The sequence below is a fragment of the Coregonus lavaretus genome (genome assembly GCF_964263955.1).
Source record: "Coregonus lavaretus genome assembly, chromosome: 4".
In the NCBI taxonomy this organism is placed as follows: Eukaryota; Metazoa; Chordata; class Actinopteri; order Salmoniformes; family Salmonidae; genus Coregonus; species Coregonus lavaretus.
Genome location: NC_139991.1, coordinates 7,802,510 through 7,853,639, shown reverse-complemented (window position 1 = coordinate 7,853,639; position 51,130 = coordinate 7,802,510). Strand labels below are relative to the sequence as shown.

Genomic DNA, 51,130 nt, shown 5'->3' with positions numbered 1-51,130 from the left:
AAAAGTTGGGAGCGTTTGTGCCACCTGTGGTCTGGTCCTGGATCAGCTGGAGATTTCTTTCCAAAAGTCGGGAGTGTTCAGTTTGACATTGTCAATCTGGTCCTAGGTCAGTGTTTTGAGGTTTAGTGATTGGCAGTAGGCCTTGAGATGGGCGGGTTTACGGAGTTCTTAGGAGGGGGCGGGGAATTGCGGAGCTTCAGGCGTCTCTAAACTGAACTGACTCAGAAAACAAGACCTGCAACAAATAGATTTGGAACAATTCCGTGGAGTATGCCACTTAAACTTTTGGCCATTATTGAACAACTAATACGCGGTTATTGTTTGTAAAGGGCAGCTGGTAAGTGACAAGTTTCTCTTCTTGCATTTTTTGTTACAGTAGTCATGAATGCGTCATAGCGTGGGAACTTTAGGTCACTGACAGGCCAGTGGCCGCTTTAAACACATATGCAGATGAATTGTTTACTTGTTTAAAATAATCATAGAGAAAACTAAATTCAAAAATCGTGATATTTCATGTTTGCCAAATAGGAAGTTAAACCACCTGTTGTACCCTAAACTAAAGCATCGGTATAAACTTTTGAAAATTTTGCTAATCTTGCCCTGTTTTGCACCTATTCACTTTTTCCAATTAAATTATCAGTGCAAAACAATTTTTTACACAATACTTCTATTAAGTCAATAGATATTAAAGAGGAATATGTTTGTATACAATTTATACATTGTATAAATTACTTACAGTATGTATTTAGAATTGTTGTATACTAAATGAATCCATTCAGCATTGAACAAATATTTTGAGTCATACATGTTACACATTCTTTAACATCATATAACACATTCTGTAATATGAATGAATGAATGAATGAATGTATTCAGTATGCAAAAATTATTAAAGTCATGCATGGCTATCTTTACCCAAGAGCATGTCAAGAGCATGTCTTGGAGTAAAATGTACACTTATTTTTCAACTTTTCTCCTAGTTTTCCATTACTTGCTGTTATCTACTTGGTATGAATGCATGGGTTATACAGTGCATTCGGAAAGTATTCAGACCCCTTGACTTTTTCCACATTTGTTACATTACAGCCTTATTCTAAAATTTATAAAATTGCCCCCCCCACAGTTTTTTTATAAATTTTGCAAATGTATAAAAAATAATATATATATAACATTTACATACAGTGGGGAAAAAGTATTTAGTCAGCCACCAATTGTGCAAGTTCTCCCAATTAAATGTGGTCCTCTGTAGCTCAGCTGGTAGAGCACGGCGCTTGTAACGCCAAGGTAGTGGGTTCGATCCCCGGAACCACCCAAACACAAAAAAAAATGTATGCACGCATGACTGTAAGTTGCTTTGGATAAAAGCGTCTGCTAAATGGCATATTATTATTATTAAAAAGATGAGAGAGGCCTGTAATTTTCATCATAGGTACACGTCAACTATGACAGACAAATTGAGATAAGAATATCCAGAAAATCACATTGTAGGATTTTTTATGAATTTATTTGCAAATTATGGTGGAAAATAAGTATTTGGTCACCTACAAACAAGCATGATTTCTGGCTCTCACAGACCTGTAACTTCTTCTTTAAGAGGCTCCTCTGTCCTCCACTCGTTACCTGTATTAATGGAACCTGTTTGAACTTGTAATCAGTATAAAAGACACCTGTCCACAACCTCAAACAGTCACACTCCAAACTCCACTATGGCCAAGACCAAAGAGCTGTCAAAGGACACCAGAAACAAAATTGTAGACCTGCACCAGGCTGGGAAGACTGAATCTGCAATAGGTAAGCAGCTTGGTTTGAAGAAATCAACTGTGGGAGCAATTATTAGGAAATGGAAGACATACAAGACCACTGATAATCTCCCTCGATCTGGGGCTCCACGCAAGATCTCACCCCGTGGGGTCAAAATGATCACAAGAACTCAAACTCAACTCGTCGTGTTTGGAGGACAAAGAATGCTGAGTTGCATCCAAAGAACACCATACCTACTGTGAAGCATGGGGGTGGAAACATCATGCTTTGGGGCTGTTTTTCTGCAAAGGGACCAGGACGACTGATCCGTGTAAAGGATAGAATGAATGGGGCCATGTATCGTGAGATTTTGAGTGAAAACCTCCTTCCATCAGCAAGGGCATTTTTTAAAAAATTTTTATTTTTTTATTTCACCTTTATTTAACCAGGTAAACCAGTTGAGAACAAGTTCTCATTTACAACTGCGACCTGGCCAAGATAAAGCAAAGCAGTGCGATAAAAACAACAACACAGAGTTACATATGGGGTAAAACAAAACAAAGTCAAAAATACAACAGAAATAAATATATATACAGTGTGTGCAAATGTAGCAAGTTATGGAGGTAAGGCAATAAATAGGCTATAGTGCAAAATAATTACAATTAGTATTAACACTGGAATGATAGATGTGCAAGAGATGATGTGCAAATAGAGATACTGGGGTACAAATGAGCAAAATAAATATTGTACATATTAATAAATATTGTACACATGTACATATTACCTCAACTACCTCAACTAGCCGGTGCCCCCGCACATTGACTCTGCAACGGTACCCCCCTATATATATAGCCTCCCTACTGTCACTTTATTTTACTTCTGCTCTTTTTTTTCTCAACACTTTTTTTTTTTTTTTTGGGTTGTTTTATTTTTACTTTTTTTGTTTAAAATAAATGCACTGTTGGTTAAGGGCTGTAAGTAAGCATTTCACTGTAATGTCTGCACCTGTTGTATTCGCCGCATGTGACCAATAAAATTTGATTTGATTTGATTTGAAATAACAATATAGGGATGAGGTAGTTGGGCGGGCTAATTTCAGATGGGCTGTGTACAGGTGCAGTGATCGGTAAGGTGCTCTGACAACTGATGCTTAAAGTTAGTGAGGGAGATAAGTGTCTCCAGCTTCAGAGATTTTTGCAATTTGTTCCAGTCATTGGCAGCAGAGAACTGGAAGGAATGGCGGCCAAAGGAGGTGTTGGCTTTGGGGATGACCAGTGAGATATACCTGCTGGAGCGCAGACTACGGGTGGGTGTTGCTATGGTGACCAATGAGCTAAGATAAGGCGGGGATTTGCCTAGCAGTGATTTATAGATGGCCTGGAGCAACACAGACTTGAAGATGAAACGTGGCTGGGTCTTTCAGCATGACAATGATCCCAAACACACCGCCCGGGAGCAACGAAGGAGTGGCTTCGTAAGAAGCATTTCAAGGTCCTGGAGTGGCCTAGCCAGTCTCCAGATCTCAACCCCATAGAAAATCTTTGGAGGGAGTTGAAAGTCTGTGTTGCCCAGCGACAGCCCCAAAACATCACTGCTCTAGAGGAGATCTGCATGGAGGAATGGGCCAAAATACCAGCAACAGCGTGTGAAAACCTTGTGAAGACTTACAGAAAACGTTTGACCTGTGTCATTGCCAACAAAGGGTATATAACAAAGTATTGAGAAACTTTTGTTATTGACCAAATACTTATTTTCCACCATAATTTGCAAATAAATTCATTAAAAATCCTACAATGTGATTTTCTGGAAAAAAATTCTCATTTTGTCTGTCACGTGTACCTATGATGAAAATTGTCACGGTTCAGACAGACGACCAGAGGACCACAATTGCGTCACACCAGAAAGTTTATTAAAACTTAAGGGAAAAGGGAAGTAGGGAGTGAATGAAGGCTCCAGGGGTAACAGGGATCCCGTCCAATGTGCTGGGTCTGTGCCCCCCCCAGTGGCAGCGATGCGTCCTATGAAGCCGGTGGTGGGTGGTCCAGAAGTCCTGGGGGGGGGAGACACAGACACAACAGGGCGGAATGAAACAAGGCAGCAGTACAGTTCAAGGGAAATCCAAAATACGTAGTAGCAAGGCAGAAGGCTGGTCAGAGTTACCGGGATTGAAGAGTAGTCAGGAGTCGTTATGGCAGAAGCAGGTCTGGATCTCCTGGGGCAGAAGAGTATCCAAAAATCAGGCAGGTCCGGGGTCACAAAACCAGGGTGAGCCAGAAGCGCGAGCAAACAGGTTCCGGGTGTGAGCTTTGCAGACGATCTGACACCGGAGAGCTGAAAGACAGGGCCTTAAATACTGGGAGAGGTAGTGGGTAATGCAGCGCAGCTGGCAGAGTAATTAGAGCAGAGCAGAGCAGGGACAGGTGGAGCTAGTTAGGCTGAGTAGAGAGAGTGGTGAGCAGAGTGGAAGAAAATTAAGGTGGTAACCCGGTGGAGTGAGAGGCTCATGACAGAACCCCCCCCCCAAGGGACGGCCCCAGAAGTCCCAAGAGCAACACCACGCCGGGCGGGAGGAGGGGAGCCGGAGGAGGGCTAGAACTCCTCCGAACGGTCCGAGTGAACGTCCTCATCCTCGGAGGAAGCCGGAGGGCCGTGGTCGGGAGATGGGACAGGTCCCGAGACAGGATCAGGCACAGGACAGGAAGCCGAGCGGGCAGGACGGTTAGGGACCCCTCTGGGGCGGCCCCTACGGATTGCAGGTTGATCAGGATGCCGTTGGTGGAAAGCGGTGATGAGAGTCCTATCCACAATCCGACTAGCTGGCACCCAGGTCCTTTCCTCAGGTCCATAGCCCTCCCAGTCAATGAGGTACTGGAGACCCCTACCCCTCCGTCTGGACCGAAGCAGGCGGCGGACGGTGTAAACCAGACCACCATCGACGAGCCGTGGAGGAGGAGGACAAGGCGCAGCAGGGACCAGCGGACTCTCATGGATGGGCTTAATCTTAGACACATGGAAAGTGGGGTGCACCCTCAGGGAATTAGGCAGTTGGAGCCGGACAGCAGTTGGGCTAATCACTCTTATGATAGGGAATGGGCCAATGAACCGAGGTGCCAGCTTCTGCGACTCCACCCTGAGTGGCAGGTTCTTCGATGACAACCACACCCTTTGACCAACATGGTAGGTGGGAGCAGGAATTCTCCGACGGTTGGCCCCGGTAGTGTAGCTGGCAACGGATCTGAGGAGTGTGGCTCGGGCTTGTGACCAGGTGCGGCGACATCGACGGGCAAAAGCAAGTGCAGATGGGCAAGTAACCTCCTCTTCCTGGCTGGCAAATAGAGGAGGCTGGTATCCATAAACACATTGGAAAGGGGACATACCGATGGCAGAGCAGGTCAGAGAATTGTGTGCGTACTCCACCCATGTCAATTGCTGCGACCAGGAGTGGGGGTTGCGTGAAGTCATGCATCGCAGTGCCTTCTCGAGCTCCTGATTAGCCCGCTCTGACTGCCCATTGGATTGGGGATGGAATCCGGAAGTCAGACTGACTGTGGCTCCCAGCAGGTGACAGAACTCCTTCCAAAAAGCGGAGGAGAATTGTGGACCACGGTCAGAAACTACATCCTTTGGCAGTCCGTGGATCCGGAAGACGTGTTCCAGGACCACCTGGGCGGTCTCCTTGGCGGTTGGGAGCTTGGGGAGGGGAATGAAGTGTGCCATCTTGCTGAAACGGTCAACTATGGTGAGAATGACGGTCATGCCACTTGAAGGGGGCAGCCCCGTGACAAAGTCAAGGGCGATGTGAGACCAGGGACGTCTGGGCACAGGCAGGGGCTGCAGCAATCCGGCTGGGGGCTGGCAGGACGACTTGTGTTGGTTGCAGATGGGGCAGGCTTGGACGAATTCCCGTACATCCTTTCTCAGAGAGGGCCACCAGAACCTCTGGGCGAGCAGGTTGTAAGTGCGGGTGGAGCCAGGGTGACAAGCTAGGCGGGAGTCATGTCCCCACTGAACGACCTGGGACCTCAGGTCTTCGGGGACAAAAAGGCGGTCAGCTGGGCAAGTGCTGGGACCTGGCTGGTTACGGAGAGCCTCCAGCACCTGTTCCTCAACAGCCCAGGTCAGAGCTGCAACGATGCAGGGACTTGGCAGAATCGACACAGGGTCCTTGGAGGGGGTGTCATCCTTCTGGAATTGACGGGAGAGGGCGTCTGGCTTGGTGTTGCGTGATCCAGGCCGGTATGACAGAGTGAAATTAAACCTGGTGAAGAACAGGGCCCAGCGGGACTGCCTGGAGTTCAACCGTTTGGCCGTGCGGATGTACTCCAAGTTCTTATGATCGGTCCAAACGAGAAATGGAATGGTGGACCCCTCCAGCCAGTGACGCCACTCCTCCAAGGCAAGCTTAACAGCCAGCAGCTCACGGTTCCCTATGTCGTAATTGCACTCAGAGGGGGACAACCGACGTGAGAAAAAGGCACAGGGATGGAGCTTCCTATCCTCCGCAGCCCACTGAGAAATCACAGCACCAACTCCCACATCCGAGGCGTCCACCTCCACAATGAATTGCCGGTCCACATCAGGCATCTGGAGGATGGGAGCGGAGGTGAACCTCACCTTGAGGGTACTGAAGGCTTTGTCGGCTGCTGGGGTCCAGGTGAAGGGTTGCTTGGTGCTGGTTAGAGCAGTGAGAGGGGCAGCAACGGTACTGTAGTTCCGGATAAACTTTCTATAGAAGTTAGCAAACCCCAGAAACTGTTGCAGCTTCTTTCTGTTCTCCGGAACTGGCCATGAAGTGACTGCTGATACTTTGGCAGGATCCATTTGGATACTTCCCTCTGCCACTATGTACCCCAGGAAGGCCACTGTCTTAACGTGAAACTCACATTTCTCTGCCTTGGCGTAGAGGGAATTCTCCAGAAGACGATGAAGGACTTGCTGGACATGGCGGGTGTGTTCAGACAGGTTTCTGGAGTAGATTAAGATGTCATCCAGGTAAACGAAGACAAACTTGTTTAACATGTCCCGCAGTACATCATTCACTAGAGCCTGGAACACAGCAGGAGCATTGGTGAGGCCAAAAGGCATAACCAGATACTCGTAGTGGCCTGTTGGTGTATTGAATGCGGTTTTCCATTCATCTCCCTCCCGGATCCGCACTAGGTGGTAAGCGTTTCTGAGATCCAACTTGGTAAAAACAGTGGCTCCCTGGAGCAACTCAAAAGCAGAGGTGAGCAGAGGCAGAGGGTAACGGTTTTTCACTGTGATGTCGTTGAGTCCCCTGTAGTCGATGCAGGGGCGAAGAGATCCGTCCTTCTTCCCCACAAAGAAGAAGCCAGCACCAGCAGGAGATGAAGATGAACGGATTAATCCTGCGGACAGAGAGCCATTGATGTAGTCCTCCATGGACTTTCTTTCAGGAGCAGACAACGAATAAAGACGACCCTTTGGAGGGGCTGTTCCAGGGAGGAGGTCGATGGCACAGTCGTACGGTCGGTGAGGGGGCAGAGATGTGGCTCTTGCTTTGTTAAACACCTCTCTGAGACCATGGTAGCATTCTGGGACATTGGAGAGGTCAGGAGCGGAGTTAGTAGGTACTGGCCGAGGGGGTAGTGCGGCAGCAAGCAGGCAGGTTCGGTGGCAGTCCTCTCCCCACTCCCTGATCACCCCGGTCACCCAGTCGAGCTGAGGGTTGTGCCGGCGGAGCCATGGGTAACCCAGGATGAGGGGTTGGCCTGGAGAGGGGAGCAGGTGAAACTGGATAGTTTCTTGATGGTTTCCGGACAGACCCATCGAGACCGGGGCCGTGACATGAGTGACCGATCCGAGTAAGTGTCCGTCCAGTGCCCGGGCAGGAATAGGAGGTGTCAAACGGAGGTTCTCCAGTCCCAGTTGGCGTGCCAGCTTGATGTCCATTATGTTGGCTTCGGCGCCAGAATCCACCAGAGCAGCCAGGGTGTGAGTTGAGTCAGAGAGGCGGAGGTGAACTTGCAGCAGGGGTTTGCGGTCGGAGGACTGGATGGTCATTGAACTCAACCGGACTCCCCCTATGCCCGGTGAGCTTCGGCCCTTTAAAGGGCAGGTTACCACACGATGTCCATCACCTCCACAATAGAGGCAGAGGTTTGAGGTGAAGCGGCGCTGGCGCTCTGCAGGAGTGAGAGAGGCTCGCCCAATCTCCATAGGCTCAGACTGATCAAGCTGACCTGGGTGAGTGGCAGTAGATGACAGGAGCCCAGTCGGATCTCTCCGAATGCCGGTAGTAGGTGGACCTTGGCGCCCCCTCTCACGACGACGGGTCTGTATCCTTCTGTCGATCCTGACAGTCAGTGCGATGGCTTCATCAAGAGTGGAAGGCAGTTCATGGGAGACCAACTCGTCCTTGATATAGTCAGCCAAACTATGGAAGAACGCGTCCACCAACGATGGTGTGTTCCAAGAACTTCGTCTAGCCAGGGTTCGGAAGTCGATGGAATGGTCTGCGACTGTACGTCTGCCTTGTCGAATACTGAACAGTTCACGACACGCCTCTGCGGTTGGTGAATCCAGGTCAAACACCTTCAGCATCTCCTCAGCAAACAGGTCGAAGGTTGCACATGCGGGGGTTTGACGTTCGAACTCTGCTGTTCCCCAGAGTCGAGCTCGGCCCGTCAGGTGAGTGATGGCATACCCAACTTTAGCCCCCTCCGTGGCGAAGGTCCTTGGCTGCAAGGAGAACTGAAGTCGGCAGCTAGTCAGGAATGGCCGGACCTGGGTTGAATCGCCGTTGAACCGCTCGGGGTTTCCAATCTTGGGTTCCGGAGCAGCGGCTGCAATGACCGGGGCAGGTAACTCGGGGGCAGGGCTGGTGGGCAGACTGGCTGGGGTAAGGTTGGTGAGGAGTTGAATGATCATGGCGAGTTGTTGTTGCTGCTGCTGGAACTGCTGCTCATGCTCATCGGTTTCCATGTCGGGGAAAGTGTGCGCTGAGTCCATAATGGTCAGATCGTACTGTCACGGTTCAGACAGACGACCAGAGGACCACAATTGCGTCACACCAGAAAGTTTATTAAAACTTAAGGGAAAAGGGAAGTAGGGAGTGAATGAAGGCTCCAGGGGTAACAGGGATCCCGTCCAATGTGCTGGGTCTGTGCCCCCCCCAGTGGCAGCGATGCGTCCTATGAAGCCGGTGGTGGGTGGTCCAGAAGTCCTGGGGGGGGGAGACACAGACACAACAGGGCGGAATGAAACAAGGCAGCAGTACAGTTCAAGGGAAATCCAAAATACGTAGTAGCAAGGCAGAAGGCTGGTCAGAGTTACCGGGATTGAAGAGTAGTCAGGAGTCGTTATGGCAGAAGCAGGTCTGGATCTCCTGGGGCAGAAGAGTATCCAAAAATCAGGCAGGTCCGGGGTCACAAAACCAGGGTGAGCCAGAAGCGCGAGCAAACAGGTTCCGGGTGTGAGCTTTGCAGACGATCTGACACCGGAGAGCTGAAAGACAGGGCCTTAAATACTGGGAGAGGTAGTGGGTAATGCAGCGCAGCTGGCAGAGTAATTAGAGCAGAGCAGAGCAGGGACAGGTGGAGCTAGTTAGGCTGAGTAGAGAGAGTGGTGAGCAGAGTGGAAGAAAATTAAGGTGGTAACCCGGTGGAGTGAGAGGCTCATGACAGAAAATTACAGGCCTCTCTCATCTTTTCAAGTGGGAGAACTTGCACAATTGGTGGCTGACTAAATACTTTTTTTCCCCCACTGTAAGTATTCAGACCCTTTACTCAGTACTTTGTTGAAGCAGCTTTGGTAGAAATTACAGCCTCGAGTCTTCTTGGGTATGACGCTACAAGCTTGGCACACCTGTATTTGGGGAGTTTCTTCCATTCTTCTCTGCAGATCCTCTCAAGCTCTGTCAAGTTGGATGGGGAGCATCGCTGCACAGCTATTTTCAGGTCTCTCCAGAGATGTTTAATCGTGGTCAAGTCCGGGCTCTGGCTGGGCCACTCATGGACATTCAGAGACTTGTCCCGAAGCCACTCCTGCGTTGTCTTGGCTGTGTGCTTAGGGTCGTTGTCCTGTTGGAAGGTGAACCTTCACCCCAGTCTGAGGTCCTGAGCGCTCCAAAGCAGGTTTTCATCAAGGATCTCTCTGTACTTTGCTCCGTTCATCTTTCCCTCTATCCTGACTAGTCTCCCAATCCCTGCCGCTATAGAAACATCTCCACAGCATGATGCTGCCACCACCATGCTTCACCGTAGGGGTGGTGCCATGTTTCCTCCAGATGTGACACTTGGCATTCAGGCCAAAGAGTTCAATCTTGGTTTCATCAGACCAGAGAATCTTGTATCTCATGATCTGAGAGTCTTTAGGTGCCTTTTGGCAAACTCCAAGCGGACTGTCATGTGCCTTTTACTGAGTGGCTTCCGTCTGGCCACTCTACCATAAAGGCCTGATTGGTGGAGTGCTGCAGAGATGGTTGTCCTTCTGGAAGATTCTCCCATCTCCACAGAGGAACTCTGGAGCCATGTCAGAGTGACCATCGGATTCTTGGTCACCTCCCTGAGCAAGGCTCTTCTCCCCTGATTGCTCAGTTTGGCCGGGCGGCCAGCTCTAGGAAGAGTCTTGGTGGTTCCAAACTTCTTCCATTTAAGAATCATGGAGGCCACTGTGTTCTTGGGGAATTGTGTGTAGATTGATGAGAAAAATGTTTTATTTAATCAATTTTAGAACAAGGCTGTAATGTAACAAAATGTGGAACATTTCAAGGGGTTCGAATACTTTCCGAATGCACTGTACATGTCATAACATGCTATAAGTAACTGATATTCTTCCATAAATAACTGGGGTACTGTACATGCACAATATACAAATCTGTTTTAGGGATTTTGAATTATGAATTGCATAATATTTCTAAGGCTTAATAGCTCACCCTGGAATATGAATAAACTCAGTACAGTAATAATATCAAACCTGCCATGAATGTAACTCTTTTGTATTCCGTTTTTAATCTGGAATCAAGGCAGTGTCCTAATAACAACACACCACCATGATGTAGAGAACCAGTCACTGCACATGTAGATTATTCTCCTTTTTTATGTTCTCAATCTTTCCCTGGAAAGATCAAAGGCAGGGCCTTGACATCCTAACCCCCTCTCAGCACTGACCTTTGGTCTGAGGTGCATGGGGACCGTGGCGAGGGTAGTGCTCTAGTTATGGAGCGCAGGGGAGGAGGGGGGAGGAGGGGGGAGAAGTTGGCTCAGCAAGTGTTTCCTCCCTTGCAGAGAGTAACACAATGAGAGGAAAGGGCTGCACTCACACCTCACAGCATTTGTGTTGTTGGATACATGTGATACTTGGAGTGAAAGAGGCTATTGTGTCGTCTTCTGCTTTTTTCTGTCCTCCACAGTGCCGTTCCTTTTGGATAAGGGGCTTTAACTTGGCCTCATTGTTTTCCCTTCCCTTCAATGGCTGTAAAGTATGAGGTTCTGTCCTCTGAGTATTAATAGAATCAGGAAGAGCCTGCTGCATCACTCCTATTCTCCCTGTCACACCTGATATTAACATGCTGGTTCAATTCTGTAGAACCGTAAGCAACACTCGTTTTCAGTTTGAAAGAGTGATTTATTGAGATTTCCTCAAAGGTCTTGCTGGCCTGTCTGTGCATTATCTGCTGTTACCTTTGTTTCAAGTCCTTATCATAGCTCTTCCATCCCTATCACGATTTGTCCTGCTATTGTAACAGCAGGCCATTCATGACATTCATCTATGTATTTGTTTGTTTGGGGGTGAAATAGGACATTATCAGCTGAGCCTACAGGACTCTGATAAGAGCCAATTGTCTATAGAAACACATGGTGCCCACTGATGTCTGTGATGCTGTGCGTCTCTGCTGGCCTTCCTGTGAGCTGATACAAACCTGTTTCTCAGGGTCAAATGGCCCTATGCTCTGGCCTCAGCTTCAGACGACACACCACTTGTAATCTGGCAGATCATTCACATGTATTATATTTCTTTACTCAGAAGACACTCAGATACTTGAGTCAAATAACTTGATCTCTACTTTATCTGCGTATTATAATGTGAATACACAATAGTGTCAAGGTGGTCTAAATATTCAGTCGCTTGTGTATATTAGTGGCAGGTATAGTAGCAAACAGTTGAACCTATCAACACAGGTTCCTGTCATCAGTGGTGTGGTGTCTCTCTTCATGCTGTGGCTTTAAGTGGGGTTGATGATAATGGCCATGCTGAAGGTGTATTACCTCTTACCCCAAGCTGCTCTTCCCATGGTATACTGTTACACCAACCAGGGCCCTCTACAGGGACTGCAAATCACAGTATATTTTACAAAGACTGGCAGAGGTTGGTTCAAAAGATTCACAGATAGACAGACAGACACGCACACATGCACACACACACACACACGCACGCACGCACACACACATTCACTAACAAAGACATTCAAGAAGGTTACTGTATAGGCTACGGCTATTCATAGTCATGGGATTTCAAGGTGTTGTGTGACATATCGTTGGAGTCTGTCACTATGCTGTCATACCACTCTTTTATTGTTAGCCCATTAGACCTGCTTACACCTTTATGTGCAATAAATATTCATTTACACCATGTATATAATTATTCACTTATACCTGTTAGTAACAGCCTATTACAGCGCATTAAGGTACCAATTAGTAACCTGCTTGTTATGGTTTCATATACAGTACTTGGTCATGTTTGCCCTTCAAAAGAGTGTAGGAAATGTTGACTCACTGTTTTGCAAGTTCAGTGTTTTGATAAAGACTGGCCTCTCATGTTTTTTTAGGGCAGTGCAGTGTCTCACTCCTTCATTTGGCAGGATAAGGGAAAGGGATAACTTGTCAGTTGCACAACCGCACCTCTGAATCAGAGAGGTGCAGGGGGCTGCCTTAATCGACATCATCGGCGCCCGGGAAGCAGTTGTTGTTGGGGGTTAACTGCCTTGCTCAAGGGCAGAACGGCAGATTTTGCCACCTTGCCGGCTCGATCAAACCATAAACCTTTCGGTTACTGGCCCAACGCTCTTAACTGCTAGGCTAACTGTGGTGGAGCTGAACAGTTAGGGGGCTCTCTGTGGAACCACTCTCTAGACACAGAGACCATTAAGTACAGAAAAAATGAAAATTAGACCAGATGACATAATCAAATGTTGTGAGGCTTTAAACTCTGATTAGCAGGCCATGGAGCGGTGAAATGTTTGCTGACATTATTACATTTGATGGCATCTCATTTCTGACTAAACCAGATTATGTCCTTTTTTGCAGAGGTGGGCCTGATCCAGGGAGAGGGATTTATTATCTTGCTGCATTCCTGATGGAGTCGTACAGAGTCAGCCAGCCCGCCCGCTCTTCCAGGCCTCACAATGGAGGTGGCTCCTATGGCCTCAGCATTAGGGTCCAGGGGATTGACGGACACCCGTACGTGGTGCTGAATAACCAGGACCGTGGGTCCCACTCCTCCTATAAAGATCCTAATAGTAACGGCTACAATGACACACAGGGCTCCTTCATTGACAGCTATCATGAGTATGACTTCAAAGGAAGCAGGGAGGCTGTCTCTGACAGCCCCTTTGTTGAGTACAGGTCCCAGAAACAGATGCAGTTTGGGGGCTCTCACAATGGAGTCACAGAGCAGGGGAAGAAGCCAGCATCCACCCTGCTGAACTTCCAGAGGCACCCAGAGATCCTCAAGCCTTATGACCCGGAGAACAACACCTTGAACCTGGACGGCTACCACAGCCTTCCTCCCCGGCCAATGTCCCTGGCAGAGACTGGGAGCACCTACCAGGGCTCTTCTCCCAGATCCACCTCCCCAGTAGTCACCCATGCAAGGTCATCCAGCCTGGATCATAGGAGGAGTCCTGCCCTGCAGGAGAGAACACAGCCTCAGCCTCAGCCCCAGCCAGCCCCCTCTAAGTCTCAAACCAAACTAGTCCAGCCTCAATCCAAGCCTCAAGCCCAGCCGGCTCAGCCACAGTCTAAGCCTCAGACCCAGGTGGCCCAGCCCCAGTCCAAACCCCAGTCTCAGCACCAGTCCAAACCCCAACCCCAGTCTGTGCCACAATCCAAACCCCAGTCTCCACCCCAGTCTCAGTCTTCACCCCAGCCCCAGCTGCCCCAACGCGTCCCCATACCCCAGCCCTCTGCTGTGTCCAGCCCACCCAGTGAGCAGACCAAGGCTTCCTGCCGGTCCGCCAGCTCCATTAGCAGTGCCAACTCTAGCCTGGAGCACAGCCGCCATGAGCCAGATGTCCTCCCCCTGCGCAGGGTTGATTCCAGCGGCCCCGTGCTGCAGTCCTCGTCCCGCTCCCGCCACTCCTCTACCTCCTCTACCGACCAGCTGGATGCGCTGTATGCAGATACCATCAACCGCCACCAGAACCGACGCTACATCCCCTTCCAACCCGGCACGGGCCGAGACATCGACACAGGCTCCATCCCCGGCGTGGACAAGCTCATCGACAAGTTTGACGGTAAGGATGGTGGTCACCAGCGACGAGGCAGGGCGGGCCGCAGGAACAGGATCAACCCAGAGGACAGGAAGCGCTCAAGGAGTGTGGACAGCGCCCTTCCCTTTAGCCTCCGGGGAGAGTCGGAATACATGGATGAGTTTAGCAAGAACCAGGGGAGGTCTACGGAGCACGTCCTCCGCCCCTCACAGCTGTATCTGCAGAAGGTGTCTGGGAGTAAAGACACCTGGGTGACAGCGGTGGAGGGTAAGCCAAGTGCCAAAGCTACGGCCTGTGGTAGCAGTGCTCCAGGCTCCCCTCAGAGCATGACCTCTAAAGCAGCAGGCTCCATCCAGGGGTATAAGGCGGTGCTAAATCGCTCCTCTACGCTACCCCTGGACAGTACAGATGCTGAGGATGGGCAATCTTCACCAAGCACAAAGATTTTAATAAGTGTGGCTACAACCTCTCTATCCAAGCCTTCCTCTAACTCGGGCAAGAAGCCTGGTGCAGAGATGGATGTGCAGGTAAACAACACATTATTTATGATTACAGTTAGGTTAGTTGTTTAACAAATCAGTCTCTATTACTACGTAGCTACATGTGAAAGTATCTGTCAGAACTCTGATGGCTCTCTGCTTATTACCTCTTGCATCCAGGTGACACCTGATCTTTTGAAAGGTCAGCAGGAGCTTTCACAACAAACACATGAAGAGACGGCAAAACAGATTTTGTTCAATTACCTCAAGGATGGGTGAGTTTTTACCTCACTGATGTAATGTTCCTGGTTCACTTTTTATTGCAGAACATTTTCCAGTTTTACAGCAATGTCCATTCAATCTAAATGGTATCGTATGTATAGATTAATAGTAAATGTTTTGTACGAATTGCTAATATATTAATACACTAGTAGGCAACATGATGACACCATGAGTATCACGTTCACTATGCAGCGGGCAGTAAACTGCACAGTCTAAACATAACATGTGCCAAGTTACACTCTTAAAACTGCAATATGTAACTTTTTGGGCTACCCCACCAAATTCACATAGAAATTCACATAGCAATATGTGTTATAGCGCTGTCATTCTAATTGAAAGCAAGTCTAAGAAGCGGTAGATCTGTTCTATGTGCGCTATTTCTATGGTTCCCGTTCTTACGTTTTGTTTTTGCCTTTTTTACATTCGGTTTTGTACACCAGCTTCAAACAGCTGAAAATCCTATATATTTGGTTATGAAAAAAATATTTCACCGCTGTTTAGATGGTACAATGATTCTATACACTATACTTGCTTGTTTTGCCACATAAACTGAAATTAAGCGAACTATTAAAATTTTTGCAAACAGGAAATGGAGAAAAGATTTCTGCACAGTGCATCTTTAAGTAATGCATCATTTGAAAAAGAAAATGCCCCATGGGAGCACTTGAATGTTTTTTATTTATCTGAGTCTGACTGTTTGTGAATTTATACTCCCATTCAGTCTCCACCTCCATATCTAAGCTGTGGTCGATGCAGCTGCTTAGTGGTGTTCGATCCTCTTCCCATTTCTCTTCCTCTCTCTCTACTGAGGAATGTAGGGTATCAACCTTGCTCATCACCTGATTCTTGATGTTCACCTTTCACCCCACGCTGTAAATCCCATCACTTACAGTTGGGGGAAATGGAGGAGTTATCGGTGGGAAGCATCTCACATATATACTCTGTCAGATTAGTATCTCTATGGTGTACTTCACATGGTTTAAGATAGATGAACTGGTGAGGGTGATACATTTAAATTTTAGTCATTTAGCGGATGCTCTTATCCAGAGCGACTTACAGTTAGTGAGTGCATACATGTTTTTTTTTTTTTTTTCATACTGGCCCCCCGTGGGAATCGAACCCACAATCCTGGCATTGCAAGCGCCATGCTCTACCAACTGAGCTACACGGGGCTACATGATGGTTTATATTATTAAATAGTAAGATGAGGTGCTAGACAGTCTTTTTGTTGTTGTTCAGCTTGCTAGTTTCACTCTCTGACAGTTTTATAGCTAGACTAGGTGAAAAGGCTTTGGGAGGGGGGTGGGGAGTTGTTGGGGGTTTACAAAGCTTAAACCATGTATGTTCGGCATGAAGCCAAGTCTGAAAGTCCAGTGCATATATCCAATACGATAACATGTCAATCACAGCACCAGTAAAGCTGGATCTTGGAGTTCCTATCCAATCCCAGGTCAAGTTCTGTGTCTCTCACAGAGCATTGTTTCATGGTTTGACTGTACATTTTGTCCATGGTTTTAGAAGTTTTGCATTTTAAATCCTAAACTTCTGAAGTGCCTCAGTTCCTCAGTCTCTACATTCCATGTGTGCTCCAGGTTTGGTCGATGTCCAGCGAGTGCAGGAAACTGCTTTGGTTGTGTCAGGTCACAGGTCAGGGGTCAATGGAAAGGAACACAGATGGAAGTGGTGTGCTGACACTGAGTCATCAAAGAAAGGACAAACATTCACCAGCAGAAGTTATAAAACTTTGATGAAGGAGAGGGGCTAGAAATCCCCTGTCAGGTAGTGGAATGGAATGGAACCTTAGAACCTTTCCCCGGGTTGTGGCAACCCAATGTTCTGTTCATTCTCTGTCCGATATAGGAAGAGAGAGGGTGCACCCTGCATACAGCCCGGTTCTTTAGCAGGGCCAGGGAGTGAGGGAGACACATTCCCCAGCATGTGCCTCCTAATGGATGGGCGTAACGAGGTTGAGCGGGTCGCGAGGTGACACATCAAAGCAGTGGGCCCCCGGCAGAGCAGGAACCAGAACAGTCTGGGATTAGACCCTGACCTGATCCACCTACCACACACAGAGACCCCTCTTTAGCCTCAGATCAGCCGAGTGTGGGAGTGCACCTGAGTTCTGACTGTGTGTGTGTGTGTGTGTGTATGTCCGCAGGAGCACTGATAATGAGGACACCACCAAGAGGAAGGTCAACCTGGTGTTTGAGAAGATCCAGACATTAAAGTCGCGGGCAGCGGGGAGCGACAACAAAGTGAGGCATTGTGGAGTTGTTGTAATTCAACTCAACAAACAGCTAAATCTGTGAGCCTCTTATCTTAGCCTTAGGCCCGGAAGCTTTCGCTTGGTGAGCAGCATACAAGCCACCAGGCTGTGTTTACCTAGCATTGACAACAGCCACTGTGGTTACCACCTCCATCAGTGGAGTCTGGTGGGAGGAGCTATAGGAGGACGGGCTAATTGTAATGGCTGGAATGGAATAAATGGAAAGGTATCAAACACATCACACATATGGAAACCACATGTTTGACTCCGTTCCATATATTCCATTCCAGCCATTACAATGAGCCAGTCCTCCTATAGCTCCTCCCACCAGCCTCCACTGACATCCATGTGTAAACCAGTGCATTATGGGGAGAAACTAGTCACCACCATTCCTTTTGTTCACTGAGAGCTGCCATGAACCAAAGCAACCGACATGTTTTTGTATTTTACAAAATAAGACATCTTAGAGTAATGCTATCATGCATCAGTGATTTTGAAAAGGGAAATGGAGTCAAATATAACTCCTGTCTCTGTTCCCCCTCCCAGTCTCCTGACATAGCTACCCAAGCCAAAGCCCTACAGGAACAGAGGGTGGCGCTGGAGAAGGAAGTTGTTGAACTGAAAAAGCAGCTGGAGGAGCAAGCAAAGGTAATACTATGATGCCATGTCAGACATGTTGAACCTAGCTGCTATCTTGGATGCCTGTGCAGGACATGAGAATCCCTGGCTCCCGCCTCTTAAAACACAATAATCCTATTGGTGCTAATAGCTAATTTAAGCAGACCAGTAGACATCACAGCCACTGAGTTTGTTGGTTAGATACTGTCAAAACTGTCATTCAGATACTATACAATGAACGTCATGCATTTCATATTTATTTGGTGTGGTGAGATTAATGGTGTTTTATTAAAGTGTGTGTGCGTGTGTCCTTGCGTGTTAAAGAAACAGATGGGTCTGACTGAGGCCAATGAGAAGGCCAGAGCCGGCGTGAAGGACCTGCAGATGGAGCTGGAGAGGAGCCAGGAGGAATGCTCCCGACTGAGGGACAAATTGGCCAAAACAGAGGCTGAGCTCCGCACCACACTGGAGGAGTAAGTGACCGACCACCAGTGAATACACACTGTGAGGCATGGAGTGACAGATCGACAAAGCCCGGCTTAAGAAACCAGCACAATGTGGATAATCCTCAGATTTACGACTCTTATCAGGAGAAAGTTGTTTATCTATATCTCTTTTTTAGATTTTTCTACGTGGAGGATAAAGTTGTAGGTTGTTTTCTGTGGTCACAGGAGGATTATATGTTCTAATGTGTTCCTTGTGCTTGCAATCTCTTTTCGGCCATTAGAATTTCTGTCTTTGTCTGAACATAATGGCCTCCTATAGTTCTCCTTCCCCTCTGACATTTCGTGTTAATGTACACTGCAGAGTCACACCAAAGCCCCACAAAGTGATGAGTGTATATTATAATGGCTTAAATGTCTGTTGATATTGGACTAATCTGTTAAACCTGGGGATGGCTCTGTTGATCCTGATCATGGACAATCACAATAGAGACTGGCCATCCAAGCGGATGGCAGCTGACAGTGGAGGCCCTGTGGAGCCATACTCCCCAGTAATCTAATGACATAGAGACATCCATATCATGGACTCCATAGAAATCAGAGAGAGAGACAGAGAGGGGCCTGCCTTATAAAGAAAGAATCACTCAACTACTCTCAGTCATTGTATAATTGATTTCATTTTTCAAGAATGGATTCTCTCTTTTGAAAAAGGTTAATGTCAGTACGTGGGAATAACTACACTGAGCTGGGGAATAAGCTGAGCTGGGGTGTTCAGTCTACTTACTCTACATCTGCATGCAGGACCCCCTGTCACTAAACAGACCCTCTCTGTGTTGGAGTGGGCAGGTGGTGTGACTGTGATGTGATTGGTAGATCAGTGCCCAGGTGCTCATCATAGCCCCTGTTAGCCTGAAGAACAGGCATTTCTGACAGAGTGCATGTTGTATCATTCCAATGTGTGAAGCAGGGTGCAGGTGTTCAGGTGATGGTGTGTGTGTTGTGACTGTGTGCTGCTCTGTGTGGTCTGGCAGGCTGTTCCAGGTGAAGATGGAGAGGGAGCAGTACCAAACAGAGATCAGGGACCTGCAGGACCAGCTGTCAGAGATGCACGACGAGCTGGATGGCGCCAAGACGGCGGTGGCCGACGGAGAGAAGGATGCCATGATGGAGGTAAAACACAGGCCAGGTCCCACAGCTCTCAGAGGACAGAGCGTTGCCATAGAGGAGCTTAGCGGCCTGCATGGAAAGGGCTTTGCAGTCCCATAATAACCACCATATCAATACCATTGTAGTGCCAGTGTTGGTAATGTGTAAACATGTTATTCTTACTGGCACATTTGCTGATGCAGAATGTGCTGGAGATTTCTGTGCACATCACCTGTTGACGTAGCAGTTCATCTCAGAGTGAGATTTTAGTGAGACACTGTCACTACTTCCTCCTCTCCTCCTGTGTAGGACCTGATGCAAATGAAGCTGGACTTACAGGAGGTGCTGCTGGCCAAGGAGGAGCAGGAGGAGGTGCTGAGGAGGAGGGAGAGGGAGCTGACTGCCTTGAAGGGAGCACTGAAGGAGGAGGTGGCCACACACGACCAGGAGGTGGATAAACTGAGGGAGCAGTATGAGAAGGAGATCCGCAAGCTGCAGACGTCTGTGGAGAAGGCCAAACAGGTAACTGATGTTCTTGGGACGTTGTGTCATGGTCCCATGGAGATTTTGTCTAGTTTCCGGTTTGTCCCGGGGATGTCTCCGAGAACGTTTTTAGGACTTTCTTGGGACATTGTGTCATGGTCCCATGGAGGTTTTGTCTGGTTCACAGTTTGTCCCGGGACGTCACCTGATGGTCGTAAAGAAATGTTCTCCCCCACCCAAAAAAAAAACATGATTACACTGTGTATGTTTATTCATAACGTAATTATTGCTTAACATGTCCTCACCTGGGATTTGAACTCACAACATGGTTCACAGAATTCCGATCTTCCTGCTATGCCACCATGTCTGTATCAATAACTGATTTCCCCTGTAGGCCTGTTCCTACACTTAGCACTTCAAAGTCAACCTCAGCTCTGTTAAAAATACACAGAAAAAAAACTATTATATTTATCATTAAAACAGAATAATATGCCCCACCAACATTAGACAACTATACTGCAAACCCAAACTCAAATTGCTGAAATAAGTAAATGAAATCAATGAGAGAATAGTCAGAATAACCGCTAACTACAATAGCAGTGCAGATGGCACTCTTTTGCTAAGTGCAGAAATGTATTAAAGGTAATGAATGTGTAGGGGACTTTCAAATTCTACAGACTTTGTGGCGCAGCAGAAAGATCAGCATACCCAAATTCAGAGGTTGTGAGTTCAAATCCCAGGTGGGGTCATATTGAAAAGTGATCATGTCAAATGAGATTGTATTGTCATTCATTAAAGAATTTAACACTATTTTAGCTGAACAGCGTACCACTTACCTTAAAACACCCATACCATTTAATTACTTTACTTATAATGGTGTGGGACACGTGGGACCATCACATGACAAAAACCTCCAGGGGACCATGACACAATGTCCCAAGAACCTTCAGGGGACCATGAGACAACATCGCAAGAATGCCGTAAAAACGTCCTCTGGGACGTCCCCGTTACAAACCGGGAACTAGACAAAACCTCCAGTGGACCATGACACAACGTCCCAAGAACATCCTAAGAATGTCCCCGGGACAAACCGGGAACTATAAAAAGGTCCTCCAGAGAACGTTCCCTTGGGACCATCACACAACGTCCTAAGGACAAGTAAAATTAAAGTCCTGAGAACGTCCTTTAAAGGTCCTGACATGGTCCTCAGTGACTTCCTGGTAACTTGCAGGGAACTTCACAAAGGTCCCCCCTTGGGACCATCATGTAACGTTTTTAGAACGTTCTTAGAACGTCAGTGGGATAACGTTGTGCCAAAACCCTTAAGGGACCTAATGGTGTTGCCATATGTTCGGCATCAGTAGATATTCAATAGCTTTGAAGTGAAATTACCCTGAACTTTCCACCAGCTTCAAAGTTGCTCTGGATAAGAGCGTCTGCTAAATGACGAAAATTAAAATGAAATTAAAAATAAGATTACTCCCCCATCATTGTCTACCAGCTGTTAAGATATTTCATTTGTTTGGAACAAGTGAATAATGAATGCTATCCATAGGCCATTGAATTTGTATAACTTTAGTGTTCCATTGTGTATTTACTGAGGAAATGAAACCCTCATTATGTGTTATTATAAGGAAATCAGGCCTTTGTGTATATTGAGATTTAAATGTTACAAACAGTATGCGTACTTGAATGAGTGTCTGGAAAGTCCTCTAGGAGTTAGTGAATCATTGACTGCATGGTGCCAGTGTTAGAGAATGTCATAGTTCTATACAATAACTGCTCTACTTCTCTCTCTTCTTGCACTTGCCTCACTGCATTTCACTGCACACACTGTAATAACAACCCCAGCTGAAGGCTGAAAAACAAGTCTGAAAACAGTTCAACTGTGCTGGGCAAAAACACTCCCTCTTCTGTAGTTCAGCTGAACCAAGATAAAAAAGAATCAGCTATCTGAAAGTTAAACCAACTTGTCATCACTTTTCATTGGAACTTTTTGGACTCTGTTTACCCTAGATGACATATAGTGTCATTAAGAAGCTTTAGGAAGTATTTCATGATGTTGAGGTGTTGTTTCGCTGTAAACATATTTTACTGGGTGGCTCAACAGGAAGAAAAATAGGACAAAACAAAGCATTTTAATGACTTGGGAGAGGGGATGGGGAGAGGGAAATGGACTAGTAAAGAGAAGACAGGGTAGGGAACTGGTGGAGAGGGCAGTTAGGTGAGAGCAGAAATAGGGCTAATGGAGGAGAGAGGCATAAGAGAATCACACTGACAAGGCTAGAGTAGCATTGTGTTGACTAGGTGTTGCCTGGCTCACATGCTTCCTGTTTCTGTCAGGGCATGGAAGTCCTCTCCTTGTTCCCAGCTTCCTCCTGCTGTGGTGGGGGTCTACACAGCAGCCAGCCCCTTCTGAGATCATTTCCCTGCTTGAATAGAGTTAATTCCATTTCTGGGAAGATTTTGTCATCAAGAATTCACCGCCAGTGCTTTGTAAACAAGTGAAAAGATGGCTGACCTTATTGTTACTCAGTATTCAGACAGTTTGGCTGCTATCAGTTTGAGTTTATCTTCAGTAATTTGGGCCTTTCCCTTAAAATACCAATCCATTGTTAGGTTGTCACACACAAAAACTATTTATGGCGGTTACAGTCTACTGTACTTTTATCCACCAGGCATTGGCAGGATTGAAAGTAATAATAATTTCTGCATGTGTGAGTGAGCAACCGCACAGCCTGCTGAATTGCTTAGTATAAAGTGTGCACGGTCTGGCATTCATCTGTCCTCTGTCCCATCGAAACGCTGCTCCTCTCTCCTTCGGCCATGACATTTGCATTGATAGGGCTGCCCCATGCAGAGAATAATGCTGGAAACTGGAGCACTAAATCGTTCCCGTTGCCCGTTAATTGCAGTGGCAAGCCGTCACTAATCTAATGAGCTGTAGTTCATGAGTTGTGCAGTGTTCCTCCTCTCTCTCTCTGTTCATCCATTGAAAGGGCAGGGGTAATTGTGGACCTCAGTAGATGAATGATGAGTTTGTTTCACACAATAATAGCAGCAGGGGTTGGGATATGCTGAATAAAGTGGGTCAGAGGAGTAATGGAGTGGACATCTCCCTGGAAATATGTATATGTTTGTTTTGTGTCATTACATTTTAGGTTCAATTGTATTTTTATTGAGTGGTAGCATGGGCCATTCTTTAGAGGTTAATCTGTAGAAATAGAAACTATAGAGGTCAAACAACAGTATTAATAGAGAATCTATAATCAGACTGTAGCCTACGAGTTGTAGATTACTTATTGTAGATCAGTTCTGTGGAAGTCAGGTTTTTCACAACAGTGAGACTTGAGGGAATGTGAAAAATGTAAACAGATAAGGTGCAGTGAGCAGAGAGAAGGGTGTGTCAGAGAATGTTCCTGGCTGGTTAGAGAATGTGCACCCAGCAGACCCCCTCCCTCCTGCAGATTCTGTTACAGTGCTCCAGCTCTGACCAGTGGGTGGGGTCGGGAGGGGTGGGACGTGACCATGGCTCTTCAGGGGGCTGCTGTTATACCCCCTCTCAGGGACATTCCTGATTCTCAACGGTCTCTCAGAGGGCCCAGACCCAACCCCAGACAGCCCCAACCTCTAGACCCAACCCCAGACAGCCCCAACCTCTAGACCCAACCCCAGACAGCCCCAACCTCTAGACCCAACCCCAGACAGCCCCAACCTCTAGACCCAACCCCAGCCTCTAGTACCAGCCCTAGCCCCTAGTCCCATTCCCAGCTCCAGCCCACTCTCACCTCTCAGCCTTGATCCCCTCCCTCCCTCCACCCTACCCATACAGTCCCTGTTGCATTTTCATTCCAAAATGAATTAGCCCCAGTCCCAAGCCTCAGCCCTTATAGCCCTATCCCAAACATCCCCTGCCACACTGGCAGCCCCATCCCCCAGCTTCTAGCCCTCCACTTGAGTGATCCCTGCCTGTCTTTATTTTCTCTGTGAGCTGGAGTGTTTGTGTGTAATCATTGAAGCCATGTGGCTTGGTGAGCACCTCCTCAGGGCTGTTTGAAAGTAAAGAGTCCCACAGGAGGCAGTGTGTTTCCTCAGTTGATGATAGCGCTCTGCTGTGTTCCCTTCCCAGCACTGCTGGAAGGTGATGATTTACTGGGAGGGAGGAAGGGAGGGAGGGAGGGAGGGAGGGAGGGAGGGAGGGAGGGAGGGAGAAATATAGGGATTGATAGAGGGAAGGGATTTCTTTGGAAATCTACCAGCGAAAGAGAGGAATGAGTGTCACAGCCAAAGTTCAGCGTTTTTTGTGTCCATCTGGTTGTTATCGTGTTCTTCCCTGTTTGAAGAATTTGCCTTCAAAAAGGCTTAGGAGTTAGGATGGCTTCTCAGAATTGTTTAGATGAACTATGATATGCTGCTGCCTGTAATGTTCTGCCCAGAAATAGTTTTTCACTGGCTCATTGGATGCACACACATTTTGGTTGCATCTCCTTGCACAGAGCTGGTTGTTTATGTGTGTAGTGAGAGAAGTTGTTCCCCTGCCATGTGAGGGTCGTGCCTGTGTGAAAGGAGGCTGTGGCCTGAATTCATGGGCCTATTGTTCCTCTGATGCGTCACTGCCTGGCAGAGCTGGTGGGGACAAATACCCCCAGGAGTGTGGAGTAGAGTGTCAGCGTGCTCAGGAACGTGATGTACCGCAGCTTTAAGACCAGATGTAGAAAGCTAAGGATTTAACTCACTCACACCGAGACTGAGGAAAAGTGTGGTATCTCTACTCAATAGGCCGTTTTGTGTAGGTACATTGCTTTTAAACATCCAACAGAGTAGGGAGTACTGGCAAGTACAGGCAAAGTATTTAGCCTGCACTTACTGTCCAGTGGCATAGTCTGCTCAGGTTGCAAGTGGCACTGGTCACTCTCCCTCCAGCAGGATCTGACCTCAGCTCTGACATTCAAAGCCCAGTCATTTGACTGTGATTTCCCCCCAGCCTGACCAGGCAGCATGATTCCCCAAGGTCTGGCTTTTGTCCAAGAGTGAAAATAAGTTCTATGCTCAATTTCAGTTATTTCTTTCTACCATAATGACTTTCTGAAGGGTCTTTTGATATTCTAATCACTCTGGGTTGGCCTCATATCAACCATTTAAGAGCATAATAGAGTACTATGTGTGTGTGCAGTTTGACATTGTGTCATCCCACTCCCTTCCTTTGAAGCCACTGGCCTTCTGGCGAAGTGCTACACAATAATAATGCCACATTCTGGGAGGCTTGGAGTTTTGTGACAGTAAATGTTAATTCTCTGGTTCCATTTTTTAGACACAAAGGGCCAGTGTCCCTCAAAGCTCTACTGTGACTGCCTTCTCACTGCACTGGCCTATTTCATTCTCTATTAAACCCAAACACCCCTGCAATCCTATCATTTGGCCTGGCAATAGAGCCTCCATTTAAAAAGGTTTCTGTTTCCATGTCCCGAAGGACAAGACAAGATTTGATTGCTGGCATCTTATGGTGACTGGAGAGATGCCAGTGCTCCTCAAGTAGCAAGTTTTAATTTCCACTGCAAGCCTTTCTCCCAAGCCATCACAAGCCTGTCTTTACTAGGCAGACCCTAGTCTATGTGCCTTTTGTTGCAGAGCGACGCTATTGTAATGCATACCTCCTTGCTGGTGAAACAAACCAAGGCTTATTCTTTGCCAGAGAAGAGCTTGAGTGACCTGTGGTACTATTTCTTTTCCTTGAAGACAGAATACTTGGTGTTGAATACCGTTAACTTGATATCACGCAGGATATGACCCGTAGCTGGAAGGACCTTGGTCATCTTTGTGCTTGTATTTAGTCACGATTGCCTATCTCGACTTCCCCTCTTATCCCATGTTTACATTTCCTTCGGGGAGAGCACATGAGTGGAAGTCATTTGAAAACAGGACCATAAAACTTTGAGGCCGCATCAACCTTGGCTCACAGTACCCTCTAACTAAGGTAGACTGAAGTAAAAAATAATAAATGATGTGGTGTTGAGCATTGATTTTATTCACTTGTGATTGTGGCCAGTATGTGTCTGTTTGAACGATGTCACCACCAGTGTGTTGTTGCTGCTGGGGTAAAGGGATATCCTGTGTTTCTCTGCATCCTGGCCTAGGCCCTGGGTTAGGTAGGGGGAACACTCTGCCCCTCAGCTCCTAACTAAAGCCTTTCTGTCAGGGATGCTGCTGGGACATTATAGCTTCTTGACAATGTGTCAGCTCAATCAAAGAAGTGTTGCTTTGCGCCTTTCCCAAGGCCATGGTAGAACAGAGGGAGCAGAACACTATGCTCCCCTATAGTTACTTATTTTTTATATACTGCAATCTTACACTGTGAGTGTTACAGTCTGAAATAGGTATTATTTCTAAAACCTTATGAATGCTGAATACAACAGTATACTCATATAAAAGGTTGTGTTCACTATTATGAATGCATGTGATAGTAAACACATAAAATGTGTTTAGGGGTGTGGAAGGACTTTTACGTTAATCTCTGTAGTATAGATGACACCAGTCTGTGACAACCAATCAGAGGGTATGTTACTCACGGACAAGGGCATGAGTACACCACAATCTTTATTTTCAGGATTTGTTTAAAGAGATGATTCAGTTAAAAGTCAGATTATACTTTTTTGATGCGTGGTGGATTTAGAGTGGATTAACTGTCTTGTCATCTTAAAAAGGGATATTGATGTGCCTAAAAAAAATTCAATAGAGTGGTGCTCTGCTGGGTGTGGGATTACCCTGGCAGGTTTCTTGTGGACCTTAATTGGTGCAGGAATATCAGCAATCGCCATTGTTTGTTCCCTGGGCTCCAAAGTGGATTCTGTAGGGGTTTGTGTGTGTTCCCAGTGACCTGAGAGCACCCAGAGAAAGCTGATTGATTTGACCCGAGCTCACACACTGGGCCATGCATACTTCACTGCATTGTTAGTGCCACTGTTTTTACTGGCCGCACAATGGTAGTCAATGCCTGATTATAGACAAACAGTTTAAGAGTACACGAGAGCCCTTGAAATCAAACTTCCCAATTGTTAATATTGAGGCTTTGTAACAGTCTGAGCCAGTAAAAAATGGCAACCATAAGGAACAATGATCACCAGGGCACCCTGTGAATTTCCACCACCCATGGCTCTCTCTCCCCCTCGCCGTCTGGGTGGTAGTGCCCAGACTGGGCCCTCAAAGAACCCAGGGTGGGAAATGGGACAGTGAAAGAGGGGGTGAGGGGATGTTTGTATGAGAAAAAAATTTGAACTGCATTTTATGTATGTTCCCCTCTACCCACAGCCCCAGTTGATTACAGTTTGAATACAGAGATTATACTACAATCTTCACATATTCTAGCTAAGGAGGCTAAGTGACCTGTAAAATAGTGATGTTTTTCACAAGCTTCTATCCCCTGCTGTCCTTGGATTCTGTACAGTCCTAGACAGGTGAAAGATGTTATGATATACCCAATGTTTTGAAAGAGATAACACTGCCTTCGTTTACACATTCTAAGGATGTTTTTTGTGTGAGAATATCCTGGTCTGGGTTATAGGTAATTCCAGTGACACATGCATTTCAGTCAGTTAGTCAGTCAGTCTGTGTACTTGCAGGCTCCTCCTGTGCCCCAGCTGACCCAGGCAGGGATGAGGGTGTCGGGGAGGGGAACAGGCCCAACAGGCCTCAGTGGGTCATGGAGGTGGCATGGTTAATGATCTGTCTTCTCTGCTCTCCCCTCCACTGGGTGACTTTAAAGCCTCGCCTCCCACCCTCCACTCAAACACTAGAACACCAAGCCTCAGTGACCAATGAGGGTCCTCCACCTCACACAGTAGTGAGGGGATGTGTGAGGGGGCGAGGTGGTCGGACTTTGGACTCTTTCAGCAGTGTGGACAGATAATGAGTCACTACAGGGACCATAGTACAATGGTTCTAATGACAGATGAGGGGAACACATTCCCATACACTAAGTCAGATAGCCTCCTTTTCAGACACCCACTTAGTAAGACATCTGTATCTAACTAAACCTATGACTGCTAATCACAGGTCTTGTAGTTGAAGTAGTTTCATGTCATTAGCTGTCTGCTATATATCACGCTGTTTCATTAGTGACTGGTTTTTCACTCTCCATTGAGTGAGTCAGCATTGGTGCTCACCTGGAGCACAGTGTTTTTGTGTCTTTGTGTGTGTGTGTGTGTGTGTGTGTGTGTGTGTGTGTGTGTGTGTGTGTGTGTGTGTTTGTGTGTGTGAAACAGATGCGTCTGTGTGCGTGCTTCAGGTGTGAGCGTAATATGTGACAGGTACGTGCGTCAGGTGTGTGCAGAGTGTGTGTGTGTATGCTCAGGCTTTTCTTGGACCTGTCCAGTGAGAGGTGCCTGTCTGCCTGCCTGTCCAGGCGAGGCTAAGGGGAGTTGAACTCCAGTGTGTTAATCTGCACAGTCAGCCTCTAATCCCCCTGGGAGCAGGCATTCCTCCTCATAATGAACCTGCTATGTCCCTCCCTGCCTGCATACTGTATAACATGAATGGGGGAGAAAACTGATAGCCTACATTATAAACTGGGTGGTTCGAGCCCTGAATGCTGATTGGCTGAAAGCCGTGGTATATCAGACCGTATTCCACAGGTATGACAAGACATGTATTTTTACAGTTCTAATTACGTTGGTAACCAGTTTATAATAGCAATAAGGCACCTCAGGGGTTTGTGGTATATGGCCAATATACCACAGCTAAGGGCTGTATCCAGGCACTCTGCGTTGCGTCCTGCATAAGAACAGCCCTTAGCCGTGGTATATTGGCCATATACCACACTCCCTCGTGCCTTATTGCTTAAATATCCCCTGTGTTTACATAATCATATTTAAATAAATATAGGCCTAGTATTGTAATGAGAAGGGCCAGGAGCCACGTGATCTGACCAGGAAAAACTCTGGGCCTTGGGTATAACATTTATCTAGGGCTTCCAGTTTTTCCTGGTTAGGGAGAACTCCTGGCCCTTTGTATCAGTAATGAACCCCATATGAACGTCAGTTCCTGGTTGTTTCTGTGGAGGCGTACAGTGCGGGCATTCCTCACTGTAGTAAACAGAGCATGAAACTGTCAAACCTGTCGTCTGGCATTCTGTCAAGCATTGCCTCATTTCCAGATATTCTCGTTTATTAACAAATATGCGGGAGCCTGGTTGCTACAATATTTTCTTAGACTGTCACTTTCAGGATATAAAGTAAATCCCTCTCTGACAGCATCATTACAGAGAAACCTTCTATCTGTTTTTCTATGCAAAACTTCATGCGGGCCTAGATAGAGTGCTGTGTGTTGTTGTCAGCTGAGAGGTTACATGAAGTCAGAATTCAGGTTTCCCTGAGTGCATTGACTGCTCTCCCTTAGGACAGTAGCAGTCCAGACAGGCTAGTCAGGGCAGACTGTCCATTGATAAAACTGGACAGAGGCAAAGCACACAGGGTCCTCCTTTCACACTGTCCTGCCACAGCAGCCAAGTTCATACCAAGACAGACTGCCACCAACAGTGGGTCATCTAATTAGAGAATTTGATCATGTTTAGTGATAGGCGGTAAACAAGCCAGAACCATAACTATACAACTCTGGCAGGTGAAGCCATTGAGACATTGGTGTTGGTCATGCTCAGGGGAGATTTACTGGACTGGACCATTCACCTCAATCTCCCCAGCCTGTTGCAGGTGACACACTGTCTTTGTGTGGGCCAAGCTACATCAGTAGAAGCAGTTCAATGGGAGGTGAATAGAGGCTTAGATTTATTGTCATGCATCCACCTCTTAAATCCCCTTGAGCTTGTTATGATGGAGTTGTTTTGGGAGTCTCTTTGCAGAGGATGACGGAGTTGTTTTGGGAGTCTCTTTGCAGAGGAGTTGTGAAGGAATTTGAGTTGCCTCGTAAATAAGACCATAGACTTTTGTCTTTAACCCGTTGTCAATCCAGTATTGTGTCCTTTTCTGTACAACGTTACATCTTTATATCCTGTATTTACTTTGTACTGACCCTTCTGTCTGTTCTCCAGAGCAGTGCTGCAGTGAGCAAGGAGAAGGCTGAGGTGGAGGCAGCCAAGGGGGCAGTGGAGGGCCAGGCGGGACGTCTTAGCCAGGAGGCCGAGAAGCTGAGAAAGCGGGCACAGGAGCTGGAGAACGAAGTGGCCAAACTCAACCGTATCATCGATGATGCCAAGCTACAGGAGAGCAAGCTGGGGGACAGAGTGGGCCGGCTTGAGGTGAGTTCTAGAGAAACCTAATGGACTGGAACTGCAGTAGCAACGGTCATAGAAATTGTTAAAAAGTTGTAAAAACAATTTTAATAAATGCAACTGTTGGACAATGGATCAAGATACTGCAAACCTTTAGAATTGTTATAATCCATCAGATATTGATTGAATTATAGCACATAAAACATTTACTGGCATGGACAAATAATGAATGGAATTCAGCGATTTTGGTGGGAATTCAGGTATTCCATTTATTGTCAAATAAAGAAAGAAAATCGTAGAATACACTCATATATACATTTTCTTATTGTATCAGTTTTTTTAGATATATATTTTGTGTTCAAATAAATCAAATTATATGCACCTCATTTGCATAAATATGCAGGGTGTATTTGCAAATATGGATACATTAACATAACAGGGCTGCAACCACCAAACACTTGCTCTGTCTACCCTAACCGCACTCACCTACAATGTCTAGACTGCCTCATTAATTACTGTTGTTGTCAAGTTCTCTTGCATAAAACAACAATTGTGTCAATAGCAGGATATCCTTGGATTAAAAATCAACACCCTTGGCTCTAGATTACACCTATCTAAACGTACTTTACATTGTTTGCGAGATCAGACATAATATCACTATAATCCGAGTGTTCATTTTCGGAAGTTACTTTCATTTCAGCGCATGTAATTTGTAAACATTTCAACTGTATTAAATTATTACTTTTTTCAATTCCACCAAAAATGAACACCCATCAAAATAAAATGTTCTTTCTTCTCTTTCTTGTGATGTAAGTGTCGAGACGGTGTGTTAAATCCCTGACGAAGCTTTAGCGTTCTTATACATTCAACTGAAAGACAATGTATTCCATTCACCCCATTTCAGTCATTACTGTGGTGTGTTTGACAGGTCATTACAAACATTTCCGCAGTCGTAACGTTAACAAATAAAAAAGACAGGCACAAGCAAAAGTATGAAAGAGTCGCAGGAGTAAAATGAAAGCAATCAATCCAGCGAGATTTAAGTTACAAGTGGATTTTGTGTCCCTCAAACACAGGAAAAAGATGGCTGAAAAAGACAGATCCTCAGGTGTAGGAGAGCCACTGTAAACTGCACAGGAGTGTCAGTCAGATTGACAGAAATAAAACTGTTCACATTGAAGATCAGATCTGTTGCCTATTGTCTTATGCTGGTTTGTGTATATGTGTATGTGTGACCTCACAGAGAGAGAAGAGGCAGCTGGAAGAGTCTTTGGCAGAAATAAAGGAGCAGGAGGAGGAGATGTCACGTGCCAACCGTGCTCTGACCACACGGTTAGAGGATGTACAGGTAAGATTGACCAGGCTTTGACCACAAGGTTGGGAGAATTTACTGGTGAGAATAATAAAGCATAAGTGCTGGTCCTCCTTACCATTGTGACCCATCTCTCTAAACTATTTGTGTTACAGAGGAATCTGACCAAGCTGAACCATGACCACAGAGAGCTGGAGGAGAGGCTGAAGGAGGAGAGGAGTCAAAAAGAACAGTTCAAGAACACTAAGAATGAGATAGAGGACGAGAGGAGTCTCCTGGACCGCACAGTGGAGAAACTACAGAGGGAGGTGAGTGGACCAACTAAAGGCCTTCGGACATCCTTGCTTTAGTCAATCAAATATCACACCACAGGCATGTGTATGTTTGTGCATGCATGTCTGTTTGTTAGCAGGTCTAACTCTACCTTCTCCCTCTCTCCCTGTAGATGAGTGAGATTGTGGAGGCCTCTCAGTCGTCCACCCAGGAGCTGCAGGAGCAGATAGATGTGTACAAGGAGAAGAACCGTCGGGAGCTGGCTGAGCTTCAGAGGCAGCTGAGGGAACGGGGTGTGGAGCTGGACAAGTCCCGTCTGGCTGCTAAGTCCCTGCAGGAGGAGGTGGGTTGGCACAGTGCTCCCCATGACAATGGAGGATGAGCCATTGTCCTGACTCAGTGTGTTGTAAACCCTCACTCAGGGTTTGGACAGTGAGGTCATGGCTTTGGAATGTGTGTCCTCTCCCCTCTTATACTTCCCCTTTGCCCTGAACTGGACCAGAAGGGCACAGCTGTAGAGAGGCCTGGTGGCCTGGTGGTATTACAGGGTTAAAGAGGTTAGATTATGAATATTTGCATAGATATCTGTGGTTTAGCATGAAGAGTTGGCGCTGTGGAGGGTGGAAAGAGAAATCGGAATCATTGTTTTTCTATTGGTGAAGCATCAGTATGTTTCAGCAATCTAGAACTTCAGACACTGACGCACTAGGATGAATTTATGAACCTCTTTTAATTGAACAATATATTACAGTATTAGCTGTGACTTTATCTTACGTTACATCCATTGTTCTCATACATTAGGGGAGCTGTAGCTAGGTAGGCTTATGGAATTTGGAGTGAGCCTCTGGAATGTTCTTCATGGCATTTTGCCTCAATTTAGGAATTCTCCAGCTAATGTTTTTCCAATTACTATGGTTAATTATCACAATATAGCTATAACCCCTTAGTAGCTGTGGTCTGCCCCACATAATGTGGTTATAACCCCGGGCCACTGCTCATTGGGTATGGTTTGACCTACTAAACACTTTGGATTGTTTGGAATGTTTTTGTTGAATATCTGTTAAGCGTTGCTTATTTGATCTAATAATGTCCTCCCTCCTTGTGTGTCTGAGTTACTAACCCCTGCAGAATGTCATTAAGGAAAACCACTTTCCTACAGTAGGTTAAAGACAGGTGGCCAGACTCAGTACAACACAGTCCAAACTCCATGGGAATTGTGAGCCGTAACATGCTCACTTTTTCCATGGAAATGTGTCCGTTTTACAGAAGAGAGAGGCCTTGCTGCTAGTGGTTCATCTTTCTGTTGTAGTCTACCCAGTGTAATGTATATGCGCAGATGGGATATGCTGATGTATCTTTGTCCAGCTGGTCTACAGGAAGAGGGGGATGTAGTGTCATTGTTGTGAGAGCTGGAATGACTGACTCCACATCCTCCTCTCCTCCCCTCTGATCCATACACTCCTCTAAGGCCTGGTGATGAGGTCACTGTTCCATCTGCTTCTGTCCCCACCCCCACATCTCACGCTCACCCTCTTATAAGCAGGCACATTAAGACCTGCTGAAGACAAATGTATTTTCTCCTGTTATCTTCTTCACTCACCAGGCCAGTGTTTGTGAAAGTTTCTCTTAAGTCATTATTGTTAAAGGAACAGATGGCATCTTGTGGCCACTGCTGAAATTGCATAGCTAAAGCATGCATGCCACGTATGGATGTTACTGCAACACTATGACACATAGTGTGGTGTAATGGTAAATGAGTAGGAGGTTTTCACAAAACCTGTTGGCCATTTTCATTCTGTTTTAAAAGTATATGTGGTGTGTGTCCTGCAGCTGAGCCATGTGGAGGAGGACCTGAGGCAGTGTAAGAGGGAGAGGGATGATGCTGTGCTCAAGGAGAAGGCCCTGGAGCAGAAAGTCTATGACCTGGAGGTAGAGGCAGAGACCAAAGCCCACTCCAAGGATGACAAAATCCGACAGGTCAAACTCATGGAGGTATGGAGGGATATCTTAAGTATTCATTTCACATTGTCTCTCAATTATGTACTTTAAACACGTGTTCATGAGACTTTCTCCTGCCGTTTAAAGTGTCAGACTTTTTGTGCTGTATTATTTGGTTGTCTTTGAGTCTTCAGTCAGTGTATGCTAGTCCTTCCAGTCCTGAGGAAGGAACAGTTCCCAGCTAGCACATAACGTTCTGAGAACTATATGTTTCTTAGAGCTTGGTGAGAGCAGGGTTGTCCTATGGTTATTTTGCATACAACCTTCCCACAACTTTCTGGGAATGGTGCAGGATAGTTGCTTGGTTTTGGAACATTCCCAGCACATTTAAGGAACCTGACAAAAAAACATTATTTTCTTGGTATTTCATTACTTTAACAGAATGTTTCCAAAAGTTCAAACATGGTTACATTTAATAAAAATGTTGGTAATGTTCTAGGAACGTTTTCCAACTGGTTTGACATTGGGAATCTCAAATAGTTAAGAGAACGAAAAAATTAATAAACGGGGTGTGGAGCTGGACAAGTCCCGTCTGGCTGCTAAGTCCCTGCAGGAGGAGGTGGGTTGGCCAGTGCTCCCCATGACAATGGAGGATGAGCCATTGTCCTGACTCAGTGTGTTGTAAACCCCCACAAAAAAAATTAAAAATAAGAAGAAGAAGAAGAAGAAAAACAAAAACAAAAATAATAATAAAGAAACAACTTTCTTTTGTGGGAATTTCAGTACTTCAGCTGAGTGGACTAATTCCATGGATAGAGAACAGAAGATTATAGGTTTGAATCGCAATGATGCCATGTCACAATAAAAAATAAATGTGTTTGCATGATTAATGCCTAAGGAAATGAATTTCCATGTGTCCTATCTGTGCTTGGAGATAGAAAGTTAACCCAAAATAAGATAGCAGTGTTATTAAAAGTCTTATTGAATGATTCAGTGAAAGTTTTAATGAAATTATTCAAAAACCTCCAAATAACCTATAATTTCCATTCTCAGACCGTTATTAAAACCTCCCAGGAAAACATTCAAGGAATCAGAGTCAAACGTTCTCAGAACCTTCCTACAACCTAAAAATAAACATTCCCGAACAGGCAACATTTTCAGTTCTGTGCTCAGAACGTTTAAAAAACGTTCACTTTTGCCGGTCAGGAAACGTATGGCTTCGTTCCCATAACCAATGTGAAATCAAAAATATACAATCCCACAACTTCCAAGGAACCAAATGTGCTAGCTGGGTTCTTTCCTGAGTTTCTTATAGACACAAGTCATGTGTACTGCAGGCCTCTGCTGTTGACAGTGGTGTGATGGCAAAACACAGCAGAAGGAAATCTAAAGCTGTCATTCAGAGAAGCAACCCCATGTTAGAGCAAGGTCAAATAATAATGTCAATGTTATTACCATGTCAATGTTGATACTGTGTTCTGCAGGACAGGATCAATCAGCTGGAGCTGGATCTGGATGAGGAAAAGCAAAGTGGAGACCTGCTGATTGTCAGGATAGATCGAGGCAGAGAACAGGTGAGTACCTTACCACTACCACTGACTGACCACTCTCACTGACCTCCAGTCAGTGGGGCATTCTAACATTCAGTAACCATGGTTCACCAAGTTCATTCACCAATTTGTCTCTGACTCTGCTTCCTGTGACCGGGAGTCACACTCCTAAACTCCATTAACTTCATTATCATCTGCAAAAGACACAAACTGTTCCTGTTCTTGAACCACAGTTTTCTTGGACTATGTTGAAGAAAGCATTTCAAGTACAGTCATGCCAGAGCAGCTTGGCATAATGTGACATCTAAGCTTACACCCTGTATCAGTTCTTTGTGCTTGTCTGCCATCCCCTCGTGCCATTGACAGCTCATATACCCTCAGGGTGCACACACAGACCTACACACCGAGCCGTTCTTCATTGCGTGTGTGTGTGTGTGGGCCCCCCTGTATGGAACAGCGGCCCAGAATCCCACTATCCCAGTTAATTTGTGTTCTGGAGAGAGCAGAGGGGTTATTGCATTGTAAGAGGATCTTGCATAATCGTTCAGTTTGGCAGGCTTCCTGCTCGGTGTAAAAGCACCAATCCAATTTTCATGCATCAGTCACAAAAGACCCCTTTTAATGCACCGCCTCAGGCAAAATATGCACACTGCCAACTTATCAAGTTTACGGCTATGGAGTTCACTTAGCTGTGACTGCTTCTCAGGGACAAATCCATTTCTTGTGGCTGATCGTAGTTCTCACATCCTGAGGGAGTCAGACCTAAACACTGCAGCTTTCCTTCCCCTCTGATAAACCTGCTGATGGAGCCATTATAAACTCAAATTGAAATAAGAGTACATGCTTCCTGGAGAAAGGGTTGTTGTCAGAAAGCGTTGCTAACTCAGATCAGGAGACTGTTGGTCCGGTGCTTTTTCATGAGGAAGTGACATTATTCCAGATACAATTAATGTACAGGACAAGCTTTTTCCTCTAGGATGTGTTTTGTATTATTCAACACGTGCTAAGTGTATTTACCTCTAAGGATCTGCCCTGTTGCAATACCTCTGCAGCTCACTGGGCTCTCATTGATGTACATACTGCCAATGCAATCATGATTCATTCTTCATGTCTAACAAAGATAGGACTAGTTGTTTTTTATGGTCAGGTTCATTGTTCCGCAATGGTAAGATTGAAGGGCTAAGTCTGCACAATCCTCCAACCTTGAAATGGATGAAAATGTAAAGACGTGAACAAAAGTATGAGAGGCCTAAAAGGAGTGAACAAGTAGTTACATTTCTTTAAAGGCAAAAAACTCCTGGCACAGAGAAAAGAGTGGCACTAGACAAAGTGGCATTACTGCAAAACAGGGCCAAGGTGAGTTGCCATGGCAACAGTGGAGGGGTGTGCAGTAATAGTGAAGTGAATGGGGTTAGGATGGGAGGATGTGGTGGTGGTGGTCGGTGGGAGAGGGGGACCGAGAGAGGGGGGTCTGCATGGCCATGATGGCTGGGAGTGAGGGGGGGGGGGGCGGGGGCAGCAGGAAGAACACCTGCGTCTCTCCTGGCACCAGGTGCTCTTCTCCTGTCTAAATGAGAGTAATCTCTCCTCTCTCCACCCGCCATCTCTCACAAAGCAGATTAGTTTCTGCTGTATGTTCCAGTCTGCTGAATCAGCTCCCTCAAGCACTGCGCCGGGCACACCAGTTATGTGGCCCATCGTTCATCAGAGCAGCCCACTGTCACACACTAATTGGCATTTAATATCACCCATACTAAGCTCCCCTCACAAAAACATTAGTCGATTAGTTGTCTTTTTTTCATCCTCATCTGTATTCCCTTCTCTTGAACTAGTCTGTCTGTCTCTACCGCGCTCTCTCTCTCTCTCTCTCTCGCTCTCTCTCTCTCTCTCTCTCTCTCTCTCTCTCTCTCTCTCTCTCTCTCTCTCTCTCTCTCTCTCTCTCTCTCTCTCTCTCTCTCTCTCTCTCTCTCTCTCTCTCTCTCTCTCTCTCTCTCTCTCTCTCTCTCTCGGAGACAATTAAGTAGTTTGACAGTTTGAGTTTGTAATCCTAACTAATTCAAGCAAACCAAACAGGAGTCAAAGGTTGTTTATTATTCTCGGTTGCTAATCTTTCACAGAAATAGTCAAGCTTAAAAGCTAACATTTACATTTTTCTCTGTCTTGCTTTTGGAGAGAAGTTCAACTCCCTGAGGAATTGTGGGGCTTAAGTGCATTCCTAGCACTAGTTATGATAGGTTAATCTAAATATGACTGATTTAATACTCTGAGTCTATCTGAATGTACAGTTGAAGTCAGAAGTTTACATACACCTTAGCCAAATACATTTAAACTCTGTTTTTCACAATTCCTGACATTTAATCCTAGTAAACATTCCCTGTTTTAGGTCAGTTAGGATCACCACTTTATTTTAAGAATGTAAAATGTCAGAATAATAGTAGAGAGAATGATTTATTTCAGCTTTTATTTCTTTCATCACATTCCCAGTGGGTCAGAAGTTTACATACACTGAATTAATATTTGGTAACATTGCCTTTAAAATGTTTAACTTGGGTCAAATGTTTCGGGTAGCCTTCCACAAGCTTCCCACAATAAGTTGGGTGAATCTTGGCCCATTCCTCCTGACAGAGCTGGTGTAACTGAGTCAGGATTGTAGGCCTCCTTGATTGCACACGCTTTTTCAGTTCTGCCCACAGATTTTCTATAGGATTGAGGTCAGGGCTTTGTGATGGCCACTCCAATACCTTGACTTTGTTGTCCTTAAGCCATTTTACCACAACTTTGGAAGTATGCTTGGGGTCATTGTCCATCTGGAAGACCCATTTGCAACCAAGCTTTAACTTCCTGACTGATGTCTTGAGATGTTGCTTCAATATATCCACATAATTTTCCTTCCTCATGATGCCATCTATTTTGTGAAGTGCACCAGTCCCTCCTGCAGCAAAGCACCCCCACAGCATGATGCTGCCACCCCCGTGCTTCACGGTTGGGATGGTGTTCTTCGGCTTGCAAGCGACCCCCTTTTTCCTCCAAACATAACAATGGTCATTATGGCCAAACAGTTCTATTTTTGTTTCATCAGACAAGAGGACATTTCTCCAATCTTTGTCCCCCATGTACAGTTGCAAACCGTAATCTGTCTTTTTATGGCGGTTTTGGAGCAGTGGCTTCTTCCTTGCTTAGCGGCCTTTCAGGTTATGTCGATATAGGACTCATTTTACTGTGGATATAGATAATTTTGTACCTGTTTCCTCCAACACCTTCACAAGGTCCTTTGCTGTTGTTCTGGGATTGATTTGCACTTTTCGTACCAAAGTACGTTAATCTCTAGGAGACAGAACGCATCTCCTTCCTGAGCGGTATGACGGCTGCGTGGTCCCATGGTGTTTATACTTGCGTACTATTGTTTGTACAGATGAACGTGGTACCTTCAGGCGTTTGGAAATTGCTCCCAAGGATGAACCAGACTTGTGGAGGTCTACCATTTTTTTCTGAGGTCTTGGCTGATTTCTTTTGATTGTCCCATGATGTCAAGCAAAGAGGCACTGAGTTTGAAGGTAGGCCTTGAAATACATCCACAGGTACACCTCCAACACGATGTCAATTAGCCTATCAGAAGCTTCTAAAGCCATGACATCATTTTCTGGAATTTTCCAAGCTGTTTAAAGGCACAGTCAACTTAGTGTATGTAAACTTCTGACCCACTGGAATTGTGATACAGTGAATTATAAGTGAAATAATCTGTCTGTAAACAATTGTTGGAAAAATTACTTGTGTCATGCACAAAGTAGATGTCCTAACCGACTTGCCAAAGCTATAGTTTGTTAACAATACATTTGTGGAGTGGTTGAAAAACAAGTTTTAATGACTCCAACCTAAGTGTATGTAAACTTCCGACTTCAACTGTACATTACTGAGAGCTGACGTGAGATCAGTTCTGGGTAATGCAACCAAATAAGAATATCCAAACCACCAATTAGCTACAGGAAGGATCCTTCCACCTTGAGTGAGACAGTACAACAACTGCACACCTACACATACAGGAAGGGTTCTTCCTACCGACACACGAGCAGCCTCTCATAATAATTGTGTTCTCAGAGTGTGTAACCATTGCGATGACAGTCCTCTCTGCTCTGGTTGACAGGTGGAGCAGATGAGAAATGAACTCCTGCAGGAGAGGGCTGGCAGACAGGACCTGGAGTGTGACAAGATGACTCTGGAGAGACAGGTACACACTGCCCTGTTCTTCCCACTCCTTCCTGTCTTCCTGTCTGGGGGGAAACAACAGCAGTCTATCTGTGAAAAGTCCATTAGGCTCATACCATAACATGCACTCATGTAATCCATCTCTGTCTTCTATCTGTCCTTCTCTGTCTCCATCTCTATACTCCTGCTCTGACAATGGTCTTGTTGACCAAAACATTAGCTAAATAAAGTAGAACTAAGACTGTGTATCAAAGTTGTTTCTCACACTGTTTCTCACAGAACAAGGACCTGAAGAGCAGAATAGCCCATCTGGAGGGCTCCCAGAAGTCTAACAAGGAGGGCCTGGTGAGCCAGCTGGAGAGCCGGATCCAGGAGCTGGAGGAGAGGCTGGAGGGAGAGGAGAGGTACGGTTAGGGTTGGGGTTGGGGTGGGTTCCTAGGGAGAGGTGGGGTTGGGGTTGGAGGGAGGTAGAGAGGTCCTGCTTTAGGGACCAGTGGTGCATACAGTGGGGAAAAAAAGTATTTAGTCAGCCACCAATTGTGCAAGTTCTCCCACTTAAAAAGATGAGAGAGGCCTGTCATTTTCATCATAGGTACACGTCAACTATGACAGACAAAATGAGGAAAAGAAATCCAGAAAATCACATTGTAGGATTTTTAATGAATTAATTTGCAAATTATGGTGGAAAATAAGTATTTGGTCAATAACAAAAGTTTCTCAATACTTTGTTATATACCCTTTGTTGGCAATGACACAGGTCAAACGTTTTCTGTAACTCTTCACAAGGTTTTCACACACTGTTGCTGGTATTTTGGCCCATTCCTCCATGCAGATCTCCTCTAGAGCAGTGATGTTTTGGGGCTGTCGCTGGGCAACACGGACTTTCAACTCCCTCCAAAGATTTTCTATGGGGTTGAGATCTGGAGACTGGCTAGGCCACTCCAGGACCTTGAAATGCTTCTTACGAAGCCACTCCTTCGTTGCCTGGGCGGTGTGTTTGGGATCATTGTCATGCTGAAAGACCCAGCCACGTTTCATCTTCAATGCCCTTGCTGATGGAAGGAGGTTTTCACTCAAAATCTCACGATACATGGCCCCATTCATTCTTTCCTTTACACGGATCAGTCGTCCTGGTCCCTTTGCAGAAAAACAGCCCCAAAGTATGATGTTTCCACCCCCATGCTTCACAGTAGGTATGGTGTTCTTTGGATGCAACTCAGCATTCTTTGTCCTCCAAACACGACGAGTTGAGTTTTTACCAAAAAGTTCTATTTTGGTTTCATCTGACCATATGACATTCTCCCAATCCTCTTCTGGATCATCCAAATGCACTCTAGCAAACTTCAGACGGGCCTGGACATGTACTGGCTTAAGCAGGGGGACACGTCTGGCACTGCAGGATTTGAGTCCCTGGCGGCGTAGTGTGTTACTGATGGTAGGCTATGTTACTTTGGTCCCAGCTCTCTGCAGGTCATTCACTAGGTCCCCCCGTGTGGTTCTGGGATTTTTGCTCACCGTTCTTGTGATCATTTTGACCCCACGGGGTGAGATCTTGCGTGGAGCCCCAGATCGAGGGAGATTATCAGTGGTCTTGTATGTCTTCCATTTCCTAATAATTGCTCCCACAGTTGATTTCTTCAAACCAAGCTGCTTACCTATTGCAGATTCAGTCTTCCCAGCCTGGTACAGGTCTACAATTTTGTTTCTGGTGTCCTTTGACAGCTCTTTGGTCTTGGCCATAGTGGAGTTTGGAGTGTGACTGTTTGAGGTTGTGGACAGGTGTCTTTTATACTGATAACAAGTTCAAACAGGTGCCATTAATACAGGTAACGAGTGGAGGACAGAGGAGCCTCTTAAAGAAGAAGTTACAGGTCTGTGAGAGCCAGAAATCTTGCTTGTTTGTAGGTGACCAAATACTTATTTTCCACCATAATTTGCAAATAAATTCATTAAAAATCCTACAATGTGATTTTCTGGATTTTTTTCCCTCAATTTGTCTGTCATAGTTGACGTGTACCTATGATGAAAATTACAGGCCTCTCTCATCTTTTTAAGTGGGAGAACTTGCACAATTGGTGGCTGACTAAATACTTTTTTTCCCCACTGTACAGACTCATTTACATAAAGCTGTCTGACTCTCAGAGTAATTAGGTCACATTGCACTTAACCTTGGTTCATTGGGTTGGTTAGTTTAGTTTTACATTCTTTAGGTCATTATGAGCATGTACACTACCGTTCAAAAGTTTGGGGTCACTTAGAAATGTCCTTGTTTTCGAAAGAAAAGCAATTTTTTTGTCCATTAAAATAACATCAGATTGATCAGAAATACAGTGTAGGCATTGTTAATGTTGTAAATGGCTATTGTAGCTGGAATTGGCTGATTTTTAATGGAATATCTACACAGGCGTACAGAGGCCCATTATCAGCAACCATCAGTCCTGTGTTCCAATGGCAAGTTGTGTTTGCTAATCCAAGTTTATCATTTTAAAAGGCTAATTGACATTAGAAAACCATTTTGCAATTATGTTAGCACAGCTGAAAACTGTTGTGCTGATTAAAGAAGCAATAAAACGGGCCTTCTTGAGACTAGTTGAGTATCTGGAGCATCAGCAATTGTGGGTTCGATTACAGGCTCAAAATGGCCAGAAATAAATAACTTTCTTCTGAAACTCGTCAGTCTATTCTTGTTCTGAGAAATGAAGGCTATTCCATGCGAGAAATTGCCAAGAAACTGAAGATCTCGTACAACGCTGTGTTCTACTTCCCTTCACAGAACAGCGCAAACTGGCTCTAACCAGAATAGAAAGAGGAGTGGGAGGCCCCGGTGCACAACTGAGCAAGTGGACAAATACATTAGAGTGTCTAGTTTGAGAAACAGACGCCTCACAGGTCCTCAACTGGCAGCTTCATTAAATAGTACCCGCAAAACACCAGTCTCAACGTCAACAGTGAAGAGGCGACTCCGGGATGCTGACCTTCTAGGCAGAGTTGCAAAGAAAATGCCATATCTCAGACTGGCCAATAAAAAGAAAAGATTAAGATGGGCAAAAGAACACAGACACTGGACAGAGGAAGATTGGAAAAAAGTGTTATGGACAGACTAATCGAAGTTTGAGGTGTTCGGATCACAAAGAAGAACATTTGTGAGACGCAGACCAAATGAAAAGATGCTGGAGGAGTGCTTGATGCCATCTGTCAAGCATGGTGGAGGCAATGTGATGGTCTGGGGGTGCTTTGGTGGTGGTAAAGTGGGAGATTTGTACAGGGAAAAAGGGATCTTGAAGAAGGAAGGCTATCACTCCATTTTGCAACGCCATTCCATACCCTGTGGACGGCGCTTGATTGGAGCCAATTTCCTCCTACAACAGGACAATGATCCAAAGCACAGCTCCAAACTATGCAATAACTATTTAGGGAAGAAGCAGTCAGCTGGTATTCTGTCTATAATGGAGTAGCCAGCACAGTCACCGGATCTCAACCCTATTGAGCTGTTGTGGGAGCAGCTTGACCGTATGGTACGTAAGAAGTGCCCATCAAGCCAATCCAACTTGTGGGAGGTGCTTCAGGAAGCATGGGGTGAAATCTCTTCAGATTACCTCAACAAATTGACAACTAGAATGCCAAAGGTCTGCAAGGCTGTAATTGCTGCAAATGGAGGATTCTTTGACGAAAGCAAAGTTTGAAGGACACAATTATTATTTATATTAAAAATCATTATTTCTAACCTTATCAATGACTACATTTCCTATGCATTTTGCTATATTTCCTATTCAAACTAATTTCATGTATGTTTTCATGGATAACAAGGACATTTCTAAGTGACCCCAAACTTTTGAACGGTAGTGTAAATGCCTACAGTATGTGGCATATGGCCAATTACCTTGTGGTTTCCAGAGTATTATATGTACTGCTACAGTATGTGACATGTGGCAGATCGGTAGTCTTACCCATGATGCTGTGTTTTCTAGGGACCGTGCCAACCTGCAGCTGGTGAACCGGAGGCTGGAGAGGAAGGTGAAGGAGATGATGATGCAAGTTGATGAAGAGCACCACTCACTGCAGGATCAGAAGGACCAGGTCAGGATGCAACATGCACACACACACACACACACACACATACACACACACACACACACACACACACAGTCGTGTTTAACTAACACACACACACACGCACACACACACACACAGCTGTTTTAACCCTCAGTGTTCCTCTTGCAGCTGAACCTGCGTCTGAAGGCCCTGAAGAGGCAGATGGACGAGGCGGAGGAGGAGATTGACCGGCTGGAACACGGCAAGAAGAAGCTGCAGAGAGACCTGGACGAACAGCAGGAGGCCAACGAGCAGCTCCAGAGCCAACTCAAATCCCTGCGCAGCGAGATGAGGTAAGCATGCTAAATATACACGGCTAACAGAAGACGCTAAGAACATGCTCATTCTGCTTTGGTATTTGTTTACCTTGTTAATTGTAATGCAGCTCTAGCCAGCTGAAGCTAACAGCATGCACCAAGAGATTCCACAGTTTAAAGCACATGCTTATGAAGTTTCACAGGTGCACACACATTATGTGAACGCACTGTAATTCATCTGAACATATTTCCTACAACTGCTCAAGAGTATTACTCACACCTTCCTGAACAATGTAGTCTAACACAAACATTAAATGCAATATGTGTAGCCCACTTTCTCTCAAACTGTAACACTTTCATACTGTGTAAACCACCTCACCCAGCCCTCCACCCAGAATAACACTCATTTCCCCTCCCTGAAGGCGTAAAACCAACTCTGCTCCTCTGGACGACGATGATGATGAGGACGACATCAGCACAGATGGAGAGACCTATTTCCGCTCTTCATCTGGCTATAAACGCTCCTGTAGCCAAGACAACATCATATCAACATTCTCTTTGTGAACCAACACAATGAAGATAATGTTAGTATAACTACAGAAGGACCAACTGGACAGACTCCTATTCAGAGAGACCACTTTCAGGTCAATATGTGCTTTTGGGAAACTGGCAAAATAGCATAGGGATGTGTGTTTGCTCTTCCTTTCCCAGTACATAGATTGACAGGGAATGATTAGATAATAGTTATTGATTAATTACATTGTCTTGTAAATTATTGATTATAATTGAGCAATAGTTGAATTATCAGAACAATTTCTAAGTTCTTAGTTAATCATTGCACGTGTCTTCTTACATCTTGTGAATGATCCAGCAATGAGATGTACAATTAATCAAATTATTCACCTTGTAATGCACTGTAAAGGACAGCATTCTGTAACCTCTTATGCCTTATTGAAATGTATCAATTTATTAATCCCTCACTAGATTTTATATCCTTAATCAAATATGTTAAGCCGCTTATCATGTCTGATAGCAACAAATGTAATTTGAAACATTCATTTTTGTATTGTGCATTAGAATATCAATTCAATTTTGTATTGACGTTATGCAGAGTGTAAGGCCTTAAATTGATTTGAGTGAAATATTTGCTATTTATTTACTGTTGAATATATGAAGAAATGGCTGAATGAAGGGCGATATGTTTTTAGGGAAATTTGTATGAGGGATTCTTCTTCATACAGATGCTTCTTTGTATCTCTCTTTTTTAAAACCTGAATAAGGAATAATAATCCATCCATAATGATAGGTTGGTCTACAGAAAACATCTCTGTTTTATCACTTCTGTTTCCAGGCTTATGACAGTATTCAACCCTGCTTTTATTAAAATAAGATACAGCAGAGCTTTTATAAATACTGGTTCTCAAATCAAGGTTCTACTGTGTATTTTAGTTGGACTTTTCTACTAACTACCGAGACTGCTCTGTTACTCCTGAGATTATTGTTTAAATCGTCAATAGTCAATTTTCAGCATTATAGTAACAAACACATTCCTTACTTTTGCTTAAAAGTGATTCATCTCTGTATTTCATAGAAATAGGACTTTTACCAGAAACATGTTACAATGTGAGAAGAAGCTATTTATGTTTATGGTATATCCTCCAAGAACAAAACAGTGTTAATATTGGACATATGAGTCAATCTACTGTAAAATGAACAATCCTTTTTTTGTTGAATACCTGTGTTTGTATTTGCTATGTGCATCTGTGGGAGCATATTCTTATGCTATATGATCATGCAGTCAGTACCTGTTATAAGCATCTGTTGTGCCTATCTATTATCTGTTGGAGGGGACTGTCCTCTGTTATGCAAGTTTATATGACGAGTTTCTACAGATGAGCTGTATTGACAATCGATCTGTTTTGCTACACTGTGATGATTTGCACTGTCTGTTGGATTATTTCTGAAGGTGTCCAAGGCTGTTGTTGCCGTATGGAATGAAGAAGAGGCCTTTGGCTGTGTGCCTTCTCCGGTCGTTTTGGAGGGGGGGGGGGGGGGGGGGGGGTTGAGAAGAAATACTGCCGCTACCTCTCTGTATGTACAGATCTGTACTTTGCTGAGACTAAAAACCCTGCTAAAATGAAATAAAGTTACCCTTAGTTAATCTCACATGCTTATTGTCACTGTAAATTATACTCCTGATCACATCGGCCTCTTCTAATCTATTTAGGTACACAATATAAGCTACTTTGGAGAGTGTTTAGTTGTATGAGGAAGATGAAAGGATTGACCTCAGTGGTGTGTGAATGCTTTATGTGACCTCATTCATCCTACTTATTATTTTATCGTCTGGCCAAAGCAGCTGTGTCAATATCAGCCCCTCCATCTTTAATATGGAGCTCAGTAGGCCAGTATTTTCATGCTGAAGCCTATGGATCCTGTGTCCAGCCCCAGCACCTGACACCAAAGCACCGCAGGGCAGGTCCTCCGAGGTCTCAGGGGGAAAGGACATGATTGATCCCTTGTGTTAAAGAGATGACACAATATGTGGGAGGGTGCAAACCAGGCTGCATTAGGAGATATGACTACATTCTTTTTAAGGATGTTTTACAGTTGACTACAGCAGAAGAAAGGGAGTAGAGACAAGGCTTTCTTATCCTCTCAGCAAGGCTGGCAGGTCATTGTTCCCAGGCCGTGACCTGCATTTGTCACCATTCTGTGGAGAACAAACAAATCAACCTTTTAAATGCGCGGGGATCATCTCTGGCCCCTCTCTGTCAGCCTAAGCAGCATACACTGGGGATGCACTGCTCGGAGTGGGGCTTTTGTGAGGGCTTTAAAGAATGACCATTCTTGGAATTCCTGTCCCGTGCTTGGGTGAACTCATGCAGTAATTGGTGAAAGAGGGGAATGGGGAGCGGGAAACTGTCATGAGGTAGTTACTTTACAATTGCAAAATATTAAGCTGTCATGGTTGGTGGCTGTAGTGGTTTTCTGTTAAGTAAAAGTAGTGGACCATGGCCTCAGACACAATTTTTTTTAACCTCAGGTCTCATTTGTATAACTTTCAGAATGTTTTAGTTGAGACTGAAGAATATCTTGTTCTTTCAGATAATATTGAACAATGAAAATAAGTAGTCAGGCCAACTATTTAGAACTTTCTCAAAACTGTCCATGGTACTCTGCTGCCCTCTAGCTGTAGAAATGCTTAAGGCACAGGTTAGAAGGTATGAGAAGGAATTTCTAAGACATCTGGAATGTTGGCTTTGTTTTGTCTGCTGTAAATTGTGTTCTCAAGTCCTCTTGATATTCTTCTCTAAGCTGGTAAAATGCATGCTTGCCTGTTGGTGAGATGGGAAGGAAGCATGACATGGTGATGATGAACAGGGGCGTCATCCAGCCATTATTTTAGAGGGGCCAAGAAGTACATGAGGATGGAGGGAGGGTGGTCCAGATTTCAGGGAATGTTGCATTTTTCAAACACCTGAAACAGATTTTTCCTGTAATCTTGTCATTTTAACTAATAATGCACATTTATTCTTTAATAACTTTTATGCCTTAGGAATTTAGTATAACTGCCACTGGGATGTAGTATCATAACCCAATAATTAAAGCAATTTTAGTCTCTTCTTACATTTACCAGACGCTCTTATCCAGAGTGACTTACAGTTAGTGAATACATATATATTTTTTCATACTGCCCCCCCCCCTGGGAAACAAACCCACAACCCTGGCGTTGCAAACGCCATGCTCTATCAACTGAGCTACATCCCTGCCGGCCATTCCCTCCCCTACCCTGGACGAATTGTGCGCCGCCCATGAGTCTCCCGGTCGCGGCCGGCTGCGACAGAGCCTGGATTCGAACCAGGATCTCTAGTGGCACAGTTAGCACTGCGATGCAGTATCTTAGACCACTGCGCCACTCAGGAGTACAGCCAGCACGCATGCCAGCTAAGATAGTTAGACAAGCTATTCTAACTTGACTGATAGCCTGAAATGGCTTGGTAGCTAGTTATAAGGTTGGGAGATTGGGAACGTATCTAGCTGGCTAGCTAAAGCCAACTTCATAAAATTGCTAGGTGGCTAGTATTACAGAGAAACAACAAAACATTTTGTTTTATTTATTCATCAAGAAATAATCAATAGGCTGCATAGCTTGATCAAACTCATTTACAGACATACCTCCTGCGAGTCCTGCCCATCACCGGCAGCTAAAAGCAGGACCGAGTTTGGGAAACCCTGGTAGAGTATCTAGCATCCTGCCTTGCATATCTTTGCTCCGTAGTGCACCTTGGAAGGAACCACTTACTAGGGAGGGGGGGGGGGGTTACTCCTTGCCTGGTCCAGTCAGTGCCCCCTCTGCAAAATATCTCTGATAGATCTTTTTTATAAATAATGATGATAAAATGTGGCCTTAAAAATGAAGTTTAGTAATAAATGTAACAAAACAAGTGCCATTGTGCCCCCTATGGGCATGACACCTCTGATGAAGTTTCATAACAAACCTCAACTCCTTCTTCATGAGGGGAGAGAAAGAAAATGTTACAGAATACATATTGAGAGACTGACACTGCTGGAAGATGAATTGTAGACAGTGTTAATGGACACCCCAAAAGCACCATTCACTGCAAAGGGCTAAATCTTAAACATGCCTCAGTTCTTCAGGAGTCAGATGTCACTATCTCTCTTTTGCTGTGTGAGTCTGTGTTGCCCTATATGATGAACCTGAAATATAGTAAAAACGTCCTTGTCTTCAGTCCTTTTAGTTTGCACCTCATCGTCACTGAGTCACTCTGAACCCTACAAAGAATGCTTGTTTCAGACATATTTTCAACAATACGAAGGACGCTTCCAACACAAGAACATGCCTCAAGATTTACAGTAACATCCCACTGGGCACAGACATCAATTCAATGTCTATTCCATGTTGGTTCAATGTAATTTCATTGAAATGACATGGAAACAGCGTTGATTCAACCAGTGTGTGCCCAGTGGGATCAGATAACGTAACAAATGTTTTCTGTCCACTCAGAGACTCCAGAGAGCGCCAACAACAGTCATTGTAAAACTGGGACAGACAATCTGTGATATAAGACTGTCTGTCAGTGGGTGACAGTGACTCTTCCATGAGGTAGTTACCAAAACAAAAGTAAACAAAATTCTACGGCTGTAGTGATGCAGGACAGACAACAGCTTTTGTTGCTGGTTACAACAACAGCCACTTCACCACGTCAGTAAGTACCCTCATAGAAGTGTTGTGACAGTTGTCTGAGGGTCTAATGCAGCCAGTGATTGATAGGAGAGCCCAATTCACTGTGCATCTCTCTTACAAAACAAACAGAAAGCCTAAGAAAGGAACAGGCAACTTACAGCCAGCCTTCAGACATCAAACACTGAACAAACAAATCAATAGAATACATACATGTACTGTATGTTGCCTTGTTATTGAAAGGACATGAACTCATAATCCGTGTCTGAGTTATCTGAGAGCTTTAGGGTTGTGTGGTTGTCATTGTATGCAGGTCTGATACGCTGATGATGCCAGGTCATGAGTGAATTAAATATTCTGGGCTTTAATTTTTTCTCCCTGGAGGCTTGCTGAGGTCTGAGCTTGGCGCTCAGATCAGCTCCAGTATGAATCTGGTCATTCTTGAAAGACCAGCCAGGTGGAAACAAGAGTAACGCTGTTGAATCAAGTGCCTCCCAGAAGCAAGACACTAAGATTACAATCAACACACCTTACCTGACATATAGTGCGCATGGGATAGTGAAATACATGACTGTGTTCCTTTAAGAAGTGATCTACATAACATGAAATGGTGGTCATACTAGGCGGTTGGCTGACTGATTGCAGAAGTAAACAAAACCATTTGTTTGTTGTGTGGTTAATGGTTAACCTCCTAAGCGCCTGGAAATATTATATTATTCAGAGAATTTACTTACTTTACATATTGGCCCATCTTTGTTGAAACATATGATATATTTCAGTTGTGCAAAAGCAGTTTCACTTTTCTATGCCTCCACTCATTGCCTATGTACAGCATGACCTGTTACGCAATTGGTTTTACTATGAGACCAATGAAAATACCCTGTGTCTGTTTCTGCTGAGGGAGGACATAGAGTTGTGACCATATCAATGCCAGGAATGTGATCCCCCATGGTGACATGGAGAAATGTGTCAAATACTTTATGTATTTTTCTCAAGGAAGGTACAGTAGGATATTTATCTATATTTTCACATTCACTGCAAACTCTGGAAGGATCAGCAACCCCTCTTTGTCAAAACCCCCTCCCATAATGATCAAATATCCACTATCACATTTTAAATGAGCAGCCTACCATATCATCAACACATTTCACCCCAAGCCCTAAAACACTAGCGAAACCTGAATATAAGCAAACAGATACCTGTCCATACAACCTTACTGTAATTCAACTCACACATGATCCCCCACAAACCATTAAATGTCTATACTGCACACACTCAATACTGCTACAATACCAGAAGCAGTTCTGCCTAGCCTGGCGAGAGAGTTGATTGGGATATAATGTGTCTCTCTAGCCCAGTTTACACCTGGTGCTAACATGCATCCTTTGTCCTGATCTTGTCCACATTCTGATTGTGCACACATTTTTTAAGACAGGTGTAGATGATTAAAGGACGCATTGTGATCTGATTGCGATCAGATCTTTCTGACCACCTCCGGAGGTAGTCAGGGACCCATTGCATCTGGATATCAATCAAGTGTAAACAGATCTGGATGGTCAAACCATTTACCACTAGAAAGGCCTCGAGGGACCCCCCTTCGAGCCAGTGATGAGTCTTTTGGATGTCAACATTCTAACAGTCTAATAAATACATTTCATGTATGCTATCGCAAAAATAGTCATTTGGTTGTGTTTATGAAGTTCTTAGGTAACATTGGAATATGAAAGAAAATGTATTTCAAATAAAACAATTTCATGTAACTGCATACAATAAGTACAAACGAAAAACCACTAAAACACCACAATTCAAGTGTTAAAATCCATTTAAAAAAACACCATCACAAAGATCATTAATTATTAATTTGTTAAGGGCAGGTCTTCAGGAACATTTTGAAATAAAAAATGTTTTCTTCTGAAGAACAGAATGGCATATTTTGAATGTAAATATATTACAGTACTTTGAGTGTTTTGCATACAGGGAGGCCCCAGGAAATCTGGTCACAATGCAGACACAGTGGATGGATAAGAGACACATTTTAAAACCATGTGTAGAGCCGACAAACCTTGATCAGATAGTGATTGGATCATATCGATCAGATCACGAAACCCACAGGTTGGGGCAAGGTGTAAGCGAGGCTTCTGTTGATGGATGGCCCATCCCCAATGTGCCACT

At 45.1% G+C, this 51,130-nt stretch overlaps 1 protein-coding gene across 1 annotated transcript; it reads left to right on the top strand.

Moving 5' to 3' along the window:
- The first annotated feature begins 212 nt into the window (after positions 1 to 212).
- On the top strand, positions 213 to 45,918 carry LOC311127950 (cingulin-like protein 1). Its single transcript, XM_084159852.1, has 19 exons — positions 213 to 337; positions 13,008 to 14,718; positions 14,851 to 14,945; positions 17,111 to 17,207; positions 17,765 to 17,866; positions 18,161 to 18,309; positions 19,311 to 19,449; positions 19,735 to 19,947; positions 29,948 to 30,154; positions 31,371 to 31,475; positions 31,595 to 31,747; positions 31,885 to 32,055; positions 33,543 to 33,704; positions 35,135 to 35,224; positions 39,342 to 39,425; positions 39,683 to 39,807; positions 43,372 to 43,480; positions 43,625 to 43,788; positions 44,175 to 45,918. The coding sequence occupies exons 2-19, from the start codon at positions 13,057 to 13,059 to the stop codon at positions 44,314 to 44,316; spliced, it is 3,969 nt and encodes a 1,322-aa protein (XP_084015978.1). The 5' UTR covers positions 213 to 337; positions 13,008 to 13,056; the 3' UTR covers positions 44,317 to 45,918.
- Positions 45,919 to 51,130: the final 5,212 nt, after the last annotated feature.

Excerpts from the sequence above, each read along its gene's own strand:
- LOC311127950 (XM_084159852.1), top strand. The coding sequence starts at position 13,057 with ATGGAGTCGTACAGAGTCAGCCAGCCCGCCCGCTCTTCCAGGCCTCAC. Across the intron at positions 19,948-29,947 it reads CTGTGGAGAAGGCCAAACAG|AGCAGTGCTGCAGTGAGCAA; the intron begins GTAACTGATGTT and ends TCTGTTCTCCAG. Across the intron at positions 32,056-33,542 it reads CTAAGTCCCTGCAGGAGGAG|CTGAGCCATGTGGAGGAGGA; the intron begins GTGGGTTGGCAC and ends TGTGTCCTGCAG.